The sequence below is a fragment of the Berghia stephanieae genome, chromosome 14 (assembly GCF_034508935.2).
Source record: "Berghia stephanieae isolate SIO BIC M18660-M18661 chromosome 14, UCSD_Bste_1.3, whole genome shotgun sequence".
In the NCBI taxonomy this organism is placed as follows: domain Eukaryota; kingdom Metazoa; phylum Mollusca; class Gastropoda; order Nudibranchia; family Aeolidiidae; genus Berghia; species Berghia stephanieae.
The window spans coordinates 7538925-7606424 of record NC_088373.1 but is presented as its reverse complement, the minus strand read 5'-3'; the positions used below and the strand labels follow the sequence as shown (position 1 = coordinate 7606424).

Sequence of the window (67500 nt, the reverse complement as noted above, 5' to 3'; positions counted from 1 at the left end):
CTTGCTCAAAGACCTCTAAATGCCCAATAGTTTAAGCTCCAAGACTACTCTTTATTCCAACTTATAAGATACAAGGGAACAGCTCTTCACAACAACAACCTTTGTTGTTATGACAGAAATCAATGTATGGCATTGAAAGTGATGAAAAGATGATGAGGAAGAAGTGATTAATGAAATTGAACTCAAAATACACTGATAGAGAAAAAAATAATTTAAAAAGCTAAGCTAACTGAAATTAGCTGCAAGACACGATGAAATGACTAACCATGCAGATTCAAATCAAGTCTCGTGGTTTGATTTGAAATTTGATTTGAACAATCTGTTTTTCTTTATATGAGAAAATGACAGAGTGGTAAGAGGCTGCCTGAAGCCTGAGATCTTACAAATACAAACGAAAAGGTGAAAACCTAAAGGCAAACAATGGACGCTTTGTGTGCAAACCTGTTATCAACAAAATAATAACAAAACAACAACAAAACTGAAATGTAAACAAAATAATTGAGAATGGTAGCAATTATGTACTCTTATAGCTACAATTCTCACCATTCGTTTTTTTTTTTTTTTTTTGTTTGTTTGTTCTGTTTGTTTTTTTTTTGTTTGATTTTTGTTTTTTTTGTTTTGGGGGGGGGGGGGTGGGTTGTTTTTTGGTGGTTTATTTTCTTGTTTATTTTTTTTGTTTTGTTTTGTTTTGCTGACTAAAGGTTTCCACTCTGTGCATTGTTTACATCAAAGGACGTTTCTTTTAACCTGAATGACACCAGGTTGTGTTAATACAAAACATTTCAAAACAAGGCTTCCATTAAACAAAGATTACACACTTATAGTTATCTTTTCTTTTTCAGTTCGGACATTACTACGAAAGGACATACGATGTAGGATACAACAAAGACCCCCTTCACAAATATCCCAATGACCTTAAACTTCTCAAAGGTAAGATAATTCATGAAACAAATTATAAAATATAGTTTTCTTCTTATCACTCTACCAGTCAGATTTTGTTTTAACATCAAAGACATTTTATATTATCGCTGTTTTCCCCTATAAATGCCTTATCTTCACTGGCGGTCGGTCAATAGAGCGAGTTGTTTTGTGCCGCCCTATATTTTCCGTAGATTAGCATGTCAACCAAACAAAAAACTTCAATTTTAAAATTTTGATAAAATTAAAAATTTAGCACATACTGCTTTTTGTTTTGAATTTAATATTTGACGACTCGTGCGTCGCTCCGCGAAGGTAGCGTCAAATCGGCACGTTTCATCTTTCCCCCGTTGCCTGCACGGGGTGACAATGAGCCGAGGGTGTGGTGTGGTGGGGAAGCCAGTATTCGTTTGGCCGTCCTGTCCTTATCCTATACTCTGTTGTACCTTGAAGAAAGTTAGTTACCACTCCCCAATCTCCCTCCACCCTCCCTCCCCAACTAACTATTGGCTTTCACTGCTAAAATAATTAGGCCAAGACGGCCAATCTAGCGATGCACGCCCTGAGGTCCTACTTGGGATAAATTAAAACCATATCAGTTTTATCACTGAAAGAAGAGGCTTTGCTTCACTTAGATATACGGATGAAGAGAATGGCAATAAATATATATTTTATCATTGTTGGTTTTGCTTATATATATTAAATATCAAAAAGAACAGTAAACAAAGTATGCACCGAGAAGAGCCCCATGGTACTATAAATAAAAATCCCTGACCCCACGGAGTCCTTCATCCCCGCACACTCCCAACGATCCCTACCAGGGCCTTCTAAAAATAGTATCGGGCCTGTCCAACCGAATTGCGCGATTTCTCTGCTGGGCTTAAAATTTAAAACCCCGCGATATTTGATTGTCAACAAAGTTTGTGTGTACACATTACTACACACCACAGTTACGCTGGATTACCTGTTGATACAATGAATTTTTCGCGTCGTTTGTTATTATTTCTGTTCATGGATATATATTCATTGTGATTGCCAATCCCACCATGATGTTTGTTGTGTGTATCTTTTAAAATCTAATTTAGCAATTGAAAAATAATTTAAAGGTAATTTAAAAACTATAGCCATCATCTGCCGTCGAGCGAAACCTTGAACTGTTGCCTTGAGTCGAAACAAAACAAAACCGGATGATCTTGTACTTGTACACATCAAAATGAAATTGTCATTGATAGTCTATTCAGTGATGCCAAAACTCCGGTTTCACCTGAAAAAACTCTGGTCTGGAGCAAAAAATTCCGGGTTCCGGGCAACTGCCGTCAAATTCCGGTGAGGTCAAATTCTTCCAAGGACACCCCCCCCCCCCCTTCCAACCACCACATCATCATCACTGCCACTAGAATTATAACCATCATCACTACCACTACTACTGCAACCACCACCACATCATCATCATCACTACCACTACTACTACAACCACCACCACATCATCATCACTACCACTACCACAACTACCATCACTATTACAACCACCACCACCACATCATCATCACTACTACAACCACCACCACCACATCATCATCACTACCTCTACTACTGCAACCACGACACCACATTATCACTACCACTACTACTACCCCACCACCGCCACATCATCATCACTACCGCTACTACCACAATCACCACCACCACATCATCATCACTACCACTACTACTACAACTACCACCAACACCACATCATCACTACCACTACTACTACAACAACCACCACCACTACATCATCATCACTGCAACTACCACTACTATTACAACCACCACTAGCACATCATCATCACTAACACTACTACTACAACCACTACCACCACATCATCACTACCACTACTACTACCCCACCACCGCCACATCATCATCACTACCACTACTACTACAATCACCGCCACCACATCATCATCACTACCACTACTACAACTACTACCACCACCACTACATCATCATCACTGCAACTACCACTACTACTACAACCACCACCACCACATCATCACTACCACTACTACTACAACCACTACCACCACATCATTACCACTACTACTACAACCATCACCACCACATCATCATTACCACTACTACTACAAGCACCACCACCACATCATCATTACAACTACTACTACAACCACTACCACCACATCATTACTAACACTACTACTACAACCACTACCACCACATCATCACTACCACTACTACTACAACCACCACATCATCATCACTACCACTAATACTACTACAATAGCTACCACATCATCATCACTACCATATCATCACTACCACCACTACTACAACCACCACCTCATCTTCATCACTACCACCACCACCACATCATCCTCACTACCACTGCTACTACAACCACCACCACCACCACATCATCATTACTACCACTACTACTACAACAACAACCACTATCACATCTTCATCATCACTACCACTATTTCTACAACCACCAACACCACATCATCCTCACTACCACCAGTACTACAATCTCTACCATTTGATTTTGGTGCTTTACTTCATTTGAAATAAGGAAACTTTGGGATTGTATTTGGCAATGTGTTTATGTATCATAGTATAATTCTAATCAGTTATCTATTTAGAACTATACAATATGTAAACACAATGCCAAATACCATTCCAATTCCTTTTTCTCGTGTGCGGAAATTCCTCTTTCGGCATTGAAATAATAAAAAGCTCACCTCTCAATCAACATCAACATCATCTTGCTAGAAATTGTAAGTTACCATATTTAACACCATCAATACAATACTCCTTCTCATCTCCTCCTTTTCATCAACCTCCATCCCCTTCACCTCATCACCATCATCATCATCATCATCATCATCATCATCATCATCATCATCATCATCAGATACCCCCCTCCAAAATTCTAACCATTCATTTAATCACGGTATTAATCAAAGTTGCATCATTCATTTTTTCATCATCAAATTAATCGGCAATGACTGTATAACCGTTATGAAGTGAAAATATTGAAATATCACTTGCCTCCTTACTTTCTCCGCCTCTCCTCCTCCCCCCCCCCCCCCCCCCCCCACCCCCTCTTCTTCTTTCCATTTGATTTCTTTTTTGGTCCGGCATAACTAAATGAAAGATAGAGGGGGGGATGAACTATAAAAGACTGCGAAAGAAGAGAGAGAGAGAGAGAGAGAGAGAGAGAGAGAGAGAGAGAGAGAGAGAGAGAGAGAGAGAGAGAGAGAGAGAGAAACGAACAATTACTAAACGATATATATATATATATATATATATATATATATATATATATATATATATAGAGAGAGAGAGAGAGAGAGAGAGAGAGAGAGGAGAGAGAGAGAGAGAGAGAGGAGAGAGAGAGAGAGAGATATGGGCGAACAACTAATAGACACGAGAGAGAGAGAGAGTTGGTTCGAGCGGTCGTCTGTGCGCAGAACTAAGCCCAGCAGAGAAAGTGGGTCATGCGCGGTGGCTCTGCCTATCTCTTTTGGTCGCCTCGATCCCTACTCAACTTGTATTGTGTGCATTGCCAGTAATAGTATAATTATAAAGATGTCGCTGATTGTGTGTGAAGTTAACAAGTGCTTTGCGTTTGGAATTCAATGTGGATTTTTAAATTCAATTATTCTAAAGTTGTGTGTCATACCGTTAGTATTCAGAGAAAATGTATTATCGCTGTTGTCATTGTTTATGAAACCTACCTGTTTTTATATTGAATCATTTTATTTTAAAAAGTTATTTCTGTAATTTGTAACCAATCATGAATCATGTTGATTTTTTAATTGAAAATCGATTCCGACACTTATCCCCTCAAGAGAAAATAGTGGTGAAAGATTTAGGTCCACACAAACCAGTGAATTTTAACTTAGTTTCTAACACACCGAGGAGACAGCGCCGATTTAATAATGATTATTTTTAAAATGTTGAATGGCTTACTGCCAGTGAAAGCCGTAAAACGCTTCATTGTTTTTATTGCTTGATTTTTGGTGATGTATGCTATAACGGACAACAGGAGGATTCAGTGATATTGCGCACATCTCTCAGGCACTGAAGAAACATTCTGAATGAAATAGCCATGTCACAGATGCTGTTAAATATAAACTTTTCAACGTTGTAGATATATGAAATCAGTTGGAAACAGGACATGCTGCGTCTGTGAGTCGTTATAATGAACAGATGAAAGTTAACAGACAAGTTTTGTCCAAGATAATTGATGCTCTTTTGTGAGTACGTCTCGTTAATATTCTAACACACACACACATACACGCACATATGCAAACAATGCAATACCCCCCTCCACACACACACACACACACACACATACACACATACAAAGTAGGTCAAATTAAGTTAAATTAACTAGACCAATAAAATTCGATTCTGTATTTCGGATTTGTGCCGCCTTAAATACAATGTGACCAACCGCCCCTGCTTATCTTGGATTGTCTCTGTGGTTCAGCAGTATGTTGCTTCATGTCATTATAAAAGTCAAACAATGTTAGTAGTGAATAGTTTGATAGGTGACAGTGATATACAAATATTATAGTTCCGGCTTTGTGTCCTTTGGTAAGGCACTTTATATACTTGACTCCACTTGCCTCCAGTGTAAATGAGTACCCGAGTAAAGGTAAATGCGGATGCTGTAAGTTTTATAATTCCAAAAAGATGCTATCATGCAGCTTGTATGTATGATATGAAAATATTGTTTCATTTGGCTTTATGATTGAGACAATGAAGTACTGGATAAGAAACAAAAATCGGCTCCTCATTTACAGCATAAATTTACCAACGTTTCATTGTTTCGACTCTATAAAATTGACAAATTAGGGGGCAGGCACTGGTGAAGTATATAAAATCACACACATCTTATCATACTTTTGACTGGGAATAAACTTCCATCATCTTGTTCACCTTTACATAAAACCAATTTGATGCGATGGGTTACATTTTAATCCTGGCTCAAACTGACCTTATCTTTATTTATTTTTTTCATTTCCAGAGCGTCTTCCTCATGCTTACTCCCCACACCAACCTGAGTTGGATCCCACTCAACACAGAGAGATCTGTAACAGCTTCCAAACAACACAGAGGGCGTCCTACCTGAATCCCAAACTCAGAGAACAACCCATAACTAATAAATAAGCATTAATAATCAAACCTCAGTTTCCTATCACTATCACTCGCCATTTCATCATTCATAGAACTGAATACATGCATTCTTATAGTCTAGAGAAAATAACTGGTGGTATTTTCATTCCATTTGTATGATATGATTCAAACCAGTTAAAGTTCATTTCCTATTTCAGGTTTTCTTGTTTTGGTGTCTGTTTTTCAAACTGCATAATGTTTTAGTTCCCAATAATGAACACTTTTTTTGTTTACAAATTCAAATTGATAGAAAGAGTGTATTATATATTCTTCCTGAATCGACACTATATTTTTCTATGCCATGAAATATTCGACTAAGACAAAACATTGACATATTAGACAGCTGACATTTACATACATCTCTTTTTTTTTTTTAAATCTTACAATTTATATAATGTGAATAGTTTTATATTTTGTATTTCAATTCATTGTTTTTGAATTCAATTTCACAATTGGACAAAAATAACCAAATACGTACCTAAAGAACTGAATTGGCTCAAAGGACCAATATTGTCTTTCAATTATGAATAAGAGAACACAGTAAAATAAATATTAAACTCAGTTTACAAGAACACAATAACACTGTAGTACAATGGGTGTGTATGGAAAAGTTTTTTGTCACTTTTAATCTTTAGGATCCCATAAGTCTATAATTCTATTTGTCGGAAATGTTAGGTACTTGTTAACTTTACTGTATGTCTCAGGTTGGAAAGATCTACAAATAGATTTCACTTTTATACAATTTGGTTTTGTACCATCTTATCCATTTTTATTAGATAACGTTACTAATAATATGTAGGTTTTATTTTTTTTTACCATGAATATTGTTTGTTTGTTTTGTTAAAATATTTTTTTCATAACTCAATTTCTAGTTGTTGAACACAGCATTATTTATATGTGAGTAAATTATATTTGTGTGTTGTTGATGATACAAGAATCATAATTTTTCAGGGTTTTCTTCCGTCCTTTTTATTTATGGATTTATTTATAATCATTTTTGTTGTTGTTATTAAAGGGTAGCAACAGGGCACGTAATGGCAATTTTTATTGACAAAAAGATAGCAATGCTGCAGTTTATATTATTCACTAGTAAAATATATCAGATGAAGAGTTTGTAATCTATGAGTTTCAAACAATATTCTAACACTGTAGTAAGATAAATTCATATCTGGTTTTTATGCTTCCCCCTGTATTTTTATCTTGCTGTGTAATTTTCAAATCAAATAATTGATGGACCGTTTTAATCACTGGTTGAATAAAATTTATAAAAATCTCTATCACCATTTTAATTGTTTCCATCGCCGCCTTCAGTATTTACTACTTGAGATTTTTAATTTTATTATTTCTAAAATAATATTGCAAAATTATACATTATGTTAAGTTCCAGGTTCAACAAACTCGTACATCAAGTCAGATAAAAGACACTACTCTGCACACTGATTTTGATTAATTTTAAAAGTGTAGAATATGATTATTTTTTTAAACTGTTGTTTTAACCTAAAGAAGGGAGTAGATTTGTTTTTAGTTGTAATTTGTGTGTAAAAGTTTTCTCTGGAAGAATAAAATGAACCTGACTCCAATTAATTTTTGTTTGATGCTCTGTCAGAAAGTGAAACCAAAGAAAGGCAATTAAGATGCTGAAAGTAGAGCTCAGTTCGAAGTCCTCCAGGTGTCAGTTCAATGTCTTACCCCGTATTACATAACATTCATTTTGTGGACCAATCCATAACAATTTTCCATTGAAATTTCTCTGTAGGAGATATGATGTGCGGCTATGTGGTCTAGTGGTATGACACTTGCTTTGGGATCAGAAGGTTCTGGTTTCGAGCCTCACTCGGCGCATAGTTGATTCCTTGGAGAAGGCTCTTTACTCACATTCTCTCACCATACTCAGGTGTAAAATGAGTACATGGCCGTTAACAACATTGTCTCTGTCCGGAAAAAATTGTAACATCGCCTAACAGGCATCATGTCCCGTCCTACATGTTTAATGTTGCTGTTGGCCAGGGACCCGTTGTAAAGCGCTTTGAGCACATTTAGTGGATATTGCGCTATATAAAAGCTCAATGTTGTGATATCTTACATTCGATCTGTCTCAAATTTCTGTTTTACTAAGCCATGACATTTTAGATAGAGGGTAGATCAATATGAATGTGCAGTAGCATAATGTTTGATTAGTTTTTTTTTCAAATATGCATTGCAATTAATCAAAGTTTTCTATTGTTATAACAGTATTATTTAAATTTCTTTCATTCAACCTTCCTGCTAATATTTAACTTTATTTTTTTTAAATCTGTTTTGTTTATTTACACCATCAGTATTTTACTATAAATTATTCGTTTTTTATTTGTAACAATCCAAGATTTTAATCTTTTAACTGTGATAAATATGAATATAACCATGCGGAATATTACAAGTTGAAGAAAAAATATCAAAAATTACATAATCTCTGAATCATTTCTAAAGACTTCAAATTATAAGTGTTTTAAATCCATTCAATGTTTTGTGCTTGATTTCAAAGCTAGACTTCCATATAAATTTAATCCTTTGCAATAATTGGACGAATGAAGTATTTGCTTTGCTTATCTTGTAAACTATTTTTCGATATTGTGTGATGTACGGTCTCACTTATAATTCGTGACTTTATCTCGTATTGATATTTCACTTTATATTATTATTTTGCCCATATTTAAAAGTGATTAGCTCCTCATTGCAGACGTCGTAATTCATTTTTTTAAAAATTACATACAATTCAAATTATAAAGAATAAAAAAGGAATTTTCATAATTCACTCCCAGTCTTTTATATTAGTTTTTGTAACAAGCTTTTTTTTTTTCTTTTTGTACTATCTAAACTCTATCATCCTCCTATGATGATGCTGAACTCTATAAATTCATAATTTTCTTTCTTTATCAATCTGACCAGAAGTTGAGACTTTGGTCAGCCAACCTGTGAAGAAGACTTGCAACGCAAGCTTCACTTGGGATTCAATGAAAGCTGAGTCTCATTGCTGTCACTGAAACCCTAGACCTTCCAGTCCAAAGGAGGTGTTATACCACTAGACCAAATAGCTTCACACTACTACCTTTACAGATGTGAGGTTGTTAGTAATAAAACAATTAATTCTTCAGAGGCATTAGGATCATAGAGCTAGAGGTTATCCAGGTTTCTTTAACATTAAATAGACACTAACAGCAGATTTGAATAGGGTACTTATTTAGTTCGAAGAAAATAATTTCTGTCAGATCAAATGAGTCATATATATGATCCGAGATAAAAATAGAACCAAACCCTTTCTTTGAGAAGCCAAAAATGGTCTGTGTGTGTGTCTTCTCATTCTCACTTCTGTCCCATTAAATCAACTTTACCCTCCAGTTGTCCCGTGCAGTTTTCTGTCTCTGTCCTTGCAAAGAAATATTTCTTTTTGTGCTCTTATGATATAATTAATGTTGTCAATAATCTGTTGGGTTTTTCTCACAAATGTCTCGTGGCGCATCTCTCAGTCTCCTATAGGTACGGTTATGGATTTCTGTCCTACTGAAATGAGATCACTTGATTCGATCTGGCCAGGGCTGGAACCAGTTGTCATGAGCCAATCTGATGTGAACATTAGCGTTTTTTCAGCTATTTTTTTTTAATTTTCCGAATATAGAGTAAGTGAAGGGAAAAGAATTTCACTTTGATAAAATACCAGATCCTCGCCATATCAAGCAGTAATTTCTCATCTTACATCTAGTTTAGATTATGTGTATATCATTCACCTTTTGTTTTTCATTGACAGCATTATTTAGGTTTGAAGAAATGTCTTTTCTTTGCATCAAATATGTTAATTTTTAAAGAATCTGGTGTCAATTTATCAGTACCAACATGAACAATCTCTATGCCACATCGGAAAATTTCCAAGTTTCTCTCATTTTCTGAAAGAATATGCTCCCCAGAGCATTTAAATCTTTATTTGAAGTAAATAGGTTGATTTTTTATGAAGTTATGGTCAGTTGTATGGGAAAGGTATCCAACAACTTTTCTCAAATTTCAGACTTTTTGAACTTGACTAGCTATTGAAAAAAAATATTTAGAAGTGAAATTAAGTTTTGATATTTCCCGAAGATGTAAAAAAAAAAGGGGGTTGATTTAATAAGAATTTATGACAAAAACTCATTTTTGATAAAAATTGACCTTCTAACTAAACTTGGCAATATCTCAGTTCAAACCTTCTCACCATCCAACTGATCATGTCATGTTCATTCAATGTAACATATATGTATAAAACATAAGGAGGTGTCAGGCTAGGCACATGCCTGTGATTCATAGGTGTGACTGTCCGATGTGTTGTGGTCTTGTGAAAAAACACTGTGGGTTATAGTTCGAGTATCATCATGGGCAGCGTCAAGTTGAATCCTTGGTGAAGACTCTTTACTTATATTTTCACAACGCACTCAGGTGTAAAATTGGCCTGATATGACCTATAGGTATGTGTTGCAAGCGCCGTAAAACCCTTAAAAACAAACAAATAAAAAACAAACAATACCTCCCCCAGCTCCCCCTTTGATGACAGTAACAAATAAAATAGAAATGTGATAATTAATCGCTTTCTCTATATGGTACTTATACATTACTTTATGAAATAAAAAATAGAAATTCCATTAGTCTTTCTTAGGGAAATTCATCCTTAGAATATAACTTGGAAAAAAAAAAATCAAGTTTACACTTGCATTTGCATCAGCCACAGCGAAGCACTGCAAAGTGGGAAATAGAAGTCTCCTTGCATAAGAACAAACAAGATGTGCGGCTATGTGGTCTAGTGGTATGACACTTGCTTTAGGATCGGAAGGTCCTGGGTTCGAGCCTCGCTCAACGCATAGTTGAGTCCTTGGAAAAGACTCTTTACTCATATTCTTTCACTGCACTCAGGTGTAAAATGAGTACCTGGCCGTTAACAGCGTTGTCTTTGTCCAAAAAAAATGGTAATATCGCCTAACGTGCGTCATGTCTCGTCCTACATGTCAAATGTTGCTGTTTGCCTGGGACCCCTTGTAAAGCACTTTGAGCATGTTTAGTGGATATTGCGCTATATAAAAGCTCATTTTTCAAAGATGCAGAAATTGAGTCCCAAAACCTGGGTAGACAGTATTGATGATGTTTTACTGTTTTAAGAGAGAATAGGAACACAGCATTCAAATGTAAAGAAAATGATACACACTTGATTTTATAAATTATGGATTTATTCAATTGGCGGTAAATGTAATTATTTTCAAAAATTCAGTTTTGTAAAATCGTAAATTTACTAAACAAATCATCACAGTCGCTGCCTGAAATCATTTCTCATCACAAGATAATGTGTCAATATATTATTTCCAGATATCGATCTTAAAATGGATGAATCAGATCGGTAGGTACACTATATACATTGTTGGGGGTAAAAATTGGTCTCTAAGAGTTTATTTTATGACGATTTGATCATTTTAGAAACGAAAAACTCAATTTTAAAAGTCATGGGGTTTGAATTCAGAGCTGAACTGTAACACTTCACATTATTGTTCTAGAAATCATCCTTTGCATAAATAATTCTTTTAAAGAAGTCACATAATGTTATTATCCTAAAAATATCATCCACTATGATCACACTATTCCTCAACCTCTGCAGGTGGCGCCTCACCCTCCCCTTCTCCAGCAGGCTGTTCCGTAGACTCCCCACCCTCTCCCGTCGCCTCTCCTTCTCCACCTTCCTCCCCTCCTCCTCCCCCTTCCTCTCCCGTCTTTTCCTCTGCATTTGCTTCCTCCTCAGCTTGTTTTGCCTCCTCTTCCGCTTTTGCTGCTGCTTCTGCGGCTGCTGCGGCCTCTGCTGCTGCTGCTGCTTCTGCTGCGGCCGCCGCTGCTGCTGCTTCAGCTGCGAGTCTTTCTTCCTCTTCTTTCTTCGCTGCCTCTTCAGCAGCAGCTTTAGCCATGGCTTCTGCCTCTGAAAAATGAAGATGAAAGAATAAAATAATTTTATTTAAAATAAATAAAATATATTGATGTAAATTCCAAATAAAAATAAATAACAAGAAGATGACATAATTTTCATAATTGGAAGAAGAACAGGTGAGAGAGAGAGAGAGAGAGAGAGAGAGAGAGAGAGAGAGAGAGAGAGAGAGAGACAGAGAGAGAGACAGAGTGAGAGAGATGTTGACCTATCATGTCGGTTAATTCTCTTCCGCACTCATGTACTGTTGCAAACCTGCCCAGCACAAAGCAACATTCAACTAGATGCTCTGCTGTCTCCAGACCTTCAATATGACAAAGAACATGTCACCCTATGATATTATGAAGCTTATCTATGCAAGCGACTATTGTGGTCTTGTGGTATGACATTCGTCATCAGACTGGGAGGTCAGAGTTTGAGTCCCGCTCTGAATTGCACATTAATGAGTCCTTGGAAAAAGGCTCTTTATTCACAAACTCTCACTATACCCAGGTGTGAAATGAGTACCTGCCTAGCCGTTATCAGTGTTGCCTTTGTCTTAAAAAATAAAATATTGCCTAATAGGCATCATGTCTTGTCCAATATGTTAAGTGTTTTTAGCTGTTGGCTAGTGACCCCTTGTAACGCTCTTTGAGCCTGTTTGGTGGATATTATGTGAAATAAAAGATCAATTTCATTATTATTTAGAGTCGATATCAAAATTCATTTTCGACAATGGATTTATTTTATTTTTAAAAACTATTTCTCTTAAAAAAAAAAAGAATAGAGCTTTGTATAGCGCAATATCCACTAAATGTGCTCAATGCGCTTTACAAAGGGTCCCTGACCAACAGCACCACGTAACATGAAGAATGAGACATGACGCCTGTTAGGCGATATTACAATTTTTCTGACAGAGACAACGCTGTTAACAGCCAGGTACTCATTTTACACCTGAGTACGGTGAGAGAATGTGAGTAAAGAGTCTTTTCCAAGGACTCAACTATGCGCAGAGCGAAGCTCGAACCCAGGACCTTCCGATCCGAAAGTGAGTGTCATACCACGAGACCACATAGCCGCACATTTCTCTTACCCAGCTGCTTTTTAACTTTTTCTGCTTCCTCCATCATCCTCTCTTCCTCTTCCTCCTCTGGAGTTTTGACATGGAGGGCAGTGACAACCCCAGCTTTCCATTTTGGAACAACATTGGCTGCAGGCTCGTCGTCCTCTCCCTTCTCTTCTTTATCCTATGAAAAAAGAAAAGAAGAAAAACAAGAATAAAATTCAGATAATTCTATTCCTATGCTTAACTACAATAAATGTGACCCACTGTCTCAATCTGATATGACTGGGTGGTGTTTCTCACCTCCCATAGTGAGCAAGGAGGTACTTCTGTGTCTTCTATACCCCTGTATCCTGGGTGGGGTTCCTGACCTCCCATGGTGGGCAGGGAGGTACGGTACTTCTGTGTCTTCTATCCCCCTACATTTGTTTTCCAGGTGCTTTCTGTCTTTGTCTTGGAATGAGATTATTTAGTTTTGTCCTGACCCTCGCTGGAGTCGTTGGCTGGGAGGGAAATAGTCAAATGTATAGTTAAAAGTTTTGGGAGATGATATGTTTTCCTTATAAATTATCTCTCTGTTATGTATTGTTATATGTGTTGTTTTGAATGTATTAAGCATTTGAGTGTATTCCTCTTGGTGGGATTCTGTTCTGGTGTCTGGATGAGACTTTTAGGTGAACTCAAATAAGTACATTGATGATATACTCTTGGAATCTACATCTCTTTTCTATTTGAACCTTCCCCTTTTTCTTACTTCTTCGTGTGTGTTTTTTAATTTAAATACCTCTCCCATTTCCTCCTTTTTACTGGCGCTGAAATGACCATAAATGTTTTACGAGCGCCGTAATACCCTTAAAAACAAACAAAACATCAATCTGATATCATGTCAAAGTGAACTAGATGACCAAAAACAAATTTTTTTTAAGTTGTCCTTCAGAGCCATTTGGCCCATGAAGCCAGTGTTTATCCCAGTTTCTATAGCGTGAAATGGACAATAGCAATTGCTAGCTATCCTTGTTACAGGATGCTAGTCTATCGCAGAGTACTTTCCACCAACTCTAACAGACTCGTCTACCCATTCACTGCTGGGTGGACAGTGGGGGGGGTCAGAAAAAAAATCTCGACTGCACCAGGGATTGATCACGATCCTTTGCGTGTGAAGCAAGTGCTCTACCAGCTGAGTTATCAGAACCCCCATGTGCTGCCTTAAGTCCCATATTTATGGCTATAAATTCAAGTTCACCATCTAAACCATCCTGACATAATCCTATTTTTAGGCAATGTGTCACATGTCATTATCTTATTATTTCATCTTGTGGGTTCCACATTTCATTCATTCCATAAATGTATTGATGCTATGCATTTAGGTAAAATACTCACAACATCCACCAGCCTGATTTAATGTACCAGCACACAAAACTATGTGTAACCTTAATCGTTTATACTGATTGATACAATTTAGTGAAAACTAATCATTAAAATATATATAGCGTGAAATAGACAATAGCAATTGCTTGCTATCCTTTTTGATAGGACACTAGTATATTGCAAAATACTTTCCACCAGCTCTAACAGAATCAGCTACCCAATCACTGTTGTGTGGTCAGGGATGATCAGAAAAAAATCTCAACTACGCCCAGGTTCAATCTTGGTCCCTTCTCATGTGAAGTGAATGCTCCACCGACTGAACCATAGGGTCCCCCATCTTTAAAAAAAAAAAGAAGAAATCAAATATGACAAATGGTGAGAGCCCGTCGCTGGCATTTTTGTATTTTTCCTTGGGCAAAATTATCAACTGCCAATTTGTTCACTTTAGACAACATGGGTTATTCCTGTTGACATTAGATGCTTATCTGATTAATTTTGAATATTCTCTCGTGGAAAGCCTAGGGGACAGCAGGAAGGGCGTATTATTTTTTTTCACTCAGTCCATCACAAGCTTACCTGTTCCTGTGGAATGTACTGTCCATGTTGCTCACAGCCAATGTCAAAGATGTACTTGCCTCTGCCTTCAGGCTGTGGAGAATAAATAGTCAATTCCACAATTCAATTGATCAATCATTACTAATTGGATAATAAATCAATAAATCAATTATTCCTTACAATGACAAGATTAAGGATAATGGTATGTGATCATGATGATGATGATTGATTGATTGATTAATTGATTGAAATTATACTGGCTTGAATAGTGAGTCCATCCTTATCATTTTGAATTTACTCTTTTAATTTTGCCTTTGTGTAAAACGTTGTGCCACCCTTATAAAGTATCAATAACCAATATCCATTGGATTCAAGTCAAGGTTAATTGGAAGCCAATTAAAAACAAGGTTCAAGCTTGGAAACCTTTGATATCACGATTTTTAAACGATTTTGGTATCACCAGCATAGTTTCTGAACCAATAGAACATTTTTTAAAAATTAAACTTGGCAAGTATTAACTTAAGGTCTTGTTCTTGTTGCTTATAAGATTTCGAATATGTCTGATGTTTACTTCGTATTGAAATAGCATCATAATTTTTACCTTGCTTTTTCTCGAAACCTATATATAAACATTAAAAATTAGATTTAAATTTTAATTCTTTTATCTCCTTTCAAAATAACGGCCTCACCCTGTTGTCTTTGAAGAGCCCAGCGTATTTGTGGTTGGCATGCACCAGTTCTCCATGACCTTCCCATTTTCCGTTGTTCCACATCCCAGCATACTTGGATCCTGTGGCAGAGTAGAAATACGTCCCACGGCCGTGACGTACATGGTTCTGCCATTCACCTTCATATGTGTCACCATTGATGTAATAGTATTTTCCAAAGCCACAACGTTGATCCTCTACCCAGCTACCTTTAAAGCAGAACGAGAGAAATATTGGCATTGAATACAACATAGAGACGACAAGAGAGTACAAAACAACGCTAAGAGTGTATCAGGCTTACCAATAAGTTTGAGACAAAGTCTAGGATTTTACTTTAATTTGAAAAGGTTTTGTTTCTGAAAAATTAAAATAGGCCCATAATTGCAATCGGTTATTAGACCTACTTTATACATGCACGTCAGTCTATATATTAAAGAGACAGAAGAAAAAATAGATTCATTTGACCAGAATTTGGTATTATATCAAGATTAATAGATGTAAGCTGAGAATTTTCTTGGCTTGATAAGACCTAAAGACTGTATCAAACTGAGTCTTATTCCAACAATCGTCTAAGTCCAATTCTAATTGTGCAAGCGTTTAACTCATGATTGAACAACTTTGTGGTCTTGTAATATGACACTCGCCTTTGGACCAGTTAGTCCCTGGTTCAAATCTCATTTAGGGCAGTGCAAAGTTGAGTTATCGAGAGGCTCTTTACCAACACTCGCTCACCACAGGTAGGTGTAACCTGTCCGCTAAAAGTATTCTCTATCAAAGAAAAAAAAAAAGATTGTAAGACCACCTTACACATGCCATTTAATAAATTTTGAGCAAGAAAGAGCTCATGTTTGGTTGAGATTTTTGATGTGTGCCAAAGAATTAATGTGAAATTGCTTGTTTTGACACAGAACATGTGAACCTATGTCTGAATCTTTGAATTTTTTCTGTTTTCTATGGTAAATTCTAACCCTTCTTACCTTCATACTTGGATCCATCTGGATAGATAAACAAGCCTTGTCCGTGTTTTTTGTTCTTGACATATTCACCCATATATCTTGCCCCATTCTTAAATCTGAAAATAAATAGAAATATTATTATCAAGAATTAATTAAGTTTCATCAAAAGCCAATTTTTATCTGATGCTGAATGGGCATGATCTATATTACCTTTCCATGTGCTCGAGGTCATTGGTCACATTGCAAAATGTGCTCAAAGTGACCTACATAGTGAAAAATGTTCACAGATTTTGAACTATCTAAAATTACGATTGGTCATTGTGTTCAGCTTGACACATGTGTATGTTTACAACATTCAAAAACAAAACAGTGTGTTTACATTTATTGAGAAATGTCCAATCGTTGTACAGCAACAAATCACGTGACTGATGACTAGGTTGGACGAAAACATGAATATAGATCGCTCCCATTATCCAACATGCCAAGTTACTGAGATCCGATTCAGTGATCCAATTAAAATAGATCAATTGAAGTTGAAACCACTCTGCTCTTTGTTACTGTTGTTAGACTGTCATTTGAATGATCAGTTCTCACTTAATTCTCTTATAATAATAATTGAGCTCATATATAGCGCAATATCCACTAAATGTGCTCAAAGCACTTTACAAGGGGCATCTGGCCAACAGCAACATTTAACATTTTAGGACGGGACATGACACCTGTTAGGCGATGTTAATTTTTTTTCGGACAGACACAACGCTGTCAACGGCCAGGTACTCATTTAACACCCGAGTACAGTGAGAGAATGTCTGTAAAGTCTTTTCCAAGGACTCAACTATGGGTCGAGCAAGGATCAAACCCAGGACCTTCTGATCCGAAAGCGAGTGTCATACCACTAGACCACATAGCCACACTAAAGGTTCTTAATCAGAGAGGAAAGTTTTTAGGTTACGCATACTTTTATGTGTTGGTATGATTCCTTTAATGGGCAGACCTGGTGATTATTTTACTTAAATTGATACCATCAATACATTAGACTTGATGCTATGCGCTTAGTTAAAATATTCATAACACTTGCCACCCAGATATAATGTACCAACACACAAAACGTTGTGTATACTTTAACGTTTATTGTCTGATTAATATAATTTAGTGAGGACTGCACATACAAATGGCTGACTAAAAATAATAACAAAGACCTGAGTGGCGTCAACCTCGTTCCCTCTATAGACAAGTGTCTCATCCAGGTGATTGTATCCAATTTAAACTTTCCATTTAAAGATTTACCAGCAGGATTGAATTCCATTTCTAAGGCACTTAAGACTGATAGTTATCTTTAATAACAAACTATTTATATTATGTAGCCCAAAATCAAAATCAATGTAACGCTAGGATGAATTTGACTGCAAAAAGTGTATTTAGAATTTAAATGAAAAGAAATACAAACTTTGATTGTTCTCCATCATAGGGAATGGGAGGCCTTCCGAAAGCTCCGACATCCCCAGTATTCTTTGGGTTTTTTTATAGTGTTCTAGTAGGGGGTTTGGGAGGGGGAAAATTTGGGTTTTTTAAATCCCCCCCCCCCCTCCCAAACCCCCTACTAGTACTAAAACATTATTTTTAAAAAGTCTCCCCCCTCTCAAACCCCCTACTAGAACATTATAAAAAACAAAGAGTACTGGGGATGTAGGAGCTTTCGGAATAGGGAATAGAAATTAACCCCAAGTTTCATTAATATAATTTGTGGCTTCAAAGTTGATATCTAGATCTAGTACATCCTGCTGAAATATATATATATATATTATATATATATATATATATATATATATATATTATATATATATATATATATATATATATATATATATATATATATATATATATATCACCTGTAAACTCCATTTCCATGACGCTTTCCATTTTCATACAAGCCTTCGTACGTATCACCATTAGGGAGAGTTGCCTTTCCTTGCCCATGCCTTTCATCTCTCTCATTACGACCTCCTTCATACTCCTAAAAACGGGGTGTGTGGGAGGAGGGGGGGGGGGGGTGATAATAGGATTTTCAGATTAAAGTTCATTTGTTTGGTTTTGTTTAATTGTTTTTTGTTTTCATGTATGTGTGAGTGTGTGTATGTGTGTGTGTGTGTGGGGGGGGGGGGGTATTTTGTTTTGTTGGAAATTTTGATTTTGTAAATTATTTTTGGTTGTTTTGTTGTGTGTATGTGTGTGTGTGTGTGTGTATGTGTGTGTGTGTGTGTGTATGTGTGTGTATGTGTGTGTGTGTTAGGCAATATTACAATTTTTTCGGACAGAGACAACGCTGCTAACGGCCAGGTACTCATTTTACACCTGAGTACGGTGAGAGAATGTGAGTAAAGAGCCTTTTCCGAGGACTCAACTATAGGTCGAGCGAGGCTCAACCCAGGACCGTCCAACCTGAAAGCGAGTGTCCTACCACAAGACGACATAGTCAAACTTGACTATCATTTAGTATCCTTAGTCTTTCTTGTCTATGTTTATTTCAAAATTGGCAATAAATGCGGCTATGTGGTCTAGTGGTATGACACTCGCTTTCAGATCGGAAAGTCCTGGGTTCGAGCCTCGCACTCGGCGTATAGTTGAGTCCTCGGAAAAGGCTCTTTACTCACATTCTCTCATCGTACTCAGGTGTATAATGAGTACCTGGCCGTTAACAGCAGTTAATTGTAATATCGCCTTACAGGCGGCATGTCTCGTCATACATGTTAAATGTTGCTGTTGACCAGGGACCTCTTGTAAAGCGCTTTGAGCACATTTAGTGGATATTGCGCAATATAAAGCTCAATTTTTAAATATTTTTTTAAAAATAAGGTCGGCTCTATTTCTCTGAACGCCAGGGAAAATAAACTTGAACTCTATTTCTCCAAATGGTCGACTAGACTCCAGTAGCTGATGGGTTACGGACGTGATGTCGATGCAAAAGTAAATGCTCAAACAAAGTGGACAGGGAATTCTCACGAATCATCAAGCTAGCATTTTTTAGGCGCATTGTTGATAAAAACAGATTTTTATCAAAAAGTTGTGCTATCCCAAATACTCCATGGTGCATTCACTTTTGCACTTCGCGATGCACTATCAAAGAAAACAGAAGTAAACCTAAAAACAAATCCAAAGTCTCCAGACACAGACACTCTCGCAAATAACCAGAAATAAAATCCTGAGAACGGAAACCGTTCAGAGAAATAGAGATCAAGTTTATTTTCCCGAGCATTCGGAGAAATAGTCACTTTGTTCAATTCTCATCAACCATCGTGGCTTGTGCTCTTGAGCACGTTGCCGGTCAGCCGTCTCCACGAATCACGATCCTCTGCGGTGTTCATGAAATCTGTGTTGCTTTTTAAGTCACATGTGGCCATTCTTAGGTTATTTAGATAAGTCATTCTTTGTCTTCCTCTAGCTCTCTTTCCTTCGATCATCCCAGATGTTACCAACCTTTCTATTCCGTCTCTTCTCCACACATGTCCCAGAAACCGTAAAGCGTTCAATTCTAAATTAGGCTAAATAAGAACAGCCAGTTTGAGTTAGATGGACTGGATAAAAAAAACAAGTAAATGGACTAAGCAGCCATGTTAGTAATGATAACTGACCCCTCCAATGTTCTTGAGAAGCAAATTATATTTTCCATCATTTTGAAATCCGACATTACATTATGTTGTTATTTTTAATTTATTTCCGTTAGGATGATAAATCGTGACTTAACCTGAAAGTTTTAATAAAATGCAATCAGATGAATCGATATTGGTTAGTTTCCAATGTAAGTTTGATGAATTTGAGATTGTGATTATGGATGAGTATGGGAGATATTATGATTGTTGATTGATGATGAGATTAGGTACTTTGGTAAACGTCCATTTGACCCTCCAGCAGGGAGCCGATAAATGGGCTAGTGGCTGTGACCCGATTTTTTTAACTTTTGAGTGATGGGCCTCAGAAAATATTCCATAGATTTTTTGTTTATGGATGGATTTTAATGATTTATGTCTTATTTTCTTCAGGAGAAATTACTCTATCGTTTGGTGTAGTTTATTTTAAAATCAATGACAATTCAGTATAACTTTTGATTATGGATAAAATAGGGTATAATTTAGCTTTGGATAATTAAAAAATCAGAACTCAGTAAATCAAAATTTCATGATGGCACATTTATTTAACATCTTAACTTTTATATAAAATTAAATTCAGGGCAAAGTTGTATACCGCATCCATGAAATTTGTTCCAGTAAAATCCTTACTCAAATCTTAGCGGCAATTTTAGACTAGTTTTGAAATCCAAATGGTGGTTGCTACCGGAAATGCAACAATTTTCAGGTCACAAAGTCCGTCAATAAATAACAAAGGCAAATAGAAGACCATTTTTCAGCCTTTAAACTAACATAACTTTTCTTCTGCTTATCTGATTTTCACAATTTTGGTATCATTAGAATCGCGTTGAAAAGCACTTTAAAATGAAATAGGTTTCGTTGAGCTCAATCCAATTTGAATTTTTTACCAAAGTACCTAATGAGATTCAAATTCAACAAAAATCAAACTTACGCCCAGATAAGGACCCTGCTCCTCGTCCATTTCTTCTGATCCGATGTCAGACATGATTGTGGTTTTTTATTATGTTTGTTATCCAAAAAATTAAACAATATAACAAATGGAGATACGTCTGTAACCCTCGACGGCTGGCTCGTTCTTTGATGTGTATGTGCTCGTACACAGCTACCGTTTCCTAGCAACAGTGGACAGGAAATGTCAAGGGAGATCATGCTCATTGTAGTTCCCTCGTGGAACTAGGATTGCCAATTTGGCATTTTAAATGCCAGATTCCAAAAATCTGGCATTTTTGAAAACCGTTTGGCATTAGAAAAATCATTTGGCATTTTCATTTGGCATTTTCTTTTCTTGTATATTATACTTCAAATGACACCTTTTCTTAATTATTTCTAAACGCGTAAAAACAAATATCTTCACATCGGAAAACTTTGCTATTAAAACTCACACCCTGAACTAGCCCTGCCTCCCTCAGATATTCACTCAAATTCAGCCCTCGACAAGTATCCTCGTAAGTTTTATGTTTACGTATTTACCTTTCATGTTAATGTATTTCTTTTTCATTCTTAAAATCCAACCGTGGTGTAGTGGTTTAGCACTCCATTTAGTAGTCAGTAGGTAAAAAATTGCCCCAACAGGAAATTTAGTATAATTCAAAAAAAAAAAAAAAAAGAAAAGAAAACACGCAAGCCACCAGGATATGATAGTAAATTGTCTATCAAAAGTGAGTAGTTTTCTTAGTGGGGGTGGGAGTCAACAGACTTTGGCATTTTTTTTAGTGTTTTGGCATTTTTTTGAGACTTCCCCTGGCATTTTGTTGAAAAATAATCTGGCAACCCTGCGTGGAACTGTGTATTCAGTCCACCGGAAATAAAAATATTTGAAAAGGACCAAATATGTCGTCTATACTTACCTTAAATCGATACTGACGACATTTATTGTCACTGAGCCTATTATAGGCATCACCAGAAATGGACGTGTATAAAATTCATAGCAATTCAACGGCTTAATAATATCATTTACAGCGTTTTATTTACTCTCGAAAAGTCTTGATTGAGAGTTGTTCGAAATCGGGCGCCTGAAATTTTCAACTTCAACACGTTGACAGTTGACACCATGACGTAACTATAGTACTCTAATCGTCCATGGTTGACACCATTCCTGGTGACTCGAGAAGTTTGATCGACTTTTAACATTTTTTTATTTATTTACTTTTACTCACTTTTAAGAGTATTATTTTAATTTAGAACACCGTTGTTATTGCCTTGTGCCTTCCTTCTACAAAAACACCCCCCCCCCCCCCAAAAAAAAAAAATTAAAAAAAATAAATAAATAAATAAAACGAACAAACAAAACTAAAACTAAAACCAACAACAACGACAATAAAAAACAACAAAAAAGAAAAAAAAAGAAAAAAAAAAAAAGATAAAAACAAAACAAAAAAAGAAAAGAGACCAACTGTATAGTTATTGGTCTTGAATATGTTTCAGGGAGCGTCAGAGAGAGAGAGAGAGAGAGAGGGGGGTGGGAGAGATTAGAGATAGATGGAGAGAGAGAGAGAGAGAGAGAGAGAGAGAGAGAGAGAGAGAGAGAGAGAGACGTTAACGACTTATTTGTAGCTACTTGTACTTGCACAATTTGTTTGGGTTTTTTTTTTTTTTACTTTTGGCTCCTATCCTTATTTATAAGGATACGGGCTTGGGACACTTCTGATGTAGGCAACATCAGCGTGAGCCGCAAGGAAGATGACTCTACATTATTGTTTTTAAAGGTAGTAGAAAGGTAGAAATGGGATACAAGTCAAAACATTCTAGTTTTACAAGACATGATAGACAATGAACAATAGACTAGCCCTACAAGACAAAGGACAAGGAATGATTTTGAAAGAAAAGGATATTGGAAGAATACAAAGTCAAGACGGCCCGGGGCGTGGGGGGGGGGGGGGTCCTGAGGCCCTGCTCAAGGTGAGCGATCGATGTGAAAAGTGGAAAACTCATCGGTTTTGATAATCACAAAAATTCTAACGGACTAGGAAAAATTAAAATTAGATATAAATGTTAATTCAAATTGACCGTAGAAACAATATTCTCTTTGTGGCCAATTTTGACCAAATTGGCCAAGTCCATGGCCATCTGGTAGCCACGGTAAGAATCTCGTCAATAAGTGATATATATCGGTATCGAGAATTGAGATCTATTTCAGGTGCCCTCAATCAAGTGGTAGTAGTAGTCGTAGTAGTAGTAGTAGTAGTAGTAGTAGTAGTCGTAGTAGTAGTAGTAGTAGTGGTCGTAGTAGTAGTAGTAGTTGTAGTAGTAGTAGTAGTAGTAGTAGTAGTAGTAGTAGTAGTAGTAGTAGTAGTAGTAGTAGTAGTAGTAGGAGTAGTCCTGGAGTTCTGTGGGTGGAATCCCCCTTAGGGTAGGGGAATGTTGGCTGTCTTGGGCTGGTTGTTGATTGGCCCTTTACTTTGCTGTCTTCCACATCGCCCTTTTATCATTTATTCTTTCCATGTTCTTGTTCTGGAACAGGATTGAGACCATTTGCCCCCCCCCCCCCCCCCCCCCCCCCTGCCTGGAATCATATAGTGGGAGGTAGATAGTTAAATGGCTTTGCCCAGCACTTGACTTGTCTGTGAGAAGTGGTACTTTTATTCTTTTTATTTTTTTGTAAATCATCTCCCTGACGTTGAGTCTTAATTAAATTAAATATGAGAATGAATAACCATCTAGTACTTATCTCCCTTTTGGCGAGAAACTCCGAGTTAATGTCTGTGTGAGTGTGATAATTGGTGGTCATACATTGGGTAGACTGCTGTTGGGACATGTTTAGGCTTTATTCTTAGGCGTCTGTGACCCAAGGCTGCAGGCATATTTGTGACCCTTCGCCTCAAAACGGTATTAAGTCGGGATGGTTAAGATGTTGAAAATTGAATTTAAAGCCAGAAATATCAGACTTGTCTTGAGTTTGTATGTTTTATTGAGGAGAATGGATACCATATTTTAGGGTGCTAATGCCAACAATTTATATTTTTTCACCAGTTTAACATTTAATTCGGCTTTTAAGCATGTGGTTCGTTGTAAAGTAAATAATGAATTTATATAGCGCCTAAACATCCACGTTAATCGTGCTCTGCGGCGCTTTACATAATAAAAATAAAAATAAAAATATTTAAAAACAACAAAATTAAAATCACGACACTACATGATACATAATAAGCATGCATACAAAAAACAGAATCAAAGCAACATCCATTTCATGAAAAATAAGCCTCGCGGAACAACTCAGTCTTCAGACATTTCCTGAAAGATTATAAGTTTTCACAGGACTTTGTCCGAGGACTAAGTGCGTTCCATAGGCGTGGAGCTATGAATGAAAAGGCTTTTTCACCGAAAGTGGATTTTGAGGTGGTAACTTTTAGAAGTTGGGACTGAGATGATCTTAGATTTCGAGTGGGTTCATATTTTTTAATCAGTTCCTGCAAATATTCAGGAGCCAATCCATCCAGACATCTAAAAACATAGCACAATATTTTAAATTCTATCCTATACTTCACAGGAAGCCAGTGCAATTCCTGGAGAACTGGTGTTATATGATCTCTTTTTTTCGTTAATTTTATAAGTCTAGCCGCTTTATTTTGAATTTTTTGTAGTTGATGAATTAATCTACTTTGACAGCCAATGAGAAGGGAATTGCAATAATCTAATCTGCTAGTAATAAACGAATTAACAAGCATCTTTGTAATATCTTCATCAATATAATGTCTGATTCTTCCAATGTTTCTAATGTGATAGTTACAACATTGGCATATTTTTTTAACATGATCTTCCATGGATAACCTTTGATCTAAATACACCCCAAGATTTCTCACACAAGAACTAGGTTTAATAGCATTTTCACCCACTAGTATCTCATTTGTAGATATTTTTGAGAGTTGATGCCTATTTCCAAAAATTATCATTTCCGTCTTGTCATCATTAAATTTAAGTTTGTTTAGTTTCATCCAATCCTTTATGTTGGCAATGCAATTTTCCATACCAGATATTGATGACAGCTCTGGATCATTAGTGAGTTTTGTATACAGCTGAGTGTCATCAGCATAAAAATGAAAATCAATGGGAAAAGTGGATAACATATGAGAGAGGGGAGCAGTATACATTGTAAAAAGGAGGGGGCCGAGAATAGATCCCTGAGGCACTCCACACGTTAATATGGATGGAGTTGATACATGGTTTTCTATAATTACTGACTGAGTTCTTTCCGACATAATACCGTTTTGAGACGATGGGTCACATTTAGAATCGGCCTTCATGTTTTGTGTACATTTTCCTCTTTCAAAGACCGCAACTCGTCATAGTCACACCCCCTCTTGGTGGACTCTTCACGTGTCAACACCCTGACTAAACTATCTCTTTATCCCTCTATACTATACCATTTGGATTCCATGTCATTTACTGTCACCTCTATGTGTCCTGTTCTTCTAATGGGGCCATTTGGTTTAGCCTGGGCCTGGGATCTTGAAGGAAACGGTGCATTTGACTGTTTCCCTCCCAGCCAGGGTCGGACAAAACCGTGTAAACTCATTCCAATACAAAGACAGAGAGTATGATGAAAAACAGATGTAGGGGGATAGAAGACAGAGTAAGTACCTCCCTGCCCACTGTGGGAGGTCAAAAACCCACCCAGGAAGACACAGCAACTACCTCCCTGCCCACTATGGGAGGTTGGGAACCCACCCAGGAAGACACAGCAAGCACATCCCTGTCCACTATGGAGGCCAGGAACCCACCCAGGAAGTACAGCACCCCCCCCCCCCTCCCCTGTCCATTATGGGAGGTTGGGAACCCACCCAGGAAGACACAGCAAGCACCCCTCTGTCCATTATGGGAGGTTGGGAACCCGCCCAGGAAGACACAGCAAGCACCCCCCTGTCCATTATGGGAGGTTGGGAACCCACCCAGGAAGACACAGCAAGCACCCCCCCCCCCCTGTCCATTATGGGAGGTTGGGAACCCACCCAGGAAGACATAGCAAACACCCCCACCCCCCTGTCCATTATGGGAGGTTGGTTAGACAGCCAAATGGAATTGCCCCAAATCGCAACATTTTAACTCACTCAATCCTAAAGATTTTTGCTACTTTTCAAAATTGGAAAAAAAAATGTAATGAGCATGTACATAGACCGTTTTATTCAACAATCATTGACACGAAAACACTAAAAACATTGCCTTTGATTCTACGCCTATAATTTGTCTCATAAAAATAATGTAATAAATAGGCATGGGGTAAAAGTAACCCTGGTAAACCATGGATATAGTCGGTATTAGGGTTGAGTGAGTTAACTTAATCATTTTAAAGTTGTTGTTTGTTTTGTTTTTTCGAATAAAAATTTTCAAAATAAACTACAAAATTGTGGCAGAGTAAATAAAAAAACAAATTTAATACAAAAATGTGACTAATATTATCAAAAGGGTATTACGTCAGGTGAGTCAGATGCTTGAAACTCAAGGTTAAGCTAAAAAATATCATGATATATAACGTGATCTCAAAGATATGGCTTGATTAAGGGGCATAAGGTTGGTTTCTTAAACACCAAAAATAATTAAACTTTCTATAACATTTTTATCATTAATCTAAATATTAATAATAATGATGAAAAAATACTCCTACTACTACTACTACTACTACTACTACTACTACTACTACTACTACTACTACTACTACTCCTCCTACTACTACTCCTCCTACTACTACTACTACTACTACTACTACCACTATTACTTTACTACTACTACTACTACTACTACTACTACTACTACTACTACTATAATAATAATAATAATAATAATAATAATAATAATAATAATAATAATAATAACAATAACAATAATAATAATAATAATAATAATAATAATAATAATAATAATAATAATAATAATAATAATAATAATAATATGATGATGATAATAATAATAATTGTGACCCATCGTCTCAAAACGGTATTATGTCGGAAAGAACCACATGCTTAAAAGCCGAATTAAATGTTAAACTGGTGAAAAAATATAAATTGTTGGCATAAGCACCCTAAAATATGGTATCCATTCTCCTCAAAAAAATCATATAAACGCAACACAAGTCTGATATTTCTGGCTATAAATTCAATTTTCAACATCCCGACTTAATACCGTTTTGAGGCGAAGGGTCACAATTATCTTTATTGTCCCAATGCCAATCACTATTATTAGATTAGGTTAAAGATCTAAATTTTCTTCCATCCAGTTCATTCTGACGTAATACCCGATTTTCACAATGGGTCACATTTATTTGTGGAATGTAGAGAAGTGATAGAGGATGCCCTTGAGTACTCAACATGATCTCAATCGTTATTTCATATACAGTGGAATCCGGTTTTGTTTTAGTTTTTAAGGGTTTTACGGCACTTGCAACACATTCAGGTCATATCAGCGCCAGTAAAAAAAAGGAAGAAAATAGGAAAGTTTGTTTTGTTTGTTTTTAAGGGTTTTACGGCGCTTGCAACACATTTAGGTTATATCAGCGCCAGTAAAAAGGAAGAAAATGGGATAGTAAAAAGTTCTAGAATTACAATTGAAGCATCCAAGAGAAAGTAAGACATAGGGGAACTGGGAACAAATAGGGATCAGATGTAGATTCCAAGAGCATACCATCAATGTACTTAGTTTGAGATCACCTATAAGTCTCATCCGGACACAAGAACAAAATCCAACAAAGAGGAACACACTCAAATACTTACATTATACATTAAAAAATAACAAATATACTAATACATAACAGAGAGATGATTTACAAGGAAAAAAATATCATCTCCCAAAACAATAACTATGCATTTGACTGTTTCCCTCCCAGCCAGGACTCCGACCAGGGCCAGGAAAAAAACCAAGTAATCTCATTCCAAGACAAAGGCAGAAAGCATGTTGGAAAACAGATATAGGGGGATAGAAGACACGGTAAGTACCTCCCTGCCCACTGTGGAAGTAGGGAACCCCACCCAGAAAATAGGAAAGTAAAAAGTTCTAGAATTACAATTAAAGCACACAAGAACGGGTAAGACAACGGGGAATGGTACAAATAGGGAATTGGTGTAGATTCCAAGAGCATACCATCAATGTACTTAGTCTGGGATCACCTATAAGTCTCACCTCGACACAAGCACAAGATCCAACAAAGAGAAATACACTCAAATGCTTACATTTCATTATACACTAAAAATAACAAATATAATAATATATAAGAGAGAGATGATTTACAAGGAAAAAAATATCATCTCCAAAACTCTAACTATGCATTTGACTGTTTCCCTCTCAGCCAGGGCATACGGCCAGGACCAAGACAAAACAAAGTAATCTCATTCCAAGACAAAGAAAGAAAGCACGTTGGAAAACAAATATAGGGGGATAGAAGACACAGTAACTACTTCCCTGCCCACTATGGGAGGTCAGGAACCCCACCCAGACTCTGTTTTTTTTGTTTGTTTGTTTGTTGCTTTAGGTCTCTTCCAACACAATTGAGGTTATATGAGAGACCGCTGAAACAAAAAAAAAACAAGCAATCTAACAAAAATAGTACAAATGTAAATCAAAATCATAACCTAAAGATATCATAAGCTAAATTATAAATAACCAAGAACAAACAGGCAGAAGATTTACAGAAAAAAAAATATCCCCTGTCAAAAATACAATCACAAACCAAAGAAGCAGGATAGGCTAGTACAGAGAAGAAGAAACGACATCACTATCAGATCGTACACCCATGCGAACATCATAGGTATATGATTCAAGGGTGATGCTCCCACCAACCACCCGCCCAGACTCTGTCTAAATACGTACTACCTCATGGACCTGATGGCACATGGAAGGTGTCATTCATTAACAGGGTAAGTGTAACTGGTTTTTATAATTGGTTACAGTACAGGGGAGACAAAAAAAAACAAAAAACAAAACAAACAAAAAACATTGTTACATGCGTGCTTGAATCAAAGTAAAGGAATATCCCTCATGGGTTTTTAATAATATGTGATTTTTATACAGTACAGAGGCGTTCCAAATGAGTAGGAGTTAGAGGGTGGGGGTGGGGGGGGGGGGGGGAAAGTAAACCAAAATCGAGAGGTGCCTAAATGAGCCAATAGAATGGAGAGTTTTTTTTTTTAAAAAGGGAATTTCAAAAAGATTTCTATACAGAAAGAACATGCCGAATATTTCTCTGCATTCAATTTGGGTTTTAAGCATATATTTATGTTTTCATTGACTTTTGTTGTTGGGTTTTTGTTGAAGGGTCTTGAGCCCAAATACATTTCATGTTTGGTATTTTGTTCTCTTTTTTTATTAGCTGTTATATAAATCATTTTTGTTTATCACTTTTTACAGTTCACAGCTTCTAGCAGTTTAGTATCAATTAAAATAGTTTTACAAGTTTTTCCTGACGCCTCTGACAACTACAGGTAATTTCAGCACCAAGGAACAGGAAGATGTGCTACAAAACAAACAAACAAACAAACAAATAAAAAAACATCAGCTATAGGTCATTTCAGCACCAAGGAACAGGAAGATGTGGTACAAAACAAACAAACAAACAAACAAATACAAAAACATCAGCTATAGGTCATTTCAGCACCAAGGAACAGGAAGATCTGGTACAAAACAAACAAACAAATAAAAAACATCAGCTATAGGTCATTTCAGCACCAAGGAACAGGAAGATGTGCTACAAAACAAACAAATAAACAAACAAATAAAAAAACATCAGCTATAGGTCATTTCAGCACCAAGGAACAGGAAGATGTGGTACAAAACAAACAAACAAACAAACAAATACAAAAACATCAGCTATAGGTCATTTCAGCACCAAGGAACAGGAAGATGTGCTACAAAACAAACAAATAAAAAACATCAGCTATAGGTCATTTCAGCACCAAGGAACAGGAAGATCTGGTACAAAACAAACAAACAAACAAACAAATAAAAAACATCAGCTATAGGTCATTTCAGCACCAAGGAACAGGAAGATGTGCTACAGAACAAACAAACAAACAAACAAATGAAATACATCAACTATAGGTAATTTCAGCACCAAGGAACAAGAAGATGTGGTACAAAACAAACAAACAAACAAATTTTTAAAAAGACATAACTAGAATGCAACATTCTTGGATCAAAGGTGCCTGAGATAAGCTGGAATAAAGTCATAATAATAAAATGCCCATGACTACACAAAACAGTAAAATAAACATTGTATAATTATAATCATTGTATAAAACCAAAATTAAAATTATATGAATCAAAAATAAAATTCGTTAAACAATGATACTTTTTTGGTTTTTATTTTAGTTATTAAAAAATATTTATATAATAAAAAATATAAGGCAGATCATTATAATGCGTCTAAGAGGGCGTAGAACCAAAATAAAAACTACATAGAACCAAATTAAAACAACATTTCACGTTAGGCACGCTAAAAAGAGAATTTCTATTTATCTACATTACTTCTTTTTTCAAAAGATATCTATGTCTCGAAGAAGAAGTCATATGGCAATTGGAATCATTTTTTAAAATTAAAAAAAAAAAAATTCCCAACAAAACTTGAGCATTTAAACATGGTCAAAGCACATTACAAGGGGTCCCAAGTTAACAGCAACACTTATCATGTAGTTTGATACATGATGCCTGCTAGGCGATATTACATTGTTTTTCAGACAGAGATGAAGATGTTAATTGCCAAGAACTCATTTTACACCTTAGTATGGTGAGAGAATGTGAGTAAAGAGCTTTTTCCAAAGACTCAATTATGCACCGCCCAAAGCGGAACTCGAACCATGGACCCCTCTGTCTAAAGGCGAGTATCATACCAACTAGACCATATAGTGATGATGATATTCACGGTGATAAAGATGATGAAAATAATAGTAATCATCATTTTAATGATCAGATCAATTCTAACAATACCATTAAAGGAATGTTTGAACAACTGAAGAAAAATATTATATTTATAAATGACATAATCAAGTTATAAATCCAATGAAAAAAATAAAATAATAAATAAAAAATAGATGAATAATCAAACATATCTTAAATCTTGTTCAGACTGCCAGCATTTGGAAATGTTCAGCCTGACACAGGAAAATCAACCATTAAATATTTGCCCTAAAAACAATTATGTACATACAGTCTCAACACGCCATTTCTTAGTTTGGGATTATAGCTATAACGATATAGTTAAATATATTCTTTGGCATTATCCATTATATTTATTTTAAACATTTTTTTTAATAAAAGAAAAAAAAACCCCAGAAAACTGGCCTAGATATTAAATAGAGTACCTCCACTTTTATTTTTGAAAATAAAGTGACAAAAAAAAATCTGAAAAAGTGTGTTTTTTGTTTGTTTTTAAGGGTTTTACGGTGCTTGCAACACATTTAGGTTATATCAGCGCCAGTAAAAAAAGAAAGAAAATGGGATAGTAAAAAGTTCTAGAATTACAATTAAAGCACCCAAGAGAAAGTAAGACATAGGGGAACTGGGCACAAATAGGGATCAGATGTAGATTACAAGGGCATACCATCAATGTACTTAGTTTGAGATCACCTAAGTCTCATCCGGGCACAAGCACAAGATCCAACAAAGAGGAATACACTCAAATGCTTACATTATACATTGAAGATAACAAATATAAATAAATACATAAGAGAGATGATCTACAAGGAAAAAAATATCATCTCCCAAAACTAACTATACTTTCGACTGTTTCCCTCTCAGCCAGGGCATCTGGCCAGGACCAGGACAAAACCAAGTAATCTCATTCCAAGACAAAGACAGAAAGCAATTGAAAAACAGAAACAGGGGGATAGAAGACACAACAGGTACCTCCCTGCCTACGATAGGAGGACATAGATATTAGATAGAGAGAGAACCTCCATTTTTATTTTTGAAAACAAAGTGACAAAAAAAATTTAGAAAAAATGTGTGTGTGTGAAACAGTGTCAGTGTCAGGCAAAGCAAGAAAAATACAAGAATAAAAAACATTTCCCAAAATATTAGCCTGCCTCTTATGCTTTTTAAAAATATAAACATATTATAGATATTGACCTTAAAGTTATTGGCAAAAATAAATGAATAAATAAAAAATAAAACTAAGTAAATAAATCAATTAAAAAAAAAAATAATAATAATTTTTTCAAAATATTATTTATATGAGAATTCATTTATTTATTTACTTATCTATTAATTTATATAGTTATTTTGTTTTTGTATTTACTTGTTTCTGAATTTTTATATTCAATAATATATTCATTTTGTTTCATTGATTACTTTTTATTCATATTTTATTTATTCATATATTTGTTATATATTCATATTTGTTTACTACTTTTTACAGTTCACAGCTTCTTGCAACTCAGTACCATCCCTTGTCACCTTAACTCACTCCATCCTATAGATTTTTCCTGCTTTTGAAAATTGGAAAAAAAAATGTATGTAAAAATGAGCATGTACATAGATAGTTGTATTCAACTACCATTAACATGTAAAAAATGAAGGACTTCATTAGCTTTGATACTACGCCTATAATTTGTCTCAGAAAAATGTAATAAATAGGCATGGGGTCAAAGTTACCCGGGTATTATACGACGGATATAGTCGGTGTTAGGGTTGAGGGACTTTTAACAACGCCAAGACCAAATTATCTCATTCGTCTGTAGTATTAATTTCATTCATCCTGTTTTGTTGATAATGGGGAGAACCCGAAACATCCATTGTATTTGTATCTGTTTTCGTATATTAAATTGAAGCTTACATTCAATTTCACATTGTTATGTTATTTATTACTTGTTGGCTGACAACGTTACTGCGTAATCCAAATCCAATCAAGTCCAATCCATATTGCTGCAGCTTCAGTATACTGAAGATAAACTCGACATAGTTTATTGTGTGGTGTGGAATGGTGTCCGGTTACGGTTACTGTTTTTATTATCATTATTATTATTATTATTATTATTATTATTATTATTATTATTATTATTTATTATTATTATTATTATTATTATTATTATTATTATTATTATCATTATTATTATCATTATTATTATTATTATTATTATTATTATTATTATTATTATTATTATTATTATTATTATTATCATTATTATTATTATTATTATTATTATTATTATTATTATTATTATTATTATTATCATTATTACTCTTCTTCTTCTTCTTCTTCTTCTTCTTCTTCTTCTTCTTCTTCTTCTTCTTCTTCTTCCTCTTCTTCTTCTTCTTCTTCTTCTTCTTCTTCTTCTTCTTCTTCTTCTTCTTCTTCTTCTTTCTTCTTCTTCTTCTTCTTCTTCTTCTTCTTATTATTATTATTATTATTATTAGTAATAGTAATATTATTATTATCATTATTATTATTATTATCAATATTATTATTATTATGATTATGATTATTATTATTATTATTATTGCTTCTTATTTAAGCTATAGACGATTACTAAAAGCATGTTATCCCTTTATTATTATAATTGTTGGAATAATTTGTTCAGAGATATCTTATGACTATTGGCCAACGGCCAAAAATAAATATTTCATTTGATTTTGTAACACAATACGTTTGTCCTGTGACCGAAATGTTTTCTCCTTGGCAAAAGTAAATTTCTCATAATTTGTAAAGTTGTCTGGGATGGACTTCCATATCCTTATCACACTATTTAAAAAAAAAAAAAGGGGGGGGGGGGGGACTGAGTAGGTATTAGCCAGTATGGTTTATTAGGTGAAAACAACCTGGGCTGGGGTGGAAAAAGGAGGAGGGGGGGGGGGTGAAGCAATTGATATGAATTATGAATAACTAAACATCTAGAATTCATTCATCACTTTTAGTATTAGGTGTGGTCTGAGGACTGTTTCGGGGGGAATCGCTGCTGCAGGCTCCATCAGTCATAATTTTGGGCTTTAACTGACTCATCACCATGGAGATCTGGTTATAAACAAAGATGAAAAAAAATGGAGCCATGATTTTACTACTTATGCTCTGAACAAAAGTTAATTCATTAAAAAACAAAATTAGTTGAACTAATTCATACAGCTATCAAATGCCGCACTCAGTAAACTCACCAATGTATGGATTAGAGGTGACAAAATAAAGAGAAAAACCAAACTGAAACTGTACCATGCTCTTGTAAAACCGGTACTTCTGTATAACTGCGGCACTTGGGCGTTGACAAAATCCGAAGAAGAACATCTGGATGCCTTCCATCGCACACAGCTAAGAAGGGTACTGGACATCAAATACCCCAAAAAGATCTCAAATGAATCACTCTATAAGATCACAAAAGAAAGACCAATCTCCCTTGACATTTTACAACAACGATGGCAACTTTTCGGTCACATACTACGCAGGGACAAAAACATACCAGCAAACCAAGCCATGTCGGGATACTTCCAAAAACACGGGAACCTTTTCAGAGGAAGACCGATCACAACACTCCCCGTGATCCTAAACAAAAACCTCACAACACTTGGACAAAGCATTAGTCTCATAACGGCAGGGGACCTTGAAAATCTGAGAACCCTAGCAGAGGACCGGCAATATTGGAGACACCTCACACAGGAAATACTGGAAACAGCCAAGGCGACCCGATCTTTCGGTCGAGACGCGAAAGGCATCTAAGTCAAGTCAAGTCAATTCATACAAGTTTTTTTTTATAACTCAACTGGTAGAGAACAACGCATCCAACAAGCAGGAACTAACATGAAGCCTTAGTATTAGTATAGAGTTCAGATTTTTTTTCCCACCGCTTTGTCTTACTAGGAGTGTAAATAGCTCAGTTGGTAGAACATTTGCTTCATGTGTAAAGTGAACAAAGTCAATCCCAGATGAAGTCAAGATTTTCTCTGTCAACCAATCAGTGTCTGCGTGTCTATTTGTCCATCCGTCCATCCATTCATCAATTTGTCTGATATCTGTCCATATCTATCTATTCCTCTCCCCTGTCTAAACGAACACACCTATACCTCTGCTTGTCTATTTGCCCGTCCGTCCATCAGTTCGTCCATCCATTCATCAATTCGTCTGAAATCTGTCCAAATCTATCTATTCCTCCCCCCCCCCCCCCTGTCTAAACCAACATACCTACACCCCTTGTCTAAACCAACACACCTATACCTCTTGTCTAAACCAACATACCTACACCTCTTGTCTAAACCAACACACCTTACCTCTTGTCTAAACCAACACACCTTTACCTCTCGTCTAAACCAACACACATACCCCTCTTGTCTAAACCAACACACTTATCCCTCTTGTCTAAACCAACACACATATACCTCTTGTCTAAACCAACACACCTATACCTCTTGTCTAAACCAACACACCTATACTTCTTGTCTAAACCAACACACATATACCTCTTGTCTAAACCAACACACCTATACCTCTTGTCTAAACCAATACACCTATACCTCTTGTCTAAACCAACACACATATACCTATTGTCTAAACCAACACACCTATACCTCTTGTCTAAACCAACACACGTATCCCTCTTGTCAAAACCAACACACCTATACCTCTTGTCTAAGCCAACACACCTATACCTCTTGTCTAAACCAACACACCTATACCTCTTGTCTAAACCAGCACACCTATACCTCTTGTCTAAACCAACACACCTATACCTCTTGTCTAAACCAACACACCTATACCTCTTGTCTAAACCAACACACCTATACTTCTTGTCTAAACCAACACACCTATACCTCTTGTCTAAACCAACACACCTATACCTCTTGTCTAAACCAACACACCTATACCTCTTGCCTAAACCAGCACACTTATACCTCTTGTCTAAACCAACATACCTACACCTCTTGTCTAAACCAACACACCTATACCTCTTGTCTAAACCAACATACCTACACCTCTTGTCTAAACCAACACACCTTACCTCTTGTCTAAACCAACACACCTTTACCTCTCGTCTAAACCAACACACATACCCCTCTTGTCTAAACCAACAACTTATCCCTCTTGTCTAAACCAACACACATATACCTCTTGTCTAAACCAACACACCTATACCTCTTGTCTAAACCAACACACCTATACTTCTTGTCTAAACCAACACACATATACATCTTGTCTAAACCAATACACCTATACCTCTTGTCTAAGCCAACACACCTATACCTCTTGTCTAAACCAACACACCTATACCTCTTGTCTAAACCAGCACACCTATACCTCTTGTCTAAACCAACACACCTATACCTCTTGTCTAAACCAACAAACCTATACCTCTTGTCTAAACCAACACACATATACCTCTTGTCTAAACCAACACACTTATCCCTCTTGTCTAAACCAACACATTTATCCCTCTTGTCTAAACCAACACACCTATACCTCTTGTCTAAACCAACACACCTATACCTCTTGTCTAAACCAATACACATATACCTCTTGTCTTAACCAACACACTTATCCCTCTTGTCTAAACCAACACACCTATACCTCTTGTCTAAACCAACACACATATACCTCTTGTCTAAACCAACACACATATACCTCTTGTCTAAACCAACACACTTATCCCTCTTGTCTAAACCAACACACATATACCTCTTGTCTAAACCAACACACATATACCTCTTGTCTAAACCAACACACTTATCCCTCTTGTCTAAACCAACACACCTATACCTCTTGTCTAAACCAACACACCTATACCTCTTGTCTAAACCAACACACATATACCTCTTGTCTAAACCAACACACTTATCACTCTTGTCTAAACCAACACACATGTACCTCTTGTCTAAACCAACACACTTATCCCTCTCGTCTAAACCAACACACATATACCTCTTGTCTACACCAACACACCTGTACCTCTTGTCTAAACCAACACACCTGATACCTCTTGTCTAACCAAACACACCTGTACCTCTTGTCTAAACCAACACACTTACCTCTTGTCTAAACCAACACACATATCCTCTTGTCTAAACCAACACACTATACCTCTTGTCTAAACCAACACACATTATCCCTCTTGTCTAAACCAACACACCTATACCTCTTGTCTAAACCAACATACTTATCCCTCTTGTCTAAACCAACACACATATACCTCTTGTCTAAACCAACACACCTGTACCTCTTGTCTAAACCAACACACCTGTACCTCTACCAGTGGCTGTAAGATCTTACCTGTCCTGGAGCCAAACGACGAGGTGAATCTTTATCACAGTTCTGTATATCAGGATTGGCTGATAGAGAAAAAAAAATAATTAAAGAAACATTAATACAATATTAAGTAGTCCTTCAGAGCCATTAGGCTCATGGAGCCAGAGCTTATCTATAGCGTCAAACAGACAACAGCAATTGCTTACTATCCTTTGTATAGGACACTAGTCTATTCCAAAGTACTTTCCGCCATATCTAATAGACCCAGCTGCCCATTCACTGCTGGGTAGACAGGGGGATATAAAAAAAATCTCGATTGCACACGGGATCAATTTCAGTTCCTTTGTGTGTGAAACGAGTGCTCTACCAACTGAACTATCGAAACCCTCAATACAATATTAAACTTGGGGAATACTTCAAAGGGAAACATAAGGGAACAGGCACTGGTGTAAAGGGTTAGTCAATTTTATTGACAAAGGAATTGAAGACGCCTGCTAGATCATATGTTTTGTTTGGTTGTAAGGTGGTTTTTTTACGGCGCTTGCAACACATCAGCAAAAAGGAAGAGAATAAGACAGTAAAATAATTCTAGAATTACAATTAAAGGATCCAAGAAAAAGTAAGACAAAGGGGGAATTGGTTCAAATAGGGAACAGAAGTAGATTCCAAGAGCACACTATCAATGTACTGAATTGAGATCACTTAAAAGTCTCATTCAGACACCAGCGCAGGATCCCACTAACAGGAATATATACACTCAAATGTTTACAAGATATGTTCAAACAAAAATATGATGATAAGCAGATAACAGAGAGCTGATTTACAAGGGGGAAAAAATATCACCTTCCAAAACTAACACTATACATTTGACTGTTTCCCTCTCAGTCAAGGGCCAGGTCAAAATGATGTAATCCTATTCCAAGACAAAGACAGAAAGCAACTCGGGGAAACAGATTTGGGGAATAGAAGACACAGCAAGTGACCTCCTGCCCACCATGGGAGGTTAACTCGTTCAGTGCCACTGGCCGCATTGTGCAGCCACAGCAGAATCTGTTCTACTGCCAATGGCCGCACAGTGTGGCCGGTCTTGAAAGGTAAAATTAATAATGTAACCCAATCCTATTTTCTACAAAAGTACTATAAATTGAACCAATGGTATCATTTCTTTTATCAAAACATTTAATTGGCTCAAGGTGGGTATTTTAATTGAGATTTTGCACCGAATTCAATGTCACTTTGTCTTAGCTTGTCATTCTCATGCTGCCTCAATCAGGTTTCAGCCATTTTGTGAAGGAAATGCGAATATAGCCTCAGCGCCGAAAGAGTTAACCCTCTCGTGTTCAGATTCTTTTTGGGGGAGTAGATAATGAGTTCCCTATATGGCCATGTCAATCATGTAGACATCCTTTGATGATATAAGCCTACTCTTTGATATCTGTAGTCGCCTTTTCGTTTTCTATGGTCACTCATGGCTAAACTCCGCCCAGAAACGATTTCATAGGTCCGTCCATCACCAAATTTCAAACTTTTGTTCTCGTGAGTTCATAAGTTTTTTGACCAAAGAACGATTGGCTACTGAGCATCTTGACCCTTCAACGATTGGTCGTTCTGACAGCCCACGTGTCAACAGCCGTCAACAATGAATTGAATCATCATCGATGCAGTGGAAGACGGCCATGGAATAGTTGCGTCACATCGCCACGTTGTTGAATAAATTATCGAGGCATGGTCAATAGGTAAAAAAGCCAAATTATGTTCTAGTTACATTTGAAACAAACAAAGTATATCACGGATCTCGTCTCATTGAGATATAAAGAATGATATAAAAATCAAGAAAATCGGCCGATAAATAAAAAAGTTGCTAAAAAAAGCTAAAATAAACAAAAGCAATTTTTAAAATCAAATTTATTCGTAAAACAGTTGGTTTTCAACCGATTTTTATGAAACAAAGACCAATGTACTTCTTTTTTCAAGCTGATTTCAGCAATGTGACTCTCAAATTCCTCAGAATTATATTTTTTACTTTTAGATTTTAGCTTTTAGGCCTACTCCATAAGGTGTTATATTCCTTGCATAACAATAGCATAATACATCGACGGGGAGAAGCGTCTTTGTTTCGGCCAGCTGGATAGATAGCCTGTGATTGGTCGAAGACTTTGAGATGCTTGATTCACAATTCTACACGAACGGACCCCGGCGGTCTATCAAAGAGGTGTAACAAATTTATTTACCGACTATTTTTCTTGGTTCTAAAATTACAAAGTTATAATTTCGCATCAGAAAAAATAACTCTGAAGTTCCTATCTCTTTATTACAATAAAATTGATACCTCGAATGACAAAATCGACCCACACATAAGGGAGTTATAAATTATTCATAATATTTTTAAAAGTTTACAATAATGGTCTTCAAAGTCATTTTTCATCACCAAAGTCCGATTTACCGATTTTTACCAAACAAAGTGCAATGTCAATGATTTTCACCCGCAAATAAAATAGGATTTAAATCGCAATTTCTGAAACGTATTTTCTTTTATGTCGACAAATTTATAAAAATCAAAGCTGAAAACACCCTGCGGCAGTGACAGGGCCTGTCATTTCCTTCACAACGATTGGATTTTACTTACTGAGGCCAGTCTTGACTACCCCGCCCATGAATATTATGCCGATGTCGGTTTTTGTCGGGTTGAATCTTAAAGAGTTAAACTAGATAATAATATAATTTGTTAATTTCTCTAGGGACAAAAAAAAACAAAATGTTATATAAACTGATTGCTTTTGAATGAAATCAACATGAGGATATGACAAGCAATGAGCTTTAACAGGCACACCACATCATTAGGTCTGGGTCATAATGACACATTATGCAAATACCCAGCAAATTCTTCATCAAATTTCTGCCAAAGAATATGAAATGTGGAGATCGCACAGTTTCAGTTGCAAATTGGATTCAACAGTCTGATGTCATGTCGCCCAGCAACGGCGGCCATCATGGTTCTAACCAAAGAAAATCTGAACTTGTTATTCTTCATGCTGGCTAGAACTTTTCATATGTCTTGTGATCAGAATGTGTAAAAGTCAAAACATGATCAGATTTATGTTTTTTTTTTCCTCTGGATACGCTTTTATGCTCGTGGGAGAAATATTTCATAAGTACGTCCGCTATTGTTCCGATAGTTTAGAGCCAGTTACTAAGTTACCATGTGTCATTACGAGGGAAGTGACGTTATGCCTGTTGAAGCGTATTACTTTTTACGTAATCTAAAGCCAGTTTATTAAGGGAATGTTTTAAAAAATGAAATCATTTTTTTTTTCATATTTTAGTATATTTGGCGTTTTTGTTGTTAGTCTATCAAGATTTTAAGTTGAGGACTGTAAGACAATACAAAATTTCAGAGGAAACCGCTGATTGAAATTTTTGGAAAAGTTTGAGATCCACTGAGATCCCTATCTCCTCCCTGTTTGAGGGTTAACACTTTCCTTACCAACCATTTTCAGAATTTTCCTCAAAATTTCACACACATCCAACATAAAAATATGTTTTTCTTACTCAAATAGAAAAGCAACAAATACATTCTATGCATAATATTTATCAACAAAATTAACTCTACACGTTTTTATAGCTATAATAAAACATTTTTTCTTTAAATTGTAAGATTTACAAACGGAGTCTGAATGATAAAAATGCTGGTTGGATCGTAATGAATGTGACAATTTTCCTATGGTTGGTAAGGAGAGGGTTAAGAGCAATATAATCTGGACACATCACTGCTGTGTAAAGACGAGTAAAGATTGTGGTCTGGTAGTATGACACTCGCCTTCGGACCGGAATGTCCAGGATAGAGTCCTGCTCTGAGTGGCACATAGTTGAGTCCTTGGAAAAGGATCTTCACTCACATTTTCTCACCGCACTTAGGTGTAAAATGAGAACTCCTGGCCGTGATCAGCGTTGTTTCTTTCAGAAAAAAATGTAATATCATCAAACAGGAGTCATGTCTCGTTCTACACGTTAAGTGTTGCTGTTTGTTCGGGACCCCTTGTAAAGCGCTTTGAGCACATTTAGTGGCTATTGCGCTATATAAATGTTATAGTTCTGGTTTGTTTTTTTTTAAATTTCACTCACCTCCGTGTTCAATCAACAACCTCATCAGTTCCATCTTCTGATTCTTGTCAATTTTTCTCTCTTGCAGGGCAGCGGCGTAGTGAAGACAAGTCATTTTCATTTTGGACGCAGTGGTCACCAGATCCCTGGCCACCTGGACTCCAACTTCCTCAAAGACATTTCTGACCAATCGGACGTCACCTGACATCACCATATACATTAAAGGGGTCTTACCCTCGATGTCCTGAGGACAAAGAAATAGGATTGTTACCAAATCAAAAAAGTCAGATCACATCAATCCTGTCGTGCAGTCGTTGCATTGGTTTCCTGTGGAGAAGCGGATTGCTTACAAACTTGCCTGTTACTGTTTCAATATCACGTTAGAGGCATCGTGTTGTTTCCTATATGTTAAGTGTTGCTCTTAGCTAGGGTTATTTTTAAAAGCATTATGAGCATGTATTGCTCTATATAAAAGTTCAAATATTAAGCTACCACGAAATTTAAAAAAATAAAATTATACCCTCCGCCACAACATCATAAGATATCGTCGCCTAGGCATTCCACGGACGAATAAATATAGATAATTCATCAAATAGGAGGTCTGATGTCAACAGAAATCACCCATGTTGTCCAAGTGAGCAAATTGGGGGTTAATATTCTTGCCCAAGGAAAAAACGAAAATGCCTGAAGCGGGGCTTGAACCCAGGACCTTCCCGGTCACAGTGAAATGCCTTAACCACTCTGGCAATTCACCTGCCTAAATAGAAAGCTCACATTAAAAAAAACAAAGAAGATCCCCATAGCCTGCTTTAGACATTGGATTGATTCGTTGACTGATTAACTGATTAATTTATTTAATGTTAGATTAATTGACCAATTGATAATGATGATAATTTTTGGTGTCGAATTGCCACAATTGTAACAAATTGAAAACGAAATGAATATGTTTATGTTGTGTATAGCGCACGCGTGAAAGAAAGAGAGGAAGAGAGAGAGAGAGAGAGAGAGAGAGAGAGAGAGAGAGAGAGAGAGGGAGAGAGAGAGAGAGAGAGGGAGAGAGAGTGAATGAGAGAGAGAGAGAGAAAATAAGTAGGAGTGAAATATTTGTTCAATATTGCAGTTATCATTTAACGTTATAACAAGTGTAACTAAATGACAAATTGCCATATTTATGGACAATAAAGATCTATTATTTATTATTATTATTATTATTATTATTATTATTATTATTATTATTATTATTATTGTTATTATTATTATTATTATTATTATTAGTATTATTATTATTATTATTATTAGTATTGTTATTATGGCACTTGAAACACATTTAGGTTATATTATCAGCGCCAGTAAAAAGGAAGAAAATGTGATGGCAAAAAAATTCTAGAATTACAATTAAAGCACCCAAGAAAAAGTGAGATAATGCGGAATTAGTTAAAACAGGAAACAGATGTAGATTCCAAGAACATCCCAGCAATGTTCTTAGTTTGAGGTCCCCTAAAATTCTCATCCAGACACCAGCACAGGATCCGACTTAGAGGAAAACATTCAAATGTTTACAAAATCTGTTCAAAACACAAAAAATATAACTATCAGTATGCAACAGAGAGATGATTTGCAAAGAAAAAAATATAAAAAACTAGAGGTGCCTAAATAAGTCAATAAAATGGAGAGAAAGATAAAGGGAGTAAATGTGACTCATAAATAAGGGAACAGCAACACAAAACAAACGACGTTTCAGCCTTTGGCCTTTTTCAAGTAAACACGTCGTTTGTTTTGTGTTGTTCCCTTATCTATGAGTCACATTTACTCCCTTTATCTTTTTCTCCAAAAAAAATATCACCTTCCAAAACTAACACGACATTTGACTGTTTTCCCCTCAGCCAATGACTCTGGAAAAGGCCAGGACAAAAAAAAACAACAAGGAATCCAATTTCTAGACAAAGACAGAAAACAATTCAGAAAACAGATATAGGGGTGATAGAAGACACAGTAAGTGACCGCCTGCCCACCATGGGAGGTCAAATTACCCCACCTAGATATTGGAATCATTTCATTTTGATTTACCCTGACATCAAGGGAAGGTGTGTGATTGAGCAAGGTCTCAATCATCTTAATGTTGTCACGTTTAGGAGGTTGGTGTTCTGTCAGAGCCAACATCAGAGGTGTCATATCTGTCAAAGAGATTTTCATCATTATAAATAAACGCAGTTAAGAAGTCAAGATGGCAAAGAGGACGATGAGGATGATGATGTGATAACAATGATGATGATGATGATGATGATGATGATGATGATGATGATGATGATGATGATGATGATGGTGATGATTATGTGATGATGGTGATGATGATGAGGACGATGATAATGATGATGATGATGATGCTGATGATGATGCATTATTATCAATTTTAAAAAAGAAAGAGAAGACAAGCTGGCAAATAGGGCGATGAGGGCGATGATGATGATGATGATGATGATGATGATGATGATGATGATGATGATGATGATGACAATGACAGTGATGGAATGATAACATACGAGATCCTCGTCTCTTTGCATCCACATCAACATTGTGAGAAGTCAGGAGGATTTGTGCAATCTTTACATTCCTACACTCCACGGCCTCGTGTAAGGCTGTCTGGAACACAACACTCTGAAATGGAAAACAGGAGGGTGATTTATATGCATAGGTGCCAGCCAACATCTGGCTTCAGAAAACCTATAAGGTCTTTGAATAAATGAAAGTGAAAAATCCTGCAACTTCGAAATGTACCAATGTGCTAACTCTGTTATCAAATTTAAAGGTTTTGGTGGCTCAAAAACATTTAATTCACTCAATCCTAGAGTGTTTTGCTACTTTTCAAAACTGGAAAAAATGTATTAAAAATGAGCATGTACATAGATAGTTTTATTCAACTACTATTAACATATAAAAACGAAATAACATTAGCTTTGATACTGCGCCTATAACATTGTGTAATAAATAGGCATGGGGTAAAAAGTAACATGGGTAAACTACTGATATAGTCGGTGTTAGGGTTGAGTGAGTTAACCAATTTCACTTACAAAAACAAAAAGCATCATAACAGCAACAAGACGTTTTGTTTTTTTCATAAAAATTTATAAGGGTTTTACAGCATTTGCAACACATTTAGGTCATTTCATTGCCAGTATAAAGGAAGAAGATGGGATAGCAACATTTTCTAGTATTACAATTTAAGCACCTAGGGAAAAAGGAAGACAAAGGGGAATTGGTTCAAATCGGGAACAGATGTAGATTCCAAGAGCACGCTATCAGTGTACTTAGCTTGAAATCATCTAAATGAATGTCTCATCCTGACACAAGCACAGGTCCCAAGTAAGAGGAAAACACTCAAATGTTAACAAATCATTTACATGTAAAACAAAAATAATACAATACATAACAGAGAGATGATTTACAAGACAAAAAAACATCATTTCCCAAAACTCTAACTATACATTTGACAATTTCCCTCCCAGCCAGGGCCAGGACAAAACCAAGTAATCTCATTCCATGACAAAGACATGTTTTTACCGCCTTCAGCTCTTTTGGCTGAAGAAGAGCTTTGAGCCCAAAACAGTCCATATTTGGCATTTTTCTTCTTTTTCGAAGCTGTTTTATTAATAATTTTTGTTCATTAATTTAGAAAGGTTATGCATTTTCTACCAAAAAAAAAAAAAGATGAAGAGTGAGGTTCTTGGTTGTATATTTTTTTACAGTTTTATGCATTTGCATATATGTATATGTATACATTGTCGCCATAGATTCTCAACGTTGTGTTTATACATTTTTATGCATGCCACGTCTCTAAACGAATTTCCATTTTCTTTGGATGAATAAAGTATATATTATTATTATATTATTATTATATTATTATTATTATTATTATTATTATTATTATTATTATTATTATTATTATATTATTATTATAATATTATTATAATTATTATTATTATATTATTATTATTATTATTATTATTATTATTATTATTATTATTATTATTATTATTATTATTATTATTATTATTATTATTATTATTATTATTATTATTATTTATTATATTATTATTATTATTATTATTATTATTATTATCATTATTATTATTATCATTATTATTATTATCATTATTATTATTATTATTATTATTATTATTATTATTTATTATTATTATTATTATTATTATCATTATTATTATTATTATTATTATTATTATTATTATTATTTATATTATTATCATATATCATCATCATCATCATCATCATCATCATCATCATCATCATCATCATCATCATCATCATCATCATCATATTATTATTATTATTATTATTATTATTATTATTATTATTATTATTATTATTATTATCATTATTATTATTATTATTATTATTATTATTATTATTATTATTATTATTATTATTATTATTATTATTATCAATATTATTATTATCATTATTATTATTATTATTATTATTATTATAATATTATTATTATTATTATTATTATTATTATTATTATTATTATTATTATTATTATTATTATTATTATTATTATTATTATTATTATTAGGAGGAGGAATGTTTTGTCTTACCCGCCGATTACAATCACTTTTACACACAATGTTGACATCAGCACCGTTCTCCACCAAGTATCGCACCACCTCTGGTCTCGTCCCATTCACAACAGCAATAAACAGGGCAGTCTGGGGGGGGGGGGGGGGATATAGAAATAGAAAGACAATTTAGATACTTTTAACAGACTGAAAAATTTATTATATAACATTTGAAAGAGAGTCAAGAAAAAACATTGTTTTTGTTTGTTTTTTTGTTTTTATGGATTATAGTACAGATTCAATTTGTAACTCTCTATTCTCATCTTATTGATGGCCATATCTGAAGAAAAGATATTATGTCTATTGTTGTGTTAAATTCAGGTTATCGGTTAAATAGTGAAAAAAACAAAATAAAATAAAATATTAAAATTTCTTCCCGAGTAATGTGCATGAGTTTATAATGATTTCCAAAGTTTTAAATGAATAATAGTTATTGCGAATTACCCTTTGGATAGGAGACTCTATTGCAAAGTGCCAGAAAACAATAAAGAATAAAACTTTCGCAGCAACGATGGGGGCTCGAACCCGCAACCTTACTGGTACGACAAACTCCGTCTGGCTGGGGAAAGAGTGACTCTAGTGGTGGAGAGTTCATACGGTAGAGTCACACTCTCCTCAGCCAGGCAGAGTTGTCGTACCAGTAAGGTCGCGGGTTCAAGCCCCCATCGCCGCCGCGAAAGTTTTATTCTCTGTTGTCTTCTGGATTCTCTATGGTCTTCTGGCACTTTCCTACTCACTTCGTTTCTTGTTATTATCAACATAAATGCCTGCTCCACTCACTTTTCTGAATTAAGGATCAGAGGGAAACCATCAACACTAATCAAAATGGAGCTGTATGACTTAAGTTTTAAGTTTTAACTCTCTTGAGTTCACCCTCATCAAAAATCGAACAAATTTATTCGATTTTCCATGCATATGAACTCGAGAAAGTTATAGAGTATAACAGTGCTTGCAAAGCAATTAGGTCGTTTCATTACTAGTAAAAATGAAGTCGGAATAGTTTTTAAACAGTTTTAATTTACAATTAAAACCATAAGAGAAGAGTAATACAAAGGGTACTGGTACGAATTGGGAGCAGCTAAAGATTCCAAGAGCAAACAATAGGGAATGAGATTAGCGGAAGAGTAGCGTCCCTTGATTGGACGCCACCTTACAGAGAGAACATCAAAATGGTTTTGCGCATGCGTCTCTCTCGTCCTCGCTTTCGGTGAAGTGTCTCACACCGCTTTCACCGGAAGCGAGGACGAGAGACGCATGCGCACAACCAACTTGACAATCTCTCTCTCATAACTTTTCCGCCGGTGATGTCCAATCAAGGGACACTACTCTTCCGCTAATCTCAATCTCTATTAGCTTACTTACTTTGATATCCCCTAAAGTCTTACCCAGACACAAGCACAGGTCCCTACTTAGAGGAACACATTCAAATGCTTACAAATCACGATATTCAAAACAAGAATTATAACAGCAAATAACTAAAATATGGTTTACAAGACAGAAAATATCATCTCCTACAAATTATAACCATACCTTTGACTGTTTCACAGCCAGCCAAGGACTCCAACCTATATCCAGGACAAAACCAATAGAAGACACAGTAAGATAAAGAACTGAACAAGTGTGTATGAAAGGTGCCAGACAAAGCAAGAAAGAAAAATACAAGAAAAAAGACATCCCCAAAAAATCAGTCGACCTTGACTGGGGATCGAACGTCAGACCTTTCAGATTACCAGTGTAATGGTAGCACGTCTGACCAGTAATCAGAAGGTCTGAGGTTCGGTCCCCAGTTAAGGTCGACTGATTTTTTGGGATGGTTTTTTTCTTGTATTTTTCTTTCTTAATTTGTCTGGCTTCTTTCATTATACACACTTGTTCAGTTAATCTTATTGTGTCTTCTATTCCCTTTTATCTGTATTCCAACTTGCTTTCTTGTCTTCGTCTTGGAATGAGATTACTTGGTTTTGGCCTGGCACTGATTTTTTTTTCGTGTACTTTTCTTTCTTGCTTTGTCGGCACCTTTCATAAACACTTGTTCAGTTCTTTATCTTAGACCGGTGCCTGCTCTTTAATTTCTAAATTTGATATTTTCAAAAGACACAGGAATTGCCTCCCTGCCCATTATGGGAGAACAAAAGACCTAGTCCAGGAGCTCTATAACTTAAAATATGTATTTGACGAATAAGGTGATAATCATTATGACATTATTTTTATATGCTCTTCAATAAAATCCCTGGCAGAAAGGCATGGGGCAAACCAAGGAAGTCCTGGATAGGAAATGTGGAGGCAACAACTGGCAAAAAGATAATCAACTGCTCTGTAAAGGGCCTTGATGCGAAGAATGGCGCTCCATGACATTCAACCTCTGTAGGGAGATGGAACTCCTGTAAGGCAAGGTAAAATCCCTAAAATGTTATATTCATATCAGGAAAAGTTTTTAATGAATCTTATTTGTTTCAACCAAAGGGGTCTCAAAGGTCTCCCTACCATGATATATATGTGATATGTTATATTGATTTATTTATTGATAGTGCTCATCAATACTATCTATACCTCCTCACCTGCTGTTGACTGTTGAGGTGATCGACTACCTTGTCAAAATTCTTGTTTTCCTTAAACGTCAGGTAGGCCTCTGGTGGCAAATCACACATGCAGTGTAGAGCTCTGGTGAGACAGAGGAATAATTGGAAAAAGGTTATCCGTGTACCCCTTTGACTGATAATCAGGAGGTCTGAGGTTCAATCCCAAGTTGAGGAAGACTGCTTTTTTTTTTTAAGGGGGGGGGGGAATTGTTTTTTTGTTTTTTTTCGTGTAATTTACTTTTAGCTTTATCTGGCACTGTTTCATACACACGTTTTCACATCTTCAGTCATGAAAATGAATCAAGAAGCAAAGTGACTACAATTCAAATACTTTTCAGTTTAGCAATTTATTTGGCTTAAACTGTATTTGTTTAACTCACTCAACCCTAACACCGACTATATTTATTACAGTTTTCTGAGACAAACTATAGGTGTAGTATCAAAGTTAATGTTTTTAGTTTTTGTATGTTAATGATAGTTGAATAAAATAATCTATGTACATGCTCATTTTAATACATTTTTTTCCAATTTTGAAAAGTAGCAAAAATCTCTAGGATTGAGTGAGTTAAAATGGTTTACACTGTTAAAAAAAACTAAAAAGATTATAAATAAAAACTAAAATATTATTACTCACGTTTCCTCTTGTTCGTCCACACTAAGAGATTCAAACCAACGACGTTTTGATTCTACACTAGAATGACTGGATCCAATACTATTCATAACACTGTCATGCAGAAACTCAACAGACGATGGCTCTTGATTGGTGGACATAAAATTACCAGATGAGCTGTCCATTGGTGACATGGACTCTGGTGCACGTTGGTTTGAAGGAGACATGGCAGAGGAAGATAATCTTGATGATGATGATGATGATGCTCTTCCATGAGCAACTTGTTCACCCACGGGAAGAGATAGATTTAATTGTGTCATTGGAATGTTGTGATTTATCGTGTTTGAGGAAAGAGTAGCTTGGTGACCGTCTTGACGAGAATGACTGACATGTTTTAAATGTTTGGTTGAGGTTGTTCCTGAAGACGTTGTTGAAGGCATCCTGGCTTGTAAAGGAGATTGAGACAATGTTTTATTTACTGGTGCAGTGCCCCTAGATACAAGGGATGTCGATGGATTTAGTTGATGTGGTTGAGGCTGGTATAAATTCTGTTGTGTTTGTTGCTGTCTTTGCTGATGGTGGGGGTGACCGTTGGGAAAAGGTGATGTTGTCAGATTCAATTGTTGTTGCGATGCTTGAATTTGGTGGCCAATATTTCTACTTGCTCCTAAGTTATGTGGTGATGATATATTGATATTCATCATATTCATTTTTGTTGAGTTTAAGCTTTGCTGAAGATGGTTATGCTGCTGCTGCTGTTTTATTTGCTGTTGCTGCTGTTGTTGATATCTGAGATACTCCTGTTGCTGCAGGTACCCAGAAGCCTGTTCTGCAGAGGGCTGGAAGTCGTGAAAGTTTTGCTGGGTGAGCATGCTTTGAGACATTGAATGATCAAACGAACCCCCACCAGCCCCACCAACACCACTAACCCATTCAGAGACCATATTCACTGGCTGACCCTGTCGAACCCTTCTCTTCTTTTTTTTCTGAGCATTTTCTGTTGATGATCTCGTCATTTGTGTTGATGAAGGTGACAGTTTCTGTTGATCCTTTATCAATTGATTCATAGCTTGAGTCTCTGATTGGATTTTAGGATTTTTGTTCAACAACTGATTTGATATCTCACCAGATCCTTCAAGTCCTGGGAAACCGTTCATGTTCTTATCCTTGTAGACTTGTGACTTGACGTCGTATTGTGGAGCACCTTCTACGATATTCAACCTACAATTCAAATCATTGTTAGGAAATAGCCCTACAGGCTTACTTTGATGACTATCAGAATCCCCATGATTCAGGTTGTTTAAATTGCTCTCTATCGACTGCATGGAGGATTGGCTATTTCTGCTAAAACTGATGAATTGCAAATCATTGGGTACATTACTTGTGACATTGGCAGTGACTGGTATGGTAGGGTTAGGTCTATAATTTGACAAAGGTTCAGAAGATTTCACCTTAGTCCCTCTTGTCGACTGATAAACTTGACCCTGCTCTGATTTCTGCTGGTTCAAATCCATCAACAATTTGTACAGTTCATCTCGATGAATATTTGAGGTTGTTGGTGAAAAATTCATGGCATTTTTGGGGAATTTATTATTACAAAGCTGTGAATCATCATCATCATCATCAACCACATCGTTATAGTTGTCGTTTCTACAACTCCAAGCGAGTACATCTACACCACCCACTTCAGTAGGCAACCTGCTGTCCCCGTTTACATTTCCAGGAAATCCCTCAAGCTGTGCCGTGTCCTTCAAATTTTGTGACCTATTTCTCATATTATTACCTTGCGAGACTTTGCCATCATTGGGAGCAAAATTTAAGTACTTTTCCAGACTTGAGCTGTTCATAGCATTATCACTGCCACTGCTCGTTTTACCAGTACTGAGAAGGTATTGAGTAATGTCTAAATCTAAATCACCTGATAAGTGAAGATCATCTATACCAGAAAGATTTTTACTGCTGTTACTGTTAGCACTCAACAAAGTTGAATGACCTCCTTCCAAATTTTGTACTCTACTTTGAGATTGAGGGGTCATCTGAAATTTCCTGAGCAGAGCTTGTTGTTGTTGTTGTTGTTGTAGTTGTTGTTGTTGTAGTTGTTGTAGTTGTTGTTGTTGTCGTCGTTGCAGAAGTATTTCTGGGTTCAGATTATTCTGCACTCCAGTAAACAATCTCTGATTTTCTCCAGACTCATTATTCAGCATGGCACTGTAATCAATATTATTACTGACACTGCCCGCTGTGACTGCAGTGGTCCCAATGGCATTTTGTAATTTAACTTTCTCTTTTATCGCTTCTAACTCCTCATCCAATGTAAAATCTTCGATTATATTATCATCGCTTACAATATTCTTATCACTAGTTACAGTCAACGGATAGTTTTGGTTCAAATGTATTGATGGCGTGGCTTGTAAATTATAATCTTGCTGATAGGTTTTCAATGATCGATTCTCTGATATGACCGGGACCCCCACGCTTCTATTCACACCATTCACACCACAAAAATCGCGACGACCAACACTGACGGTACCATCACCTTTAACCATCTTCATCGCATTAACTTTTTCACTCCCTGGATTGTGATTCCTGAGTCGTTTGGATGTTTTATTTTTACTCATAGACAACTTGAGCTGGTGTTGAGTGAAGGGATCCAAGTCTGACTGTTGTTGTTGTTGTTGTTGTTGTTGTTGTCTTGAAATCGAAAATTGATTTTGTTCAACCGCACCATAAAAAGACAGGTCGTCAATGATCTGATTTTGTCCTATAACATTGTTCGATATTTGGAAAAGTCCTTGGTGATTTGAAATAAATCTTTGTTGAGATGGGAGCACTGCGTTGTTGTTGTTGTTGTGGTAGTGTTGTTGGTCAACAGTTGCAAGGCCGAGGTTCTGGTTTGGGAATGGGGAAGGGGAAGGAAGGGATCTGGGTTGGATCAATTGTTGGGTAGATGACGACAACTGTGGATTTTGTTGTTTTAGTTGCGGTAGTTGTTGAGGCGACACAGTTTGGTTAGAACAATGTTGCTGAATAAGCTGTTGTTGTTGTTGTTGTTGTTGTTGTTGTTGTTGTGTTTGATATGACAACATGGGGCTCAAAACAGGAGAAGTGATTGTGTGATGATTTCCTATGAATTGGTGTTGAGAATGACGATTAGGAAAATGACTGGCTTGGGTGGATATTATCTGCTGACGTTGATGCTGCTGATGTGGAAATAGCTCATGATTTGGTTCTGGTTCTGGCAACGTCACTAATCGTTGATTTTGATGGAATGGGCTGTCTACTTCCACATCTGTAAGGAGATGAGATGATCATAATCAACAAGGCCTGCTGCTGCTGCTGCTGCTGCTGCTACTCCTACTGCTACTACTACTACTACTACTACTACTACTACTACTACTACTACTACTACTACTACTACTACTACTACTACTACTATATCCACTATACATACTACTACTACTAACTACTACTACTACTATACTACTACTACTACTACTACACTACTACTACTATATCTACTACTACTACACTACTACTATACTACTACTACTACTACTACTACTACTACATATCTACAAATACTACTACTACTACTACTACTACTACTACTACACTACTACTACTACTACTACACTACACTACTACTACTACTACTACTACTACCTACACTACTACTACTACTACTACTACTACACTACTACTACTACTACTCTACTATCTACTATCACTAACTACTACTACATACTACTTACTACTACTACTCACTACTACTATACTACTACTACTACCATACTACTACTACTACTACTAATCCACTACTACTACTACTACTACTACTACTACTACTACTACACTACTACTACTACTACTACTACTACTACTACTACTACTACTACTACTACTACTACTACTACTACTACTACTACTACTAACTACTACTACTACATACTACTACGACTACTACTACTACCACTACCACTACTACTACTACGACTACTACTACTACTACTACTACCACTACTACGACTACTACTACTACCACTACTACGACTACTACGACTATTACGACTACTACTACTACTACTACTACTACTACTACTACTACTACTACTACTACTACTACTACTAACTACTACGACTACTACTACTACTACTACTATACTACTACTACTACTACTACTACTACTATACTACTACTACTACTATACTACTACTACTAAACTACTACTACTAACTACTACTACTACTACTACTACTACTACTACTACTACTATACTACTACTACTACTACTACTACTACTACGACTACTACTATACACTACTACTACTACTACTACTACTACACTACTACTACTACTACTACTACTACTACCACTACTACTACTACCACTACTACTACTACTACGACTACTACTACTATATCCACTACTACTACTACGACTACTACTACTATATCCACGACTACTACTACTACTACTACTACTACTACTACTACTACTACTACTACTACTACGACTACTACTACTATATCCACTATACTACTACGACTACTACTTCTACTATATCCACTACTACTACTACGACTACTACTACTACTACTACTACCACTACTACTATGACTACTACTACTATATCCACTACTACTACTACGACTACTACTACTATATCCACGACTACTACTACTACTACTACTACTACTACTACTATATCCACGACTACTACTACTACTACTACTACTACTACTACTACTACTACTACTACTACTACTACTACTACTACTACTACTACTACTACTACTACTACTACGACTACTACTACTATATCCACTATACTACTACGACTACTACTTCTACTATATCCACTACTACTACTACGACTACTACTACTACTACTACTACCACTACTACTACTACGACTACTACTACTACTACTACCACTACTACTACCACGACTACTACTACTACTACTACTACTACTACTACGACTACTACTACTATATCCACTACTACTACTACCACTACTACTGCTACGACTACTACTACTATATCCACTACTACTACTACAACTACTACTACTATATCCACTACTACTACTACGACTACTACTACTATATCCACTACTACTACTACAACTACTACTAAATCGCCAAATGGCGATTCACAAGGCAAAGGTAAAATTAAGGACCGAGTATTACGACCTAGCAGATTTTTTAAATATTCATTTGAGTCAACAGGTGAAAGAATTATCCTTACTATAAGAAAGGTTGGCAAGTTGCTCATAGATCAATCTGTACAAAATAGTTTTATAAATTTTAGATTTGCTAGTAATTATGTGCTCGTTGGTGAAAATCAAACAATGGCTGTACGAATATTGTTAAAACCCAACCCTATTCTTTTGAAAAGAAAAGATTGCTTTATAAAATTAAGAAAAGATATGTTGTAACACTTATTTTTTAAATAATTCTTGCAATTCATGTTTTTAAAACCAATTTCCTTATGAATAAAGTTTTATTATTTATTTATTTATTTATTTATTTAATTATTTAAATCATATTTACCTTGACTAATGGCCTCTTCGACAACACTGGGAATACTGGCACTTAGACCTGATGTGCCAGGTTTTTTGTTGTCGCTTCCTGTAGCAAGAAAAACACCAAAATAACTAAAGCATTTATATAGTGCAATATTCACTAAACGTGGTCAAAGCGATTTACAAAAGGTCCCTCCCTAGCCAACACAACACTTAATATGTAGGATGAGACATGACACCTGCTAGGCGATATCACTACAATTTTTTCCGACAGAGACAACACTGTTAATGGCCAGGTACTCATTTTACACCTGAGTAAGGTGAGAGGATGTGAGAAAAAAGGCCTTTTCAAAAATTACGATTGTGATTGGATAGCTGGATCTGTTCGACCTGGCAGAAAGTACTTTGTGTCCTACCCCAAAGGATAGCATTTATAATTTATATTTATAATGATAATAATAATAATAATAATAATAATAATAATATAATAATAATATAATATAATAATAAAAAAACAGAGCAATTAATAGCACAAGACACTAAACTCAAAGCACTTTACAAGAGTCCCTGCAAACCACTCAATGGGCGAGAGTCCCCGACTGTCACATGTCAGAAGACCGAACAGCAGACTACAGAATCTTACACTGCCCTGGTACGAGATTGGTGGGAGATTTCGAAGCTGTCCTCAACTGCGGTGGCAAATTTAACGATGACTGAGACTTCCATAATGGAGAGATGTAGCCATACGCTACTACTACTAAATACTAACTGACTGACTACTCAGTAGGGATACCATACTACTACTACTACTACTACTACTACTACTACTACTACTACTACTACTACTACTACTACTACTACTACAAGATGTCCCTAGTCAAAAGCAACATTTAACATGTAAGGTGAGACATGATGCCTGTGAGGCTATATTACAATTTTTGAGGACACAGACAACACTGTTAATGGCCATGGACTCAACCCTGCACTGCTATGAGTGGGTCTCGAACCAAAGACCTTCTGATCCGAAGGTGAGAGTCATACCACTAGACAACAAAGCCACACATGGTTTAACCTCAACATAAAACCATTTTGTGGTGATGGGTTACATAAATTATTATTATTATTATTATTATTATTATTATTATTATTATTATTATTATTATTATTATATTATTATTATTATTATATTATATTATTTATTATTATTATTATTATTATTATTATTATTATTATTATTATTATTATTATTATTATTATTATTATTATTATTATTATTATTATTATTATTATATATTATCATTATTATTATTATTATTATTATTATTATTATTATTATTTTATTATTATTATTATTATTATTATTATTATTATTAATATTATTAACGTCACTATATATACCTGTAATGAGGATGTATATGACAGATGCAAAGTACAACCAGTCAGTAAACGAATAACGAAACAGAGATGGAAACTGTTCGGACACGTGCTCCAACAAGATAAAAATATTCCAGCACAAACCTCAATGGATGATTACTTCGAACAAGGAGTCAAATACAGAGGGCGTACACCAATATCACTTCCAAAATATCAAATATATTAAGAAATAACAACCAAAGAACTGATTTCAACAGCAGAAGGAAACATCCAATTGCCTCAGCACCTTAACACACAAGATGCCATTCAAAAGCTAAAAACACTTGCACTGGATAGATATTTATGGAAACAAATTACTAACTGGATACTAGAAACAGACTGACGCACTCGAAGTAACACACACATTCACGGCAAGTGTCCACGGAGACAGCTGCAATCATATTCATTCATTCATAGGGGGCAGTGTGGCTCAGCGGTACGGTCTTTGCTTCGTACCTGAAAGGTACCGAGTTCGATCACCCACCACCATGCTGTGTGGCCTTGAGCATATAAATCACCTCGCCCTAGCTCAATTTGTGGTGCTGCACTGCGGCTGATGCCTGGGTTATTCCAGTCTACCCTTGCCCAAGAGACAAATTTGCCCTATGGGATAAATAAAGGGAATTTTTTTTATATACCTGTGCCATCGGTGTTGACATTAGATGTTGGTACAGTCTTTGGCAGAATCCGACGTAGAGCACCTGTTGAAGATGGAAACTTGCTTGGCTTGTTTCGACTGGAGCCCCCTCTATCTCGAAGACCTGTATTGGGAGCAACTGATCCTGTGAGGGAATTAGGATCCTGAGGCCAGAATAAAAGTAACAGACACGATATTATTATTAGAAATTATTAAATTCTATCAAATAAATCAGTCATGGGGGGGCGAAGTGGCCGAAAGGTTAAGGCATTGCACTGTGATCCATATGACCCGGGTTCGAGTCCCGCTTCAGGCACTTCCGTTTTTTTTCCTTGAGCAAGATTATTAACCCCCAATTTGCTCACTCGGACAGTATGGGTGATTCCTGTTGACATCAGACATCTTGTTTGATGAGTTATCTATATTCCTCCGTGGAATGCCTAGGCGACGATATCTTATGATATCGTGGCGCAAAAGGCATAATTTAAAAAATTTTTTTAATAAATCAGTCAGGGGGTCCCAATAGCTCAGTTGGTAGAGTACTCGCTTCACACGCAAAGGGACAGAGAATGATCCTGGGTGAAGTGGAGTTGTTGTTTTTTCTGATCTCCTTGTCCGCCCAGCAGTGACTGGGTACCAGGGTCTATTTGATTTAGTGGGAGGTACTTTGTGATAGGTTAGTGTCCTCTCCAGAGGGTAGCAAGCAATTGTTATTGCCTATTTCATGCAAAAGAAACTGGGATACACTCTGGCTCCATGGCTTAGTAGTTCCAAAGCCCTTCTTCAATTATCTTCACAACATTGATTTCTTACATTTTTTTTATAAATGTTAATATTGAGTTTTTATAGAGCGCAATATCCACTAAACACACTCAAAGTGCTTCACAAAGGGTCTCTGATCAACAGCAACACGTAACATGTAGAGACATGACGTCTCTTAGGAGATATTATATTTTTTTCCTGATAGGGACAACGCTGTTAACGGCCAGGTACTCATTTTACAACTCGAGTACGGTGACAGAATGTGAGTAAAGAGCCTTTTCCAAAAAATCAACTATGCGCAAAGCAAGGCTCGAACCCAGGACCTTCCGATCTGAAAGTGAGTGTCATACCACTAGACCACATAGCCGCATAATATATATTTCTTGGAATACAAAAAAAAGTACTATCGCCCTAACAGGCGTAATTTTCATCCCACATGTAATAAATTGCTGTTGCTTTGAGCACGTAAAGTTGATATTGCACTATATAAATAATTGAATCTTTACTTATCTTGTTTTGTTTGTTTTGTTTTTTTCAAATCATACTCACATAATTTCCATCCCAGTCCTCTTCAAGGTCCACGACATGCAAGACAGTTCCAGAGGAATCTCTTTCCAATTTTGTTTCTGTCCGCGTCGCTTTAACTTCATCAATTTGAGACGGGGATTTCAATTCCCCTATCTTTGCTTTCGGTTGATCACAATCACCAGAAATACGAGGGCTTGGAATCTTTTCACTCTGATTAACATGCGATACAATATTTTCATATTTTTCCTTATTAGCAGTGGATGATGAAATAATTTCAGCTATAGCATCAAGGTCTTTGTCGACATCCGGTGGAACACATGCAGCTACTCCATCATTCGCCTTCATTAAATGAGGGCTACCAGTCTTACTGATTACGTCACAATCTTCGCTTAACTTATTTTTCCTTCCCTTATTATGAGTAAGAGTAATACTTTCCTTTGCAGAAGAGTTCTCAGATTCAATTAATGCCGTTCCCTCTTCTTTCCTAAAACTGTTTTTTTCTTCCACCTTATCTTCAACATCACAACTACCAACAGCGTTCGAATGCGTTGGTTTTCCCCCTATCAGTTCATTGTAATCTTCGTCATTAATACTCAAATGTTCAAATTCTGAAGACGGTGCATCCACTTTATTACATACAATATCCTTCAAGCCCCTTGTAATTATTTCTGCCACATCAGCAGCATCTGCCGAATGCAGCCCATCCATTGCATCTGTCGAATGTAACTCTCCCATTTCTAGTGGACAACTGTCATTACTCATCATTGAAACATCGTCTCCTTTGTTTGACATTGGCTGGTCTAAAGAAGTCATGGGCTCCGAGTTAACCAATGGTGGTAGGGAGTCCATGGTTCTGAGGCTGGGATAGAAGGGGAAAATAAATCTGAATGTAAATGAATGAGGTGATGGTTTAAAATATCACAAATGCTTCTACAGTATGAAACTTTAAAAGTAACAAAAAGATCAATATATGTAAATACGCACATCTAAAAAAAAAAACACATCTCCATTTCCATCCCCCCCAAACAGAATAATCATAAGTATTGAATTGTAAGCTTCAATTTATGAGACGAAGACAGATACTGTGGATGTTTCGGGTTTCCCCTTTATCAACAAAACAGGATGGTTGAATCACTACAGATGAATGAGGTACTCTGTTTCATCCTGTTTTGTTAAAAAAGGGGAAACCTGAAATGTCCACAGTATCTGTCTTCGTCTCATAAATTGAAGCTTACAATTCAATACTTATCATTATTTGTTCCTTCGAGCTCTAAGCAGCAACATTTTCATATTCCCATCCCTAGCATTGCTCAACATTCAATGTCCATTACAATGCTTTTCAGTTTTTACCCCAGCAACCTTATTGAACCAAATACTCTTCAACAGTCACTTCCTTCCTAATGACGCATGGTAACCTAGTAACACTGGCTCTAAACTATCGGAACAATGGCAGACGCCCGTATGAAATATTTCTCCGGCGAGCATAAAAGCATATCCAGAGGGAAAAACCCATAAATTTGATCTTGTTTTGACTTTTACACATTCTGATCACAAGGCATATGAAAAGTTCTAGCCAGCATGAAGAATAAAAAGTAATGATTTTCTTTGTTTAGAACCAAGATGGCCGCCATTGCCGGGCGGCGTGACATCAGACTACTGAATCCAATTACCACCTAAAAATGAATACAGATTTCAAAGTGCTCTTTCTGAACTAGTAGTTTTCAAACAATATCCATAACTGCCTCTAGCTTGGTATTCGGTCACACCCAAATTAAACTGCATAATGTGAGAATTAAATTGCAGTATGTGTGTAAAAATTAGTAGCATTTCAAAGCCATAGTTTATCCCAGTTTCCATAGCATTGAACGGAGAGTAGCAATTGCTTGCTACACTTTTTATGGTATACTAGTCTATCACCTTTCCACCAGACCAAACAGGCCTAGCTATCCAATCTCTGCTGGGCGGGAAAATGAAAATGTTTGACTCGCCCTAGATTGATACCAATCCCTATGTGTGTAGTGAAGTGAGAGCTCTTCAAATTGACCTTTGACACACATGTAAAGTGTGTAAAGTGCCTCATTAATCACCCAGCCTCAGACTACATTGGCAGTTGTCTGATTTTGCTACATAAAGAAAAGCACACGAAGCCACAGCAGATAATGCAATTTAAAAAAATATATATATTAATTTCCCAGAGCAATTATATAACACAGTCTCCACTAAATGTGTTCACAACGCTTTATAAGGAGTCCCAAGTCAACAGAAACACTTAACAGGTATTATCTTGAAAGAAGACGTTATTTTATAAACAAAACAAAAGCATTAACAATGAAAGAGATAAGTTGGTGTTAATAATAAATCACTAGATTCATGTAGGAATGGGTACTGATCAATAATCCCAAGACTTGGGCTCTGCAATGCATCTTACTTTGAGTAAAGCACTATCTCCACATTAACCCTTTCCTTACCAGCCAGTTTCAGAATTTTCCCCAAAATTTCACATCCACCCAACACAAAAATAGTTTTTTCTTACTCAAGCAGTAAAACAATAAATACATTCTATGCATAATATTGATCAGAAAAATGAACTCTACAAACACAATGTCACGTTTTTATAACTATAATAAAACATTTGTCTTTAAATTTAAATTGTGTGATTTACAAGTGAAATCTGAATGATAAAAGTGCTGGTTGGGGTCATAACGAATGCAACGATTTTTCCTTTGGTTGGTAAGGAGAGGGTTAATAAACTAAATCAAGTGTAAATAATTACCTGGTTATAAATAGTGACGGATAACATAATGATGCCAGTACAAAAATAGTGTCTATGAAATGAAGGTTTTGTTCCTTATAATGTACTGCTATACTATTTCCTACCCATCAATGTTTTTGTTTATTCATCTTAACAACGCCACTACCACATTACTCATTCGTCTTTAGTGTTTCATTCATCCTGTTTTGTTGATAAAGGGGAAACCCAAAACGTCCTTTTTATCTGTTTTCGTATATTAAATTGAAGCTTACATTCAATTTCACATTGTTATTTATTGCTAGATTACAGGGCAGTGAACAAAAAAAATGTTTATGGGTCACATGTCACTGGCAATGAGAATTTACTACCAACCATTACCAGTAAACAAAGTTACACAACTGCAGTAACAGCAAAAGAAAACAAAAGAGATATTGTGAACAAAGCATGATCAATGATATGCGTCAACACTTCATCAAAACATAGTCTGTTGGCCAGGTAATGATAGAGTAATTTTGATGCCCAAATGACCAATTGTGGGCACTCATGGTAAGTCCAAAGTGAGATGCGTGAAATACTTGGGGAATTAAGCCAAAGTAGTCACAGCAAATTTGTAATTTGAATGTGGGCGAACATCGACTTTCAATTCAACTTGGCTCATTATTGTCTACTCATTCTTGTTTCAAAATCCCAGGATGAAAATAATCTGAAGACACGAGCTGAGAAAACAGAAGTGTCTCACAAGGAGTAACGTCAACAGAAAGTGATACAAAAAAAAGTGCAGCTAGAAAAATTGAGAATCATGTTTACCTTGATATCTACCTAATATTTGTATCAGGCAACACAATTAAAGTCAACTATGAAATTTTTCTTCAATTTCAAAAACAATTTTACACAATATCTATGAATTTGTGACGGATTTTACAGCCACATTCGAGTTCAGTATACCCTAGGTGCAAATACTTGCAAGTCTGACAACCAAATATAATTATGGGCTTGAATTTAACATTGCTGTGTGTAGTGCTCAATATTGTGTGTTGGTCTGAGAGTATTACTCTACAACTACAACACAATAAAGCCCATAACTTGGGTAATAAGACCTGAAAACAAGTACACACTGAATATACCTAATAATAACATAAGAAGTTAACGATATTTTTAAAATTTCAAATAAATCCACTACTATCAAGGAGATGATATTAATATGAAATTTGTTGACATGACACCTGTAACAAGGTGAAATATTATCAGGAACAGAACATGCACGACGCATATAATCAAACTAAAACACACACCCAAACCATTTGACATTTAAAAACTTCGTCTACCTAGACCTAGGCTAATACAGGTAAAAGCTATAATTCCACGAATTATGAAATACAAAACTCCTACTGACTATTGAGAAACAAACAACAGCAACAGCAAACCCTATTCAGACGATACAATTTCAAATATTGGTTAAAACAATGATTATAAAAACATTTTGTATTATATTCTTTGGTTACAGTTCTGAGTGAGACAAAGTGTGAGAGATGCCTTGATATTGAGAGAGTGGGAGTGGTGATGAATGAGTGAGAGGCGTGAAATTCAGATTTCCAAATCACAAACTGAAACGGAAAACTCACACCTTCGAGTTTTACTTCCTTTTAGATTCCCTTGATCCAAATGTAAGCGAGTCAAATAAATGTGATCTGGAAAAATGTTTATCTCAAAAATTGCAACTACGGTTCCAGTTGCTGTCAGAATCCATCTTGGTTTGTGGGTGAGGAATGCGAATATGTAGCAGACGTGTTTGTGAGCAACAACACGACCAACAACTACCTTGATGTTATTGGTCTATTTTTAGACATGAACTCTAAAATTAGAAACGACACGACGTGACGGCAGAGAAGGTTAGCATGACAGAACGAGGCACAAGCGACGTATGCGTCGGTTAAACACAATGCTACACTTGAATTGTGATTTCGAAAGCCATAAATTAAATTCGTGACTACTTATCGAGCACGATAGTGTCGATACAATCTTTCGATATTTGCCATCAATTTGTCTCCGTTTCCCCATAGAAAGAGGAGCTACGACAGCGTTAGCTCTCCTCTTTCTAGGGTTTCCCCTAACCCACACACCGGAGGACTCCGACGACCCGGCACTGCCGCCCTCCGGATAAAGACGTCGGGCACGGACAAAATACTAAGAATAAAGAGAAGAGCCGCTAGGCCTATCATACCAAGCTCGGAAAAAAAAACGGCAGAGGACGTCGGGTGCTTGGTATGGATAAGTCTAGCGGCTCTTCTCTTTATTATTAGTAATTTGTCCGTGCCCGACGTCTTATTCCAGAAGACGGCAGTGCTGGGACCGTCGGAGTCTCTCTCCGGTGTGGATTATAGCCCTAAATCACCCGACTCATTGCTTATTGCATAGGTATGCGATAAGGTGAGGAGTGTAAGGGGATTGGTTTTTGTTTTGTTTTTAAACCCATAGGCCTAAATATGACGAAGAAATTGTCCAAATGTTACAAAGCAAGCAGTGTTGATACCTTAGTTAAATTTGTCACAACTACAGAAGTAATAAACAAAAATGAATATAACAGCTTTAAAAAAAAAAAAAGAACAATATACCAAATACGGACGTTTCGGGCCCAAACCCCTTCTTCAGCCAACAATAAAAACATAAATACATTACTAAAAAATCAGATCGATGACAGAGAAATAACAAAGAAATAAAACGAAGAATTGCAATAGCTAAATATAGTTTTATTAAAATGAGTCTAATTTTTTAAAACTACAATCTCTCAATGACAACAAAATATAGGGTTTTGAAGGCCTGTGTATGGTTAGAAGGATGTTAAGACTCTCATGGGCAGAGAAGAAAACTAATGAAGAAGTATTAGAGCAAGCTGAAACTAAAAGGTTATTAATTCGTACAATAAGAAAAAGACAAATGCAATTTTTAGGGCACCTAAATCGGCATAGATGTATTGAATATCTTGCTCTCACAGGAAAGATAGAAGGTAAAAAGAGTAAAGGTAGACCAAGAAAAACATATTTGAATAGTTTGAACAGCTGGGTGACAACGAAAGAGAAGGGTAATATTAGTTTTCTGAGGTTATCTGATCAGAGAGATGAATGGCGTACCATGATCACCGATGTCTGGCACAGACTTGGTACTTGAAGAAGAAGAAGATTCATGATGAGAGAGTGATGGCTGGGATTAATTCGTTTATGCATAATTTTAAAATGTCGGCTTTAATCGGATCTAACTCACAGCTTTGACTTCACCCTTGCTGACTTCAACAAACTGCGAAAGACCGCACATGAAAACAGTTCAAAATTTGTATCTAAAGTATACGTTTCCAATTTATTATTTCTAATCTATTAATTTTTTTCTTTGAAATATTGGCCAAAACAGGTGGAAAAAGGGGGGGGGGTGTAATCTTTGAAAATGTTAGATGGAAAATGTTTTTGATTTTCTTTACCTAGAAATTCATTTGAAAAAAACTCCTTTGGTGATTTCACAGTCGAAAATTTCTTATTATAATATCGTCGTTTAGTCAATTTCTTTATATGGTATAAATTGTGTTTTTTTTTTTTTTTTTTTTTTTTTTTTTTTTTTTTTTTTTTTTTTTTTTTTTTTTTTTTTTTTTTTTTTTTTTTTTTTTTGGGGGGGGGGGGGGGTTCATCTATTAAATAATTTTCTCTATCAGCTGATAGTTAGTTGAGCTTTATGCCATTTTCGTTCCGATTGTCTCCTTTGTTGTTTTGCTTTTTTCATGTCTGTGTAATACCATGGAGCCTGAGTTCGCAATATGATTCAATAGTCTGATGTCACGTCCGCCCAACAACGAGCAGCTTCGTTCTAAACAAAGAAAATCGGTACTTTTTATTCTTCATGCTGGCTAGAACTGTTTCACATGTCATGTGATCAGAATGTATAAAAGCCAAAACATGATCAGATTTATAATGTTTTTCTCCTCTGGAAACACATGATTTACGCTCGTCGGAGAAGTATTTCACAAGGGCGTCTGCCATTGTTCCAACAGTTTAGAACCAGTTACTAAGTTACTATGCGCCATTATGAGGGAAGTGACGTCACGACTGTCGAAGCCTGTTAGGGGCACGTTGGTTCACGATGTGGAGTATTGCGTCGTTGAGTATGTCGGAGTCAATGGTGTGATGTTTCTTTATTGAAAGATTTAGTAGTTCCATGTCGATGTTCCTTAAAATGTGACCCATCGTCTCAAAACGGTATTATGTCGGAACGAACCAAATGCTTAAAAGCCGATTTAAATGTTAAACTGGTCAAAGATATAAATTGTTGGCATTAGCACCCTAAAATATGGTATCCATTCTCCTCAATAAAACATAAAAACTCAACACAAGTCTGATATATCTGGCTACAAATTCAATTTTCAACATCTTAACCACCCCGACTTAATACCGTTTTGAGGCAAAGGGTCACAAATGACACGAAGTAATCTGTTTCTTTACAGCGCGGTTGTTACGATGATGGAGCAGAATAAAAGATGGTGATCAGACACTTACTGTCGTAGTGATATTGTTGACAGAAGATAAAAATTGGAATCCTTCATCTGGAATGACATGGTCGATGGTGTGGCCATGGTTATTCGTTGGTCCTGTGCACTGTCACGTACTGAACTAAATTACAATCTGTTAACAAGTCACGGAAAGTTTTTGATTCAATTTTGTTTCCATTCAAATCAATGTTAAAATCACCAACGTAAATGTGACCCTTCGCCTCAAAACGGTATTAAGTCGGGATGGTAAAGATGTTGAAAATTGAATTTATAGCCAGAAATATTAGACTTGTGTTGAGTTTGTATGTTTTATTGAGGAGAATGAATACCAGATTTTAGGGTGCTAATGCCAAGAATTTATATTTTTGACCAGTTTAACATTTAATTTGGCTTTTAAGCATATGGTTCGTTCCGACATAATACCGTTTTGAGACGATGGGTCACAAATGTTGTTTTTGTTATTAATTGACTGGTTAAAAATAAAATCTCTAAAATCGTTACATGACAAATTTTGTTCTTTTCACTCTGCGGAGGTCTGTAAATTCAATGAAATATAATTTGTTAAACATTTCGAAGACGGATTAAAAATCAAACATATTCAAAAGAGTCGAATAATTAAACACGACACCGTCACAAGATTTACCTTGATATAAAAATCAACATTGAAGCATAAGAATTCAAAGTAAAAATCGAATAGAAAGACATAGGTAAATAAGATGTTCTGCCGCCGAGGCGTGTTACATAATATACTGTAATACTTTGCTCTTAGACCAAAGCATGACTCCTACGGATCGGAAGGTCCACGGTTCGAGACCCGCTCTAAGCGGCTCATAGGTCACATTCTGTCACCATAGGTGCAAAATGAATAACCTGGCCATTAATAACAGCGTTGTCTCTGTCGGAAAAATTGTATTATCGCCTAACAGACGTCTTGTTCGTCCGACATGTTAAGTGTTGCTGTTGGCTAAAGACCTTTTGTAAAGAGCTTTCACCACATTTTGTGGGTATTGCGTTCAATGCTCTAGTTTTTTGTTTGTTTTTTTTTTCTAAAAGCAATGGAAGGAGAAGAAGTGGATTGTCGCGGTGGTTGTGATGGTGGTGGAGGTGGTAGAGGAGGAGGTGGTGGAGATAGAAGAGGATGTTGATGATGATGATGATGATGATGATGATGATGATGATGATGATGATGATGATAATGATGATGATGAAGATAAGGAGGAGGAAGAGGAGGAGGTAGAAGTGGTGATGCTGGTGAATTTTGAGTTGTGATGCATTCGACAAATAATCTTTGGGCAACCCCCTTCCCCCCCCCCCCCCTCAACCCCTCCTGGGGGAAATTTGTCACTGTGTTTTCCTGATAAAGCAGTTCGCAAGGTATAATTCCCACCAAAATGCTTTCTTTGTCATATGTGACCCATCGTCTCAAAACGGTATTATGTCAGAACGAACCAAATGCTTAAAAGCCGAATTTAAACGTTAAACTGGTGAAAAATATAAATTGTTGGCATTAGCACCCTAAAATATGGTGTCCATTCTCCTCAATACAACATACAAACTCAACACAAGTCTGAAATTTCTGGCTATAAATTCAATTTTCAACATCTTAACTATCCCTACTTAATACCATTTTGAGGTGAAGGGTCACAAATTTGAAATTGAATGTAAGATTCAATTAAAAAAACAAAAACATATGTGGACGTTTTAAGTTTCCCCTTTAACAACCAAAAACACGATGAATGAAACACTACAGACGAATGAGAGCATTGAACTCCAGCAATATAAAAATAAACGAGGAGATAAATAGATAGATGGTCACATTCTAGAAAGAACCAAAACCAAATAAAAATAAAAAACAATCAAAGTTAAAAACAATTCAAAACAAAATTACTAAAAAAAAAAGAAAGAAAAAAGACAGACTAAACACACACACAAATTATTTGTGTTAAATGAA

At 36.0% G+C, this 67500-nt stretch overlaps 3 protein-coding genes across 6 annotated transcripts in view; 1 reads left to right on the top strand and 2 right to left on the bottom strand.

The window, feature by feature from the left end:
• The window catches only part of LOC144960026 (cilia- and flagella-associated protein 68-like), a 14738-nt gene extending 5842 nt beyond the window's left edge, over positions 1-8896 (top strand). For all 3 annotated transcript variants that reach the window (XM_078892970.1, XM_078892969.1, XM_078892971.1), the window contains exons 3-4: positions 843-930; positions 5957-8896. In XM_078892970.1, the coding sequence (XP_078749096.1) occupies positions 843-930; positions 5957-6099 (231 nt within the window). In that variant the 3' untranslated portion in view covers positions 6100-8896. The remainder of the gene's footprint in view (positions 1-842; positions 931-5956) is intronic.
• A 2413-nt stretch (positions 8897-11309) lies between these two features.
• LOC144960025 (radial spoke head 1 homolog) lies at positions 11310-21468 on the bottom strand. Its single transcript, XM_078892968.1, has 7 exons — positions 21271-21468; positions 18585-18709; positions 16717-16811; positions 15722-15948; positions 15054-15125; positions 13140-13293; positions 11310-12061 (listed from the first exon to the last, which is right to left on the bottom strand). The coding sequence occupies exons 1-7, from the start codon at positions 21322-21324 to the stop codon at positions 11730-11732; spliced, it is 1059 nt and encodes a 352-aa protein (XP_078749094.1). The 5' UTR covers positions 21325-21468; the 3' UTR covers positions 11310-11729.
• A 12547-nt stretch (positions 21469-34015) lies between these two features.
• LOC144959600 (uncharacterized) lies at positions 34016-62875 on the bottom strand. 2 transcript variants are annotated; one of them, XM_078892224.1, is made up of 12 exons: positions 62644-62875; positions 58291-59128; positions 56981-57143; positions 54958-55035; positions 49425-52689; positions 48770-48872; positions 46191-46301; positions 44118-44232; positions 43645-43751; positions 41599-41821; positions 37501-37559; positions 34016-34266 (listed from the first exon to the last, which is right to left on the bottom strand). In XM_078892224.1, the coding sequence occupies exons 2-12, from the start codon at positions 59116-59118 to the stop codon at positions 34153-34155; spliced, it is 5166 nt and encodes a 1721-aa protein (XP_078748350.1). In that variant the 5' UTR covers positions 59119-59128; positions 62644-62875; the 3' UTR covers positions 34016-34152. The 2 variants fall into 2 exon arrangements, with proteins under 2 accessions (XP_078748350.1, XP_078748351.1); XM_078892225.1 differs by lacking the exon at positions 62644-62875 and adding an exon at positions 61043-62598 and having other exon boundaries at positions 34031-34266.
• Between the last annotated feature and the right edge of the window lie 4625 nt (positions 62876-67500).

What these genes read in the sequence shown, in the direction of transcription:
- LOC144960025 (XM_078892968.1), bottom strand. Translation starts at nt 21,324, where the DNA reads ATGTCTGACATCGGATCAGAAGAAATGGACGAGGAGCAGGGTCCTTAT. An exon ending in AGCAGGGTCCTTATCTGGGC is followed by an intron (nt 18,710 to 21,270) that starts GTAAGTTTGATT and finishes CCCCGTTTTTAG; the next exon opens with GAGTATGAAGGAGGTCGTAA. An exon ending in CATGGAAATGGAGTTTACAG is followed by an intron (nt 16,812 to 18,584) that starts GTGATATATATA and finishes ATTTATTTTCAG; the next exon opens with ATTTAAGAATGGGGCAAGAT.
- LOC144959600 (XM_078892224.1), bottom strand. Translation starts at nt 59,118, where the DNA reads ATGGACTCCCTACCACCATTGGTTAACTCGGAGCCCATGACTTCTTTA. An exon ending in AGGACTGGGATGGAAATTAT is followed by an intron (nt 57,144 to 58,290) that starts GTGAGTATGATT and finishes TTCTGGCCTCAG; the next exon opens with GATCCTAATTCCCTCACAGG. An exon ending in CGAAGAGGCCATTAGTCAAG is followed by an intron (nt 52,690 to 54,957) that starts GTAAATATGATT and finishes ATCTCCTTACAG; the next exon opens with ATGTGGAAGTAGACAGCCCA.